Source organism: Epinephelus lanceolatus, chromosome 21 (assembly GCF_041903045.1).
Source record: "Epinephelus lanceolatus isolate andai-2023 chromosome 21, ASM4190304v1, whole genome shotgun sequence".
Lineage (NCBI taxonomy): Eukaryota > Metazoa > Chordata > Actinopteri > Perciformes > Serranidae > Epinephelus > Epinephelus lanceolatus.
The window spans coordinates 15,429,055-15,498,352 of NC_135754.1; the positions used below are offsets into that span (position 1 = coordinate 15,429,055).

A 69,298-nucleotide genomic window follows, 5' to 3' on the forward strand; every position below is an offset into this window, starting at 1 on the left:
ATGGATTTTTTTTCATGTGTATGTAAGTAATTAAATGGCAAATTTAGCTATTTAGCTGTAGAGCAGGTTTAAAAAAAAATAGAAAATTAGTAATGGAACAGTTTTGAAATTTTGTCCATGAAATAGTGTGGGAATCCTGTAAATAAAAATAATAAAATAAATAAAGGCAATACACTCATTTGAAGTCTAAAGAGGTCAATTATTGGTGTCAGATTGATTTATGTTAATGCACTGCTCACATTATCTATGGAAAAAGACAGTCTTTTGTTAGTGAATTTAATCTAAATATGAAATTTAGGATTACTATATGATGGATGATGTGAATCTAGCCAGTGTATATTTATGCATCATAAAATAAAGTAAAATAATTCATTAAAGTATCAGTAATGAACCTGGAAAACATCTTGCCAAAATCTCTTAACATGATGCCAAAACAAACAGAATATATTTCTATCTTTCATTACTGTACAGTTTGTGGCTGTGTCCCACTCTTTGTCTCCGTGGCAACAGAGGGCGCTCTCTCATTGGCTCAGCGGTACTTTTGCTAGTAAGGACCGCGCTGTGCATTCTGGGTAGGGCACTTTCACGTCAGCCATATTGCTCCATCGTCCCGACTGAAGGAGAGAGGGGAGATGAAGGGGATTCGGGGAATTAGTCAGCTATCGGTAAGGACTTAGTTAACTTATCCTGTATAGTCATGTGTCGGGACAACTGTACACACACTAGCCGACTGTTTTACTCTGTGTTTGATTGTTGAACGGTGTAAAAAGTGAGGGTCGTGTCCGGACAAGGTGTGATGAAGAGCAGACGAGGAAGCTGGAGCTAGTCGTGTCTCCGTGCTTAACTCAACCGGCACTTACCTAACTGATAACGTTACATCATTAACACCAGACAAGTCGGGTTATACATTTAAAATCACTTTTAAACCATACTTTACTCCACTCGGGCTTTAAAAAGAAAGAGCTAGCTTCTTGTAACGTTACACTTACTTTAGCATCCCCATCCACTACTAATGTTGACGTTAGTTTAGGCTTAGGCGGCTCACTTACCTTACATTTATACCAGATTATTCAACTTTACTGACATTTTAGACTTGAGTTTTGCGTTATACAACATCATTGTTAACCTAAAGTAAAGCAGTGCTTTCTAATGTAACAGAACTAACCTTATGTGGTGATAAATCAGTCCAGCTCAACCAGCACTACACTTTTTTCACATAGTTATGAGTGAGGTAGTTTGATTCCCTATGTTTAGTGAAAGGCGACTATAAGCCTTTTAATGTGCAGATTGAGATGCTAATACAGATGTAAAATAAGTGACTGACTGACTGTAACGTTACATGAGTTGTCAAAGGTCAGAAATCATAATCGTAAAAGCTCTAGGAACTTGATAGACCTCTCATCCATTTTGGTTTGGTATGCAAAATTATCTGCTGAAGAAGAGACACTAAGTAGCCGTTGTGGTAAGAGTTTTTTGTCATCTATTTCAAAGATTCAGCTTGCAGGAGTTAGGGGTATATATTAGCTGAAATGTCATATAATAAGTATGTTTTCTTTAGTATATAATCACCTGGAAGAAAAAAAAAAAAGAATCACTGTTGTGATCTTGTTACCTCAAAATGAGCCGTTTATATCTACACAGGGAGTGGGTTCTTGTCCACAGAGATCGCCACCGCTATGTTTCTACAGTAGCCCAGAACAGACAAACCAAATACTGGCTCTAGTTAGGGCCATTCACGTTGGCTATCATAGTTAGTAGCCTCTCCACAATGAAAGCATCAGAAAAAGACAGATTTTTTAACATGACATTTGATCCCTTTATTCAGTCTATGGATTATTCAGCTCCCAGCACAAACTTCCTGAACAACGAACACTGAATGAATTTTAACCACAAGTTTTAGCTGGTTGCAATCTGCAATGCTTACTGAAAAATGCCACTAAATCCCCCTGAATCTTACACACTACTTTCAGTCAGTTTAGGGCCATTACTATTATGTCAGATTTCTGTATGGTCGACTGAAAGTTTTATCAAAATGCCAAATGTTGAGGGTGTCCAGCAACACTATATCTACTATGGGAGGAAGTATGTACAAATGGAATAAAATAATTAGTTTTGAGATAAGTATGTTGTGTGTCCCAGATTCCACCATGTCACAATCGTACATGTCTCTGTTCTGTTCCTTCCCCCCTCCTCAAATTGCCATTGCCAGCAACACATTAGTTGTAATGTCCCGCCTTCCCATGTTCTCTATTTTTCCAGACGAGGCTTTACGCGGCCCAGGCTGCCCGTAAGGTGGAGTTCAGTGGGGCCGCCGAACACGTTAAGTTTCAGCCGCAGGATGTGCAGGTCAGTGGTTGTTGACTTGTGTCTCTTCTCCACAGAGACGGTTCCATGTGGCTGCCAGAAGAGGCCAGTCCCTTGCCCAGCCTCTTGCTGGCCTCAAGCTCTCTCCAGGGACTGCCCACTCCTTCCAGGATGTCCATGTATGTTGTGGAGTGATGAGGATGAGTTGGCTGGGTTCAGTCAGTCTGAGAATGAAGAGATGAGTTAGGTTGTCTGTAGGAAAAGACACATTACTTATGTTTATGCTTTAACTGTTCGTCTCTTCTCATTGTGTTGAGAATAATTGGTCAAATCATCTAATTAAATGCCCAAATGATCTTAGATGACCCTTTATAGTGTACACTGAGACCTGTTGGTTTACATATGATGAAACTAAAGGATGACTTTATATGTGTCCTTCTGTGCAGGTGACCAGACTGCCTAGTGGGCTAGTGATCGCCTCCCTGGAGAACTATTCCCCAGCCTCCAAGATTGGAGTGTTTATCAAGGCTGGCTGTCGTTATGAGACCCCTGACAACCAGGGGGTCACCCACCTCCTCCGGTTGGCCTCCAACCTGGTATGATACTTCATACGTAGCATATTTTAAGCTTGGTACACTTTCGAACGACTGTTAATGATTCAGTATTCTTTTGGTTGGCCATTCTCCCCCAGTTTTACTATAATATTATTCATATGGCTGTATGGTGTTGACTTTCAATTCCTACTTTTCCAGACAACCAAAGGAGCGTCATCTTTTAAGATATGCCGAGGTATTGAAGCAGTAGGAGGCAGCCTGAGGTCAGTAACCTCCCATAAAGGTCACAACACATCATTGTATACAAGTGTCTTTCTTGGTCAGTATTCTTATTTGGATATCTGTTTCTCTGCAGTGTGACTTCATCCAGGGAGAACATGATCTACACCGTTGACTGCTTGAGAGATGACATGTGAGTTTTTGAATAATATCAGCATTGTGTTTAATGCTGCACGAGTCAGAAATGAACAATGTCCCTTGTTTCTAGTACAAGGAGAGGACATGCTTTCAGTATCTGTTAGACTAGACAGATGGTTGTAAAACACTTTTGAGCTTGAATTAATGTCAGTAATATGAAGATAACAACATTATGTGAAATCAGGTTCTCACACTATATTTTCATGAAACAAACACTGGTATGTAGAGGATGTTCAGTGGAGAGGCAGCTCATGCAGCAGGAGGCACAGTTTCAGCAGCACATATGTAACACATTTTTCTCCTTTTTCGTCATTTGCCTGCAGTGACACAGTAATGGAGTATTTGATCAACGTGACAACAGCCCCAGAGTTCCGGGCATGGGAGGTGTCAGATCTCACGCCCCGAGTGAAGATGGACAAGGCCCAGGCTGCAAAGAGCACTCAAATAGGTGGGCATTTATTTCCCTTTCAGTACACATACAGACTATTTCTTTAGATCTATATGTCTGCACTGGTTGTTCATAGAACAAGGGCTGTACCCGACCCAGAATATTATCAGTTGAATTGGATTCGCTGGTATATTACAAATATTCAAAGATTCCTTTTTCTTTTGCCATATAAAGTTTTGAAGTGGCACGTTCAGTGTGACAGCAGCATTCATGTAATATAGTAAACAAGCTAACTGCTCTATTGACAGATCAGAAATGTGCAAAAACATTTTTTTTCAGACACTAGATATCAAACAAAAGCTTGTGACTGTGTCATATGAAGCTGCTGTGAGCTGTGAATTCACCACTTCAGTGGTATTAGATAGGGATGTAACGATACCAGAAACTCAAGATACGATATTATCACGATAAAGAGTCCACGGTACGATATATATCACGATATTTATACAAGGGGGAAAATAGAGAAAATTTATTGTTAAAAATAGCTATTTTATTTAAAAATAGTGTATGTACACTGTACAGCATGTTATTTTTAACTTGGAAGCGTATCATAAACAAATCAACACACAGTTGAACATGTGCTTTCATCCCCCCCCCCCTGTTACTGCTAGGTAGGCAGACATTGAAGTGCCATAACAAAGTCATGTCAATTAAAACTATAGTGACAGAATATGAAAATGGAAACATTCAGTATTTTTTAAACTACTCTGAACAAAGGTGGTGTAGTACTATTACTAGAAAGTCATCTGAATGACATCAAATTATGAGGATAGAGTAGTCTTAATATTCATCAAATATACAGAACTTAGAACAATCAGACCCTGCAACAACAACAAAATTAACAAATTAGAAATAATGTTAACTCAATAACACAATCCCTCACTCACAGATAGAGAGAGAGAGAGAGAGAGAGAGAGAGAGAGATGGGTAGAGATGTGTGTAAAAGAAAACCAAAATAAATAAGGCCCAGCCATTTCCCTACATTATTTTAGTGTAACTTTATCATTTTTTTTCGCTGTGAAAACATTGGACTACCGACAAGTGGTCTTGGTCTTGTCGGAAAGCCATGATTCCGCTGTTTCATGTGATATGTGTGGCTTCTCGGTATGACGAACGGTCGCAGAGAAAATCCACAGAGAAGAACAATCAATCTCCTTACTTTTATTTGCTGTTTCCTCCGGTCACGCACGGGTCAGAGTTGGAGGCTGAGAGGCTGAGAGGCTGAGCTGCATGAGTCTGCTCTCACCTGCGTGCACAGTTGCATGCAAAGGATTATGGGGAATGTAGTCGCATAGTCATATTACCGGCTCTGTAGGAGAATGCAGCTATATAACTACCGTGGCATTCCCACGACGGTATCGAGAATTTATTTTATCGCGACACCGCAAAATTCGATATATCGTTACATACCTAGTATTAGACAGGTGCACCAAATCCAATCACTGTTTCTTTGGAGTCCACCATACAGGCTGCTAGAGTGATTTATCAGTTAAGAAGACAACTTAACTGTTAGTTTCAACATCAGAATATTGCATTGTTATCATGTCTCTTTCTGTCTTTTCCAGGTGTGATTGAAGCTCTGCATGAAGCTGCCTACAAGAACGCTCTAAGTAACTCCCTGTACTGTCCTGACCACATGGTTGGCAACATCCACTCCGGACATGTAAGTATTGTTTCAGTGTGTATTTCTGAAGACCTATGGAGTTAATATACCCATTTAAACCTTTTGTAATGTTTGTGTTTGTCTTCAGCTGCACCAGTTTGTCCAGAACAATTTCACAAGTGCAAGAATGGCTCTTGTTGGACTGGGTATGGGTCATTATACCTTTTAATATAATAACCTTATAACGACAGCAGTATTGTTTTAACTTGGGGTGTTTATACAGCTTCAAGTTATAACATAGTCCTAGTTTTCTTTAATGACCGAAACATCATTAAGTGTATGACGTTTGTCTTTCCTTCAGGGGTGGACCATGCGGTGCTGAAGCAAGTTGGGGAGCAATTCCTCAACATCCGCAGTGGGGCAGGCACCACAGGGGCCAAGGCTCAGTATCGTGGAGGTGAGCTGAACCAATGATTTGGGGGGGGGGATTTATTACGTCAAGAAAAAATTCACATCCTGTTTTTTTGTCTCTAGGTGAGATTCGTATGCCCTGCATCAGCAGTCTGGTCCACTCAGCGGTGGTGAGTCAGTCAGCAGCAGCAGGCACCGGCGAGGCCCTGGCCTTCAGTGTGCTGCAGCATTTACTGGGAGCTGGTCTGCATGTCAAGAGGGGCTCATGCGCCACCAGCAAACTGGTCCAGGGTGTTGCCAAGGCAACTGCTGACCCCTTTGATGTGAGTGGGTGTCAGTTCCTAAAATAAACTTCTAAAATTGTTCATACACTGGGGCCTTGTCTTGCATCAATCATCATTCAACACTACCTGTAAAAACATTTTTTTCTTTTTTTGGCTGAACAGGTTAGCGCTTTCAACTCAAGCTACTCTGACTCTGGTCTGTTTGGAGTTTACACCATTTCCCAGCCAGGAGTTGCTGGTGATGTGAGTATCCCTTAGTCATGACAAGAGTCCGTTCATTGACACAAACTGTTCAACAAAGTAGCTGCAGTCAAGTTTTTAACAATGAAACTGGAAACAGTGAAACATGTAAGCTCTGTCTTCTTACGTCTCTCCAGGTGATCAAGGCTGCGGTTGCTGAGGTGAAGGCTGTTGCTGATGGTGGAGTCACAGCTGCTGACCTCACTCGGGCCAAGTAAGTAAGACAGACAGACAGACAAGACAGAGACATGACTTTAAATTTTACATTGTTATTTACATCAAATTGAAAGTTTTCCTCTTAGTTTGCACTATTGTATCTTATGATGAGCTTGTGTTTGTTTCCTCTGCAGGGTCCAGCTGAAGGGGGAGTTCCTGATGTCCCTGGAGACATCAGAGGGTTTGCTAGAGGCCATGGGCACTCAGGCTCTGACTGAAGGATCCTACTGCCCCGCTGAGGAAATCTCCAAAAAGATTGACAACGTCACCCTGACAGATGTCTCCAACGTAAGACATTTAGTTCAGATTTACTACATCTTTAATTGTGTTGTGCAGTCAATAATGTTACCATCAACTTTCTTGTGTAATTGCAGGCTGCCAAGAAATTCATGACGGGTAAGAAGACCATGGTGTCCAGCGGCAACCTCATAAAAACACCCTTCGTGGACGAGATCTAAAGCCCTCCTCGACACCTCGTACTGTGCCTGACTGATGGCAAAGCAGAATTTGTGTCCTTCTACATTTTGACAAAAAGGTCATCGATGCGGTTGTTCTGAGGGATATAATGTCTTAACACCACTGGGTATTTATCGGTGTTGTAACATCATATTTTCAGGTGATGCTGCTCTGGCGCATCCCAGTGTCGTGCTCCACTCATCTGTCCACATTAACTGTATAGCTGATGTAAAATAATGAATAAATTCTATCTACCTTACAGAGTTTCAAGTGTTGTGCTGTGGTGTTTTATGTCTGTCATACTTTAGTATTTGAGTTTTTGCTTGAAAATGAAAACCAATTCACAAAAACAATTTTAGATCTGCTGAGATGCTTTTTCTGGAGGTTTTGATTGAAAAAACTAAATAAGAATGAACTGTAAAGTCAATATGCATGAGAAGCTGAGGTGTAATTTCCACTGTTCCATTTTTCAAAGTCCCATTTGTGTTTCAAAAACATAATTATTTTTTCTTTCTAACAAAAACCTTGGGCTTAAAACGTTCTTTTTAAGCCAAACGTTGGATTCTGGCTGGAATTTGAATTAAGCTGCTGATTTTTGCTCTGGTATACTTAGAAAATGCCCCAAAAGAGTATCATATTTACCATATTTAGCACTATTATGGCACAAATTAGTAAAATGAGCAACTTAATTATTTGCTGGATTTATTTTTGGTTACCCCAGTCCTGAAATATACACTCAACCAGCCACATTTCTAGGTACACCTTGTTAGTACCAGGTGGGACCCCTTTTGCCTTCAGAACTACCTTCATTCTTGGTGGCATAGCTTGAACAAGATGCTGGAAACATTCCTCAGAGATTTTGGTCCATATTGACATGATAGCATCACACAGTTGCTGCAGATTTGTTAGCTGCACATCCATGATGCGAATCTCCTGCTCCACCACATCCCAAAGGTGCTCTATTGGATTGAGATCTGGCAACTGGAGGCCATTGGAGTACAGTTAAGTCATTGTCCTCAAGAAACCAGTTTCCAAAGGCACACCCTTGATGGGAAGTGTTCAAAATCATGCAAAGTTTTAACATCTAGCTGCAAGTGAGCAAACTCAATCTGCTGATGCGAAGACCGTGTAATATAGTCAAAAGCTCAAAGGCAAGTAAGTGGACCTTGGAAATTTTTTTGTGCAACCTCAGTGTTTTGTCTCGGAGAGAAGAGTGCCACTTTGCAAATGTGACTGCATGAGTGTGGGATGTAATTTGCATTGCAAAAGGTGCTCAGTCAAATGGTCATCCTTTGCATCATTTACCGTGATGCAAAAAGCACCAGGTCAGGAGCGTCGGCTATTTCCACATTTTCTCGCGAGACTTGCCCGCAACAGACATGGAGACGCGAGCTGCCTGAATTTTAGTTCTCATTGCTGTGAGAGGACAGCACCGCCTTGCATGAAGCACCCTTGCTGTGCGTTTCATGTGCTTTTTAAAGAGGTAAAGTGACGATATAGTGCATATGAGTGAGGAGGTTTGGAGCTGCAGAGAGGCGCATTGATCGCGAGCATGGGCGGCGTTTCCCGTCTGTGTGCGTCCAGAGGAAAGAGAAAGCTTCCATGTGGGGGGAGAGAGCTCGGGGGCTCCATGCACACTCAGGAAACAAGTCGACTGCATGCATGAATACGCTTTCACTGCTGGAGGTTTAATCACCGAGTAAAGCCAATTCTCCACCCCGCTTTCTGCTCATGTCACCGGGATGTGTTGGAGCATCCGGAGGTAAGTGATCCATGAACCCGGGAAGCGACCCTCTCCTCCCGGGCTGGAGAAGGGCCAGCAGGTCGGGTCAGGCTCGGCTGCTGGAGGACTAAATGAAAGGGGATGTTTTGAAGGATCAGCCTGCATATTTCAAGGATCAAACATGTGCGGACAAATCATGGATCTTCATCATCCTCATCATCATAAGTTAGCTGGCTGGCTCTAGGTTAGGCTGCTGACTTCTAGATGTCCCGCCTCCCCTCAGGTGAGACAGAGGCACACAAACACTCTGACCTCCACCTGTGTCCACCGACATGGATAAACTCACCGTGATTTCAGGATGTCTCTTCCTCGCTGCAGACATCTTTGCCATCGCCAGCATCGCCAACCCGGACTGGATCAGCACTGGAGAATCAGCTGGTAGGTTTTTGTTGTCACTTAGTTTCACTGCTGCACTGTGTTTGTCCTGGATAAGTGTCTGTGGTTACTAATGGGAGGTCAGTCACTGCACAGCACAACCCTAAGTCGAAAATGGCATCTGTTTGTGGATGAAAAAACAAACAAACAAAGTCTGAGGCAACAGTTGCACACAAACATTGCTAAATCTCTAGTCTAATGTGGTTCTCAGCCTTTTTGGCCTATTAAGATTAAGGTGATGGCATCTGTGTGATCACTGTTTGAGAGTGAGAGGTAAGTGTCTAATATTTGACTGGAGAAAATGGAAAAAGTTTCTAAAAAATGGAATAAACAGATGTTTTTCCTTCATCTGGTGACCACCCAGATTTATGTTGGCACCCAGTGGAGAGGTCTGACCCCAGGCTGTTAATCACACTTTTAGAGAATTGGAGAAATGTTAGTGTATTGAATGATTTTCAACAAACCAAAAAGGAAAACATGAATAATCTGGTGTCTAAATTGTCCTCTGAATTCAGCAAAGGTCAAGCAAATGTCCCAAAGTTCAGATACTTAAACAGTAACTGTTCTGCCAGTCAAGTTATTTTACTGTAATGTACTCAAATGTCCATATTCTTACAAGATCATCTTCATCATCCTCCAACACAAGAGTGCAGGTTTGCTTCAACATTATGGAGGGGACACACATACATAAAATGGGGGTTTGGAGGTCCGCTGCCAGAAATTTTTTAGCATCACACGTTTAATTTCCTGCAATATGTTGTTTTTTATGCACAAATGTATGGTGTAAAAGCTTTTAATTTTGTCAAAAGTCCTGCAACTTTCATGTTATTAGAGAGGGAAAAATGCACATGTTCTAACTATTGAGGAGAACATGTGCAGGGAGTGCAGTGCACTTCAAAGGCCCAAAACTACTTTTCTTAGTCAGCTTTTTAATGTAAATCATTAAATCCTATATGTAAAACACAGTTTTCTATCAAAGCTTGAACAGATTTTTTTATTTTACGCAGGATATTTCCATATTTGTGTTTGTATCTGTGCGTTTCTTACTGCTTCGAAGGTGTTCAGCTGTAAAAAAATGATGTTGTGTACGTGCACCAATCAAGGTTTAGCAAAATTTGAATGAAAATGTGAGGACAGTTGTTGGGTTGTTTAAAAACGTATGCAGCACAACAACTTATTGGCTGTATCCAAATTCCATGCTAAAACAGTACGTGAGATTTTTCTAGTATGTCTGAAATTTTAGTAGGAAACCCATAGCACTTGACTTGCACACTGTTTCCGATGAAACATTGTAGTATGCAATCACTGGACACTATGTCGACATAATTATCCCACAGTGCAGTGCGGTAGACAACGTTTGTCACGGACATGACCAAGACAGCTGAGACAACTTGAGACAGTTTAAGTATAAGTGTAAGATTTCACATATTTTTTAGATTATTTTCAAATTGCTGGCAGAGTTGAGGTTGGCCAGAGTTAATATAGGTTACCATGGTTACTTGTCGCCAACCTACAATGAGGCTCTCTTGAAGTGACATGGTAATTACAGCTTAGGGATCAAAAGCTACATACTACTGTTTGTGTACACAAAAGTATTACAACGATAGAGCACATATCAGGAATGTAGTGTCTTCTTTTAATCCCCGCATTCCACTACTTTGTGACTATATCACCCACAATGCAACTCAACCACTGTCAATTCTGTTGGAGATTCGGATGTGTTATGGTAGTAGTGGCTGATGTAGCCTCAAGCAGAGATGATGATCGGTCTGGAGACCTTGAGACCAGGAGATTTCACACAACTTGTAGTCTTCAGCTCCAACAGACGCTGACTCGGGTGACATCACTTCAAGATATACTATGCAAGAATTGTTGGTTACTGTTTGTATATAATATTGCCAGTGAAATTGAAAGCCAACCCCGGGTGCTGTGCCTGCGATTTTCATAGCTTCTTCTTGGACTCATGCTGCTTACAGTCTTGCACCTGGTTGTTACCTTTTTATAAGGCGCACTGATCCCATGAACGCCCCAATCATAGCAAAATAAGAAGGAAAATACAGGCAGATGGCAGAGTCTCTGCAGATAAAAACACTGCCACACACCTCTCCTGGGTCATAAGTGATGGATGAGAGGGATTACTTTTGTATGAGTCTATACAATGTCTTTTTTTATTTAGGAGAATCCTGCATAGTATATCTTTACAACAGTTTCACACATCTCCTTCTGGAGACAAAAAGGCTTCATACAACTTTTTCACATGTGCAGTAGTACACTCTGACGCCTGTTAACAGATTTTGATGTGTAAAATGGGTGGAATTTCCCTTTAACTTTGAACGACTCATAGCTAAGGATAATTTTTTGGAACTGGAACTTTGATCGTTTCAGAGAGCTTGATTTTAAATCATGTTTAATACTTACATAAATATGTTGGCGTCTTAAATCAGTGTCAAAACTTGTTCTGGAATAAATTAAAACACTAGTTATCACCATTATGATCATTTTACAGCCAATACTGATCACTTGTGGGAAGTTAGATTTTATTCATTGTACAGTCAGTCCTAGAATTAAAGTGCCGAATACAGGTTTTATCCAAATCCCACAGACTTCTACTCACAGTCAGCCTCCCTGGTTATTTCAATAGAGTAATATTCAGATGCAAAGTCCAAAAGCTAAACATTGACTAAAACTGATGCAACAGACAAACAGCACCACTACAGTATATGCACAGCTGCTGGAGGTTCTTGTCAGCCTCCATCCTCATGCTACAGTGGAGCAGAGATAAGCACGTTACCGGCGTAAAAAATACTGACTGCTGCTGCAAGTTGAGTACATAACAAGATGTTTTTGTCACATAATTGAATGAATAACCACAGCACCAAATCTTTCTCTCCCAGTCATCATAGCACAAAATGGACTGTAGTTCAGACCGGCTCACACTGAAGGTTTTGACTCTTGTTCCCTGATTGCAAGCGATGGTGTGAAATGACTGTACTTACTGTACTAAAAGCTTTTTGTTCCTGTTTAATTAGCCGAGTAGTAATTACCTGAAAGCAGGAAGTGTTGTTTGGGAGTGAAGATGTGGGACTCTTAATTTGGCCTCCTGGGAGAACGGTGCTTTCCACCAGAAGAATTAACGCTCCTCGCGCTCAGTCATGATGTATTCTTATTTTGAGTGCTTAGTGTACACGCAGAAGTAAAAACACACACACTCATACATGTATATATGTATATTTATTTCGTTTTGTTTTCAGACTGTTCCTCTGCACTTAGCCCAGCTCTGATGAATCTAGTTAGTTGGCCATCTAGATTTATACACCCAGAAAAGGGAGAAAATATACAGAATAAACTTATTATAATAATAACATAATAAGCCCATGCTCACTATGAATATGCACTTTGAGAATTTCCTATTGGTTGACATGATCAATAGAATCACACCACTGGTGACGGCAACACTTGAGTTAATTATAGCTGCTGTTCAAACACTGATGTGCTCACGAGCCACTCTATCATAGTGCTTTTCTATCTACCACAAGGTCATGCTGTCAGCACTGTGTGTGTGTGAGAAAGAGAGAGAGAGAGAGAGAGAGAGAGAGAGAGAAACTGCACCAATGTGAGCAGATGCACTTGTGTGTTTGTGTGCTTAAGTGCCGTGTTGCGAGATTTGAAGGAGCAGAAAAATGTCGAAGCAGTTTACGAAGTGTTCGCTAAGTACAGGTTAAGGTACTTAGTGAACCCCCCCAACACACACACACACACGTACACAAATGCTTAGTCTGTTAAAGAAGTCTCTGACTGATTCCTTTCCATACAGTGTTCCATAACACAACAGGAAACTGTCACAGGTCTGTATTTCCTTCACCAGGAAAACAAATAAAGTAAAGTTACTTATTAATTTTTTTCATTCTTTCTTATTTTATTCCTGTGCCGGCTCTCATTCATAATCATACATTTTGTTGCTGAAAAGAATAAGTCACTCACAAAATGATCATTTGTATATCAGTTACTCACCCAGTGTTATGTTGAATTTGTGAATAAATGCTTTCTTGCATGCCTCAGTGGTACACGAAGAATCCAAAAACTGAGATATTGCTGCATGAAGTGGAACAAAAGGGGTTCATGTTTAAACTATAGCAAAACATTTATTTGCAAAGTCTCACACAACTCGTGCAGTATAATCAAAGTCTCTAAGTTTAATGCGAAATGGAAGTGTACAGATTAACAGATGATTTGTGCTGATAAGATTTAACAAAAGTTTTTGCTGTTTAGACACCAGAGGGAGCTTATTAATGAGCAGCAGCACGAAAAATTCTCCCATGGGGTCCAGACGCTGGTGGAGGTGGTGGTGGCTGATGACTTTGGCTGATGAGTGCTGAGGCGAATAGAGGCTGCATCCGAGAAGACTAGGCAGTGACGGGGCGGTGGAGGGTGCGCACGGGAGCAGCATGAAAGGACTGTGGGCAGAAATTAACCATATTTAAATTGAGGAGCAGTGAGATGATAGGCTGATGGAGAAGGTGTGTCGCTGCGCTATTGGTTGATCAGCTGTAGAGCGGCTGATGACGCGATTGACAGCTCCGAACACTGACCACCGGAGAGAGAGCAGGAGCATGCATGCAAGGAGTGAATGGCAGGGTGAGGAAGAAGATAATGTGTTTGAGACTGTTCACGATGAAGTGTTTTAGATGGTAAAGCTTTAGCAAAAATTTGATATACAGTGGTGGAAAAAAGTTTTCGGACACCCTTAAAATTTTACACAATTATCATCATTTACACAATTATTATCATGAAATATTTGTGGAAAAATCTTTTTTGTGTTTCAAAAGGTGTGGCTGCATTAGACAGATACAAACAAATACAAATTATATTTTTTTGTTTATTGTTTACAAGAAAAACTAACAAAACTAAATTCTTGACAGTTTCAATATGTCAGTTCTCAACATTGTCGGTATCAAAGTCAACAAATAACAGAGAATGTGTTCAAAACTGAACAAAAAATAAATAAACCATCACATCATCAAATTAATATTTAGTAGTCCTGCCATTGGCACGTAGTAGAGCTCTAATCCTGGCTGGCATGTTCCCCACGAGCCTTTCACACTGTTGAGGGGTAATCTTGTCCCATTCTTCTTGAATTACTGCTTTTAATTCTTCTAAATTCTTTGGTTTATGCTTTGAAACAGACCTTTTGATAATCCACCACAGATTTTCAATGGGGCTCATGTCCGGGGATTGAGCTGGCCACTCTAAGACCTGGATACTGTGCTCCTGCAGCCAAGTTCTACTGGCCTTGGATGTGTGGCAAGGGGCATTATCTTGTTGAAACATCCAGTTTTTACCTCGACGGAACAGTGCACGCGCAGAAGGGAGCATGTGGGTTTTGAGAATGGTACAATACTTGGTAGAGTTCAATGTGCCATCACAGACAGTGAGATGACCAACACCAGCAGCACTCATGCGTCCCCAAACCATGATACTGCCTCCACCATGCTTGACAGTAGGTACTGTACATGCTGGAGATAATGCTTCGCCTGGCCTTCTGCGTACCCTCACATTAGTAGGAGGAAGATAAAGCTGGAAACTGGACTCATCTGACCACAAAATCTTCTTCCAATTCCTGGCTGTCCAGTTCTTGTGTGCCTGGGCCCAACGATCCCGGGCTAACCTCTGTCTCTCATTGATCAGGGGCTTCTTGATAGCCTTGTAGGACCTCAAGCCATGATCTAAAAGTCGGCCACGTACAGTGCGGGTGGAACACTGGACACCAGTTTGGTTTGACCACTGCTGCTGAAGCTCCTGTGATGTCATTCGGCGGTTTTGCCTGCACATGCCAATCAGGATGCGGTCATTTCTTGCTGAAGAAACCCTTGGACGCCCAGATCTTGGTTTGTCTTCCAAGCTGTTGGTTCGTCTGTATTTCTGCAGAGTGTATCCAACTGCGTTAGGTTCCTTGTTTTAGCCATTTTTTTTTGTGTCTGAAGAACTTTCAAATGTGCTGGCTTTATGTAGACACAAAGCTTGGCAACAAAAATTGTGTCTTTTAATAAAAAGAACGACCTTCATCACTGGTACCAAAATGACCCAATACTCAAAATTTCTTATGTATTTTTATGGAACCAATCAATTTTAAGTTTTTAATGGCTTTTTTAGGATTTATTTAGTATTTTGGCTGTGACTGTACTAAAAGAAATTGCACTTGAAGACCTGTGAAGAGTGATTCTTAATGCAGTATTTCACAAATGCATGGGGTGTCCGAAAACTTTTTTCCACCACTGTAGTATTGCTGTTGTTAAACGCGCCACCCCTTTACTTCAATTCCCCACAAATTTTCTGTTTTTGGATTCTTCGTTCACTGTAGAGGCATGTAAGAAAACCAACGTTTTCTTCCCAAACTCAAGGTACCACAGGGTGAGTAACTGATGTACAAATGGTCATTTTGCGTTTGAAGTTTTCCTTTAAGTTTATTCTCGCTCTCTTAAATCATATCAAAAACAAAGCCCGCGCTCCATCATGGCAGGAAGCAAAAGCACATTTCTGTGTGACTTTTATTTTTTTGGTATGGAGTCCAATATGCGGGGAAATGAATGCACTATTTACATTGTCCCCCACCCTGCAGTGTGAAAGGATGTGTTGAAAGGGAACAGGATATCCTGTGTATAGGGGTGGGTAGGTCAACCTACAGGAGGATGTGGTTCAGCCTGGTCCTGGTATCATCACCCAGCACTGTATCCAAAATCAGCAACCGAAGCTCTTTCAAGCCAGCAATAAATATTTTAAGGGCTGATGGATATGGGAGTAGGAATTAAATCTGTTGACTGTTTTGTAGTATGATTTTCTCAGGTCCCTAATTTTAGTTGTACATCTTTTACACATTGTATAGTTTAAAAATAATAAACCGCTAAATGTAAATTAAGGGGTGTTAATGGTTTTAAGCAGCAGGTGTTTATTCAAAAGCAGCATATGTTATGTAATTATCCCCCCTAATTAAAAGATGTTTCAGTGCCTCCCTGTGTTTTTCCTGCACTCTTTGTGATATTGGTTACTTGTAATTTTGGCCATTGTGACAATTATGTTAATTCTACAGTCGCGTGGTTTAAATTGCCCAGAATAAATCCATAAATCCATAAAATGTATAAAGCTCCTCTTTCTTCTGTGTCGGTTTGGCGGGCGCTAACTGCTCGCTGAGGATAATAAGAAAGAAAAAAGGAGCAAGACAAAAGACTAAATGAAGGTGTGGGAGGATTTCATTTATGTGCTCTGTGTTGTGTCGTCTATGTAGTCAGGCTGGATGCAGAGTTGAGCAGATGCAGTCTCTGTTGGGCTCCGTGTGTGTGTGTGTGTGTGTGCTACCTGACATCACAGCCACCCAGCAGGCTCTGTGAGACAGCAGGCCGTCAGGTGACTTGCCATCTGATGTAGGGTTATTGATCTCTTCGTTTCTTACATCTTACAGTTTCTCTCTCTGTGTCTATGATGCTTTGGTGGTTCTTGCCAGAACCCTGAGCCTGTTTGACATCATTCATGAATCACTAGGGGTCACTGCTGCCGCTGGGACACAGTGTTTCCATACCAACAGGTTCCTCGGCCTCCGGTCACTGTGGGGAATCAGAGGGACTCCTGGGAGGTCATCAGCCAGAAACATAAGAACTACTGTAATGTCATATGTTGCTGTGCATTAGGCTGTTTTTGCCGTTCACTTAATGGATTTAATGTGCAGGTCCCATCTGTTTGGGACTGAGCCTTAAAGTGAGCCTTAAAGTGAGTTTTAGCTCATTGTTAAGCTGACTGGCCACCAACTTATCTGTCTTGGTTCGCTCTCACCACTCTCATAGCCTTGCTTTCGGCTGCAGCAAACAAAAGACAAAAAGCATCAATCAGTAGACAGACACAGTTAGTGACCAGAGACCAGTTGCATATAACCCTGTGTAGATTGATGACTAAAACTGTGTGTACACACAAAGGAAGAAATATGCCTACACATTCTTTTAGTCAGATTTATGAAGCTATGCGTACGCCTGATTCTGTTTTATAAATCTCAGTCGTGGTGATGCTGGGTGCACCTGCATGAGCCTCATTTCCACACTCAGAGTTCGCAATAAATGACTGTAGAAACTCTATTAAACATACGTTTGCATATCAATACTTGTGCCCCTGCATCACTCATTAGACCTGTCAATGAGAAGTGACTTATTCTTGGTTTTTGTGCGTACGTGTGGTTTATGTATCAAACCCCAGCTGGTGAACGTATCAGAGCATTTAGCAGCTAAAGCTCCAGATGCTTTCCTAAGGAGCTGGTAGAGACCAAAAACAGAGCTAAAAGAGAGACAGTATTGACCTACAGTCATCAGTTTGCTAACAAGTTTGCCATATCAGTTTGTATGTCAATGTTATGCCCACAACATGTTTCAGCCGCCCCCAAGTGGCCAAAAAATGTTATTGCGGATATAAAGAGGATTTTTTTTCTCCCTCTCTGTCTCCACCCAGGCTCTCTGACTGTGGGTCTGGTTCGTCAGTGCCAGACCATTCACGGCAGAGACCGGACCTGCATCCCCCCGCAGCTTCCCCCGGAGTGGATCACCACACTCTTCTTCATCATCCTGGGCATCATCTCCCTCACCGTCACCTGTGGTCTGCTGGTGATGTCACGCTGGCGCCGCGAAGCTGCCCGATACGCCCGATGGATCGCCTTCACAGGGAGTAGGTGTTCGCTGTCACCTTAAATGCTCTTCAATCATAACCATCTCTCTTTGAATAAATAGTTTCAAATTTGTTACCAAATGACATTCCAGGGTTGAAGACAACTGTCAGCCAATAGGAAGTGACAAACTTACAGTTGAGAGCAAAACACAAGTTCAGCATTGACAGACTGACATTATATTCTTCCTTGAAACCATCGTGGACATTTGTAAACACAATTGCTCTGTGTCCAGTTTGCTGCTGGTAAATAACAGTTTTATGAATATTAAAGTTGTCTTAATATCACACCCAACCCTTTTAGCCGTAAAGTACCACACCAGGGTCAGAAATTAACTGCAGGTGGAGGCAAGCTCACCCATTATAGCTTATAAAATGCTTGTGAAAGTAACCGATGCTACTTGAGAATTTCCTGTGAGGTAAATGGAGCCTTCCTCAGAACTCAGCGCTTCATTTCAGGAGAGCTTTTAGTCCGGTAATTATGAACATCTTGACAAAGTGACTGTGGAGGAGCTGTAATTGATGGGCCGTTTTCTATTTTTACAGGAAAGAGACAGAGTTTGTCTGTTACAGGGGACCAGAGCAGGAGCTTCACTTGGCTCCAATTATAGAAAAATATGAAGCAGGTTCTCATGAGTAGACCATCAATACTGGGGGCTGATTTTAGTGCTAAGGACAGTTTTTTTCCACACATATTTTAATACCTAAAAGCTGCCTTAAAAGTTTGTATGCTGTGTAGTTGTTCATAATATTTTATATTGGACACCTCATCTATCATTAAGTCAAATGACAGCCCCTGACTAAGTGACATTTTGTTGATATTTTATATTATATTCAGTGTATAACAGTAACAGTACAGAACAACTGGTAAAGTCGTTTATTAGTAAATATTTATTCAGTTTTCTTACACCAATCATAATCAAGAAGGCTTCGGGACCACCTATGAAGGTTTGGCGACCCCTAGTGGTGCGTAGGACTCCTAGGTTGGGAACCAGTGGTCTTGAGCAGTGGTTCCCAATTGATGGACTGTGGTCCAAAAGTGGGTCGCAAACATGTCAAGATTGTAATAAACGCACTTTATTTTTGAAGTACAGTGAATTTTTGGCACAAGCTTTCATTCTGAAATGCTGTTTCCTGTTGTAGAGTGAGTAAATAACAGACAGCTGCTTAACAGAGACGGCAAACTAAGACGATGACATGGCCGAATGCAAGTATGACACTGAATATGTTAAACTTTGTGGATCTTGAACTAATGACTACGGAGCAGTCTGGACCCCGTGGCTGGACCAGTTGGGAACCAGTGGTCTAGAGCAGTGATTTGTCTTTTTTTTGTCAGATGGACCCCAGTAGCCATGTCACATGAGCTCCAGTCACCTTTAGTTGACAACTCCATTGAGTTTCAGTTCATCCATTACTTTTAGCTATTTGAACTCTTACTTGTAGCTATCTGTTTTGATTATGCAAACTATTTTAACCAGCTGTTCATTACTTTTAGCTAACAGTTTTAGCTGTTTGTCTATTACTTGTTGCTTACTGGTAACTATTTTATCTATTACTAAGAGACAATTTACCATTTATGCATTAGTTTTAATTATTTCACCATTTATTGCTTCTAACTGTTTCAACCATTTGCCCATTACGTTTAGCCAACTCCATTCCTTTAAAGAAATTCTACACCCGCTAAATGATCATTAGTTTGTCAGTTAGTTGTTCTGTGTTATGTTGAATTCATGAAGAAAATTTTGATTTTCTCTCATGCTTTCACAGTGAACAAAGAATCCAAAAAACAGCAAAAATTCTTGATAAATTGAATTAAAAAGGTCTGTGTTAAACAAACGCAAAACTATATCAAAACATCTGCACACAACTTGTGCAGTATAATCCAAGTCTTATTTATTCAGTTGTTTGCTCAGTGCTTCCCGACTGCATTTTCACCGAAACCTTCCTATTAAAAACACTTCGGCAGGCTAGCTACTCATCCATGCATGGCACTGTTTATGGGGAAGTGTATAAAATAGTAAGGTTTTAGCAAAAATGCAGGTGATTGGGAAGTACTGAGCATACAGCTGGATAAATGAGACTTGGATTATACTGCAGGAGTTGTGTGAGAGTTTGTAAATCAATATTTTGATATAGTTTGATACGTGGAACACTTTGACTTCATCAAGAATAATCGCCTTTTTTGGATTCTTCATTCACAGTGGAGGCATGTGAGAAAAAGGTTTCTTCACAAATTTAATGTAACACGAGATGAGTTATTGATATACAAAAGAACATTTGGGGGTGAAGTATTCCTTTAAGCTAAATATTTCAATTATTTATCCCTTACTTTTAGCTAATGTAACTGTTTATCCCTCACTTCAGCTTATCCCCTGGCTCGCTAACTAGTTTCCATGCTCTCTCAACGTGTGTTCAGGTGGCACAGCTGGCCTGATATTTGAAAGCAAAATTTAAATCGAAATTGAAATTTAAATCTTGTTTTCTGTATTTCTAAATGTGTTTAGCTTCTCTACAGTCTTTTCTGATAACCCCTGGCAGCTGCAGGAGTACTCCAGGTTGGGAGTCGCTCGTCTAGAGGGGAAGGTAATCTTCTTTCTGTCCGTGTGTTTTTCATCTGTCACAGTGGTCCTGTTCTGCATGGCTGCCCTCATATTCCCCATCGGCTTCTACATCAACGAGGTTGGAGGACAGCCATATAAGCTCCCCAACAACACGGTGGTGGGCTCCTCCTACGTCCTCTTCGTTCTGTCCATATTCTTCACCATCGTGGGACTGCTGTTTGCTGGGAAGGTGTGCCTGCCCGGCTGAAAAACTCTCCTCTTCTTTTTGTGTCTTTGGAGAAACTCCACCATTGGAGGCAACTTTTGTGACTCTTCATGGCAGTGTTGGAAGCATAGCTGAAGTTGAACAAAACTGAGAAACATCTGTTTGTGTTTGTCCTTAGGATGATTTGTCACAATTCCTGTAACTGGAGCCGAAATCATGCCATCCGTCCATCTGTTTGTTCAGAGACTGAGCAGAGGCAGAGAGCTCTGAAACAGCCCTTATCATCATCAGTCCTGAACGATGAGTGTGAAGTGATGAACAGGCAGGAGAATTAAAAAAAACATGATGGAAATGGATTCAAACATCCGAACTTTCAAGGGAGGCCTGCTGTATTATCCGTCACCTTAACATTTACTGACAGATAACCCTTGCTCTTCCCATCCCATCAACAAGATGCACACAGACTGACATGTCAGGCCACATGCTGGCCAAAGCACCAAATATCGGCCAGTCACCTCCAATATAACGGAGGCTCTTCTCTGACCACAGCTACATGGAACTATCTGTAATATATACAGTGATGTTTCATTTTCTTGGCACATTTTATTTATTTGTTTAATTGTTCAGTTCTGTTTTTTGTAAAGGTATTTTTTATTGAAAGGCCTAATGTATCCCAGAGTTTCCCTGCCGTTAATGTGTGGTGGATCACTTTGCCTTAAAGAACTGTTAACCTTAAAATAAGTATCATATTGTTGAGTTGTAGTGTCTTGGGATCAATTTTAAAATTCTGGATACATGAAATGATCTCGCATAAAAATGTTAGAACTAGAATGTAAAATGGGCTTTCAGGCAACATCGGTCCAAAATGATCATAATGAGGAGTGAGTAGTGTAAAGTTGTGTGCATGGATGTGTTGCATTAATATGAGCTGGTCTCTACAATGATGTATGGATCAGCAGTGAGCCTCACATCGACAGGTCAAACCTGTTCCGGTCTCTCTGTTACGGCTTTGTTCTTTCTAGTGATGTAGTGAATGTATTATTCACCTTTTGAGCATTTCCTGTTGTTTAAACACTGTATCAAGAAATGACTGGATCTATGACTAGTTTGTTTTATATATTTGAGATGCCGACTTCATTTCTGTGTAAATGACAGACAGCCAGTCTGTGACATTTTCTAGAAGCACTGTGATGTTCTTGAATGAGCATGGAAGATCTCATTGCATTAAAAATGACTCATTGGAACACTGATTGTCTCAATTTGTTTTAACAGTTTCTTTTAGAAGACCATCTTACTGTAAGTGCTGCACTGGGTTAAGGCACTGTGTAGGTAGTTATATGCATCCGAGGCACTCTGACTGTAGTTAAAAATCCTTTATTAATACATGAATACCCAATGTGTTTCGACTAGAAAGTCTTCATCAGGGTGTAAAATACATTGGAAACAGGTGTGCAATTTAAGAACTCAGGTACACCGATAAGCCAAAACATTAAAACCACTGACAGGTGAATTGAATAACTTTGATTATTTTGTTCCAATGCATTGTTCTGCTGGGAAACCTTTGGTTCTGGCATTCATGTGGATACCACCTGACATGTTCCACCCACTCAAACACCGTTGCAGACTAAGTAACCCCCCTCATGGCAACAGTACTCCCCAGTGGCAGTGGCCCCCCGGCAGAAAAAAGCAGCATGCCAAACTGCAAACATCGCTCAGGAATGGTCCAAGGAATGTGACAAAGACCTCAAAGTGTCAACTTGGCCTCCAAATTCCCGAGATCCCAATATGATTTAGCATCTGTGGCATGTGCCACCTCATAACCCACTGGACTCAATAGATCTGCCGCCAACACACTGGTGCCAAACACCGCAAGACAGTCCCAGATCCATCTGGGGTACTGGCTAATCACAAGAACCCTCGAGCAGATTGGGACCTGGGAAATTTAGACACCAGGACGACACCTTTTGCTTTTTCTGCTGGAATACTTCCTGTCCAGTTTTTTTCTGTCTCTTCTGGCATCTGCCGCTGTGTCATGTTTTCTGGACATGTATATGGTTATTTATTATGAGTTTTCCCTACATCATACCTTCCTCTCAGCATTGTTATGTTTTTGAACTAGTATTAGTGAGGGTGAGCCCTTGAGTGTTTTATACTCTCTTTTAGGAGTATAATATTGCTGTTGGCATGTTTCTGTACATATATTACTGAGGGTGATCCTTTGTGAGCCCTTTGATGTTTTCCTGCCTTTGAATATTGAGGCTTAACTTTATCCCTACTGTCAGGTCTTTTTGTTAGTTATCATGAGTCACACTCTTTATAAATATTTCAACTTTATACATGTTATGAGTTTGTTGTTCATCCACACTGTAGTACATATTGTTTCTTGTCTTTGTCAGATATTTTACTGCATATTTTAATTTTCTGTCGCTTAATGTGCAGGTTTGTCACAATATGTTGATTTTCTTTTTATTTGGGATTCTTGTTACTACATATGTGAATTACTCATAGTACACATTTACTTCATTTTCATTTGCAATTTCTTTTAATGTGGTTCTTGTCTAGTATTGTGTGACCTGTGTCACATGGCCTCTACTTTTTAAATTGCACACCTGTTTCCGATGCATTTTACACCCTGATGAAGACTCTCTAGTCGAAATATGTAGGTTTATCCATTAATCAATAAAAGATTTTTAACTACAGTCAGGGGGCCGTGGATGCATTTTTGGACTGCCTGCCTGTACCATGGACTTTTACACTGAGTGAGCTGGCCAGTCGTTGTTTGTTATATTTATATTATTTAGAGTCTTAAACAATTTACCAGCGGGATTAGGTCAGATGCAGACAAGCTAGCAGGAGTTAAGAATCTCAAGGGGTCAGAGTTGCATTCATCACTCAAAAAATTGTAGTTTTTGTCTTAATTCGAAGTGACAGTGTATTGAAAAGCAAACATGCAGCTGCTATCATGTAAAAACCTATTGCTATGTTTTGGGGATTTTTGTTTTCTACAGCCAAAAGGTTCATGAAAACATCATTAAAATTCTTTGGTCTCTTGGGCCAATAAAACGTTTCCACAATGTGTATCAAACATCTCAAGACCTGAGAGAAAAAAGGAAGCCATTTTAGAGTTACATTAAGTCTATCTGACGGCCAAAATGAATCTCCCAATTTCTGGTGCCTTCCATGTTTATCTGCAGTGACAGAGCTTGTTTAGAATCTCACACCCACTTTACCATCCTTTGTGTGCATGCACAGGATGTTTAGGTTGCCATAGGAACGCCTAAGAAAAGTATTTGGTGATGTGTGTTTGTGTTTTTCCTCAAAAGATGCAGCCAGCTGGGTGACAACAGCAGGAAACCTGTCACCCCATTCTGCTTACGACTGCTGCCTAAAAGTCAAGAGTACAAACTGCCTTTGACCTTCGGACCAAATCTCCCAGTCACATGTGCAGTTATTTTAAGCCCTGAAATCTTTCTTTTTTCAAAGTCAAGTTATGGATGGATATCGTAATATAATAAGCGTTGTCTTTTCCTAGATTTAAATGCTGCATTACAGTAATGTGGTGCAATCATCTGGTCTGTTGTAGCTGTTGTATCACTTGCCTTTACCCACTCGGTCATTATATTCACATTACTGATGATTATTTATCAAAAATTTCATTGTGTATTTTGTGAAAGCACCAATAGTCAGCCACAATATCATCGTAATACTGATATCAAGGCAGTAAGTCGCTGCAGTGGTGTAACATTTTCAAGCTACAGTCACATGGAACAAATATTTATTACTCATTTTCAATAGATAAACATGTAACATAACATGTCATAGTATATACAACATTTTAAAGTTTGACTTGCTGTGTTCTAACACTGTAAACATTCAAAAACAACAAATATGGCCAATTTAAAATGTGAGAATAAAAATGTATCTACAAATTTTTAATAAACAGGAGATGATTTTAAATTGTGAGACTGTCAGTTTTGTTTGGCACAGGTTATAGTGAGATGCACCGACAGTGGATATGAGGAGCCACTACAATTCTGACCACAAGAGGGAGCAGTTGATCATGTTGAACTCAGAGTAATCCACCACTTACTGTAAATCACCACATCTCCGATCTGCAGCAGAATTATGACGTTTAACGTTTAAAGCATTCTTTTAACAGTCCACAACATCTTTAGTTCAACATTTTTTTGTGTGTGAGAGCCTTAATAGTGTCCTCTTATTGTTTGTTACCTTGTGCTAAAGCAGAACCACATGCTAGCAACACATGCAGTTCAGACAGTACAGCTCAATCCTCCATCCTGAATGTGCTGGATCCACTGTGGATGCTTGGGTCAGGCCATGGTGGAAGTGCTGTGCTTCAGCTTGGCCACTTGCGCGGCCCCAAGCAGCAGTGCGCCAGTGAGGAGCTCCAGGCCGTAGGAGAGCCAGGCCAGACCCAGAGACCACCCGAAGGAGGTGTGAATATAGGCCAGACCCTCCGGCCCCACCAGCCTCTCTGTCTCAGCCTTCGCCTGGTGCGAGTAGAAGATGTAGAGGCTCACACCACACAGTGTCAGCAGACCTGCAGAGACAGATTACACACACATACACAGGAAAAAAGGCTTAAATCAATGCTGGGTTTTATGTGCTCATTATCTTGGTCATCTGTTCATTGATAAAAAGTGAAGATATATTTATTTTATTACGCACAAACACTCAAGACTTCTTAAAGCTACACACAAGCTGGCATTGTACTCCAGTGATTATTAAGCGGAAATTCATACCAGTTCCGTGATTAGAGTTCATCATTAAAACCACCAATAACATCATGCCATTAGCAACACTAAATCTCATATAGTCAGAGACAGGAAATACACTGACGTACATGCTGTCTACTTACACAACGTTCTAGTCATCAGGGACTCGACTGAGAGACGCACAAACCCACACAGTCCTCACAAGTTTCATAGTGTTGCTATTGGAAACCCTTTTAATTTTGACGGCTTGCTACTGGTTTTTAAGGGGATGCAAGCGGAGCGCAGAGGCTACCCAGGGTGGGACTAATAATCGTTTTATTACGATTACACCCCGAGGTGCTACGGGGCTCGGAGTATGAGGAGGAAGCTGCATCTGATGTCTCATTTTTATGCACAGGAACACAAACAGAGAGGCAGAGAGAAAACTGCCTCATATATTGAACGAACATGTAGAGAGGACGACTACTATTACAGCTGAAACAAAAAGTCAATTGATAAGTGGATCGACAGGTTGCCATCAGCAACAATTCTGATCTTTGATAAACCATTTAAACCTCCTTTTTGCCAAAAAAAAAACAAAGATTCAGTGGTAGTAGCTCCTTGAATATGAAGATTGACTGTCTTTTTACCCTCTGTGAGAGGAATCTGAATATCTCTGGGGTGTAGACTGTTTGTAGACAGTCAAGCAAACAAAACATCAGCTTGGGGCTCTGGGAAACTGTGATGGGTAAATTTAGCTAGAGCTGGAGAGACATGGCTCAATTGATCAGTCGAGCGTTGGTTGGTTCAGATTGAAATATCTCGACAACTACTATGAAATTTTGGACATTCATGTCCTCCAGAGGATGAATCCTAGAGACTTTGGTAATCCCCTGACTTTTCCTTCAGCGCCACAATGAGGCTGACAAATGTGTGTTTCTTTTAAGATTATTTTTTCGGCTTTTGCCTTTATTCAAAGGGCTATGGGATGGAGGTGAACCCACGGCCAATGCGGCAACGACACAGCCTTTATACACAGGGCACCTGCTCTACCAGGTGAGTTAGTGGGTGCCCTTATAATTGTGGTTTTGCCTGAACTATCTCAACAGCTACTGGATGGATTGGAATTTGGTGCATGTTCCCCACAGGACAAAAACCTTTCCTTGATTTCCCTCCAGCCCCATCATCAGGTCAAATTCGGTCACTCTGTCCAATACTTTGGTTTATCATCACTACCTGTAAAATGAATGACATTCCCATGACAATACCAGCAATGACAGCAATGTAATTTGTGGGTCAACACAATATTAATGATGTCATATTATGCCCTTCTGCTTTCATTATAAGTGTGGATTGGTTTTGAGCACGGAAGCCCTAAATGTTCTTATTTTAAAGGGAACCTTCATCAGAGTATCAATTACCCTGGAAATGAAATACAAGGGAAGCAGTGGAATGGCCCTGCAGGGAACCCTGACAAATACCCATTAGGCTGGTTAATGGCTGGTGAGGAGAGTAATTGCCACGTTAGAACGAAGACAGAAAAATGGAATGAGCAGAGAATTCTGTATATGTAGATATGTGTGTATGTGTGTGTGTATGTAGGTGCATATGTGTATATATATTCATGTAACAAGGCATGATATCACCCTCTCACCTTTGGTGTTAACACACATTTCCTGTTTGTTTAGGGGGCTTATTACCACCTACACGCTGACTGAGGATAAACTGACAATGCTAAGGTATTGAACCTAAAATAATCAATGCCTGATGTAATTAAACAATCTAATTTTAAGAGGCGAAGTAGACTGAACAACAAACAGGGCAAAGACAAATTTAGGGGACGACAAATTTAAACAACAAGAATGAAACACCGTGTTTGGAGGGTAGGGAGGATGGATATTTCACAAGTCACAGCCAGTTCACAAGACACCTCCAATCTAATTTACACCTTTATTCCGTCCCACACATTGCCATGTGCTGCTTATTTAAGGGAGAATATAAAGAGTCTTTTTAAGTAATTGTTTATTCATCACAAGGTCTTCTTGTGATTGAGACGGTGGCAGCGGAGCACCCAGAGACCCAGAGGAACGAGCTCTGCCAGATGCTCAGACACTGTGTTTATGTGTGCATGAATAAGTTGATTACTGTAAATACCCAGATAAACCCAATAGCGTTAACACTGTTAACAGTAATCTAACTCTCCCAGTAACCCAAATTTACAGTATTTCTTTGATAGTAGAATTACAGCTATGGTAGCTTTTTATCCAGTTTATTCTGTTACCTATGTGGCACACTGTCAAAACACACACACACACACACAGCCAAAAAAAAAACAACACTCTGGTGTGTGACTATCAAGTTAAATAAAAAAAAAACTGATAAGTATGTTATTCCCACACTGATTATGACCTGGATTTAAATCAGATAACCAGGTTAAGGTGTTATATGGCCGTTGCACTTAATGTTGTTAGGCACAGCGCTTTCTGTCAGCTCTTTCAAATTTGTGGTGTCTTAAAGATGCTGGTTCCCACATAACGCTGCTCATCGTGAGTGCTGGGACAATAACGATGAATGAAAATCCAAGGAATTGCATACTTAATTTTCTCATCTTAAAGTTAATATTACTAATTATCTGATGTAATGGTACATGTTAACATTTTAGCATTCCACAACAATCCTGTCTTCGTGTGTAAGTTATCTGTATATACACAAATAAGGGGATCCATTGTTCTTTGAATAGGCTGATTGTCCTTTTCCTACATTGATTGTAAGGAATAAAACATTTCCAGGGAACAAACCGTCTCAAGTTTAGAGACTTGTGGGTACCCACAGAACCCATTTTCATTCAGATATTTTGAGGTGAGAGGTCAAGGGACCACTTTTAAATTGCCATGCCAGTTGTTCCCTTGTCAAAATTTAGCCTAATTATGGAGCGTTATGTAATCCCTTTCCGACAAGCTACAGTTGGTAGCAATGGATGCCTTAGGTTGTCTATAGAGGTGGGGGAAAAAAATCAATACAGTATAGTATCACGATATTTTTGTGTGGCAATATTGTATCTTTACATGGACACCAAGTATCTTTTTTTTTTTTTTTAATCAAATAAATGATTAATATTACAATTACAAATTAAACTTTTGGTAGCCTACTAGAATAAAATAATCAATTGCTTTTTCAGTCTACTAGACACATTTTGTTGCAATAAAAATGACCTGACATGAGATAAACACACTGAAAATATCTTAGATAATACAGATGGTGACAAAGTTGTGCTTTCGGGACATAATTTGCAGTTGAAAAAAGGTAATAAATCGCAACATATTGCAAAATGTTATCGCGATACTCAGCATATCGCAATACATTTAAAATCACAATAATATCGTGATTTAAGTATCGCGATAATATCGTATCGTGGAGCCTCCCTAGTCGTCTAGTTTCACAATATAACACTACCTTTACGCTAGCTTAAAAAATGAGTGCACCACAGCCTCTTAACGACAGTTAATCCTCCAATTATTCTTTCATTGAACGAATGAATGAACATGTGCAGCAGTAACAGTAAAAGTACAGTCATATTAGTCAAGTATTCGCACAGTATCAAAGAAAATCAATTAAAAGCACTCCCAAAAAGCCTACAGGATTTTGTATCTATATATTATCTGTATAGACAGGAGGTTCGAAATGAGAGACTAGAGGAGAACGTCCCCAAATCAATAAAGACAATAAATGTGACAAATGCTCTTTATTTGTTTTTGTAGTAAAACATATAAGAGCTTGTTTTCATATTCTCCAGCTACCCATATATTTCTGTTCCTTATGTCATATGTGAGGGCCACAGTATGTCTCCTTCACACCCTTTTTTTTTAATACAGTATTTAATTTATACTGTTTAAACACTGTTATTTGGGTTAGTCTGCTTTAATGTTATCCTTGTTACAATATGATCATATCATGTTTTTGGTCATTTTTTGCTTTAGTTAGAAAGAAACTGGAGCAAACATCAGTTGAACAAAGCTGAACATCATTTCTATAACTGAATGTGTATTTTCTTTTACATACAGTATCTAAAAGACACAGTATATCTCTGGTCTGTTTAGTTGTACTGCATATATTTCATATCCTACATTTATAATCTTTTGTGGCCAGCATGAATCACCAAGTTGATGTTGCGGCATGTGAAGGTTTCAGGAGACATTAACAACTGTCTCACTGTCTCACACAACCAATGTGAAATAAAAGATGAAATGAAATACAGAATATTAGAGAGACGCAAATTCGATGCTGCAATCGTTTCCAAAGCAAATTTACTTCACCGTTGTGCCTCCCCGAAGACCAGTAAAAGCTCTCATAATCCATTCGATGGAATACAGGATGAAGCATTCTGATATAACAGAAGCAAGAGCAGACACACACACACGCACACACACACACACCAAAGCACACCTGCCCATTCATGCATACTTAACCAATATGGCCAAATCAAACAGCCAGTCAGTCTTGGCTCGTAATAAAAGTCAGTCCCTTTGGCCACAGGAGGTCAATAACTGTGAGTGAGGTCGGTTTCAGCAGCCCTGCACATAAAGTGCTCCTGTCCGCTCAGATGAACCACATGGCCTTGCTTTACTGCCACACTGCAGCCATATATTCCACCAAAACCCTCCGCAGCTTCCTGGTGTTTTCCACCTTCTTTTGCAGTATCATTAGTGCATTAAATGTGGTATGAACGGTGAATACGACTGAAAACCAGAGCCACACTGGTTGTGACTATTTTCTAATGTCAGCCTCAAAAAAAACAAAGAAATGGTATCTGTTCTGTGGTCTTTAAATGTTATTTTTGGTGATTTTCCATCTGAACAACCACACTGAAAGATAATAAGCGTATAAAAGGGACCTGATTGTTATTTGAAAGCCATTAACTCTTAATTAGCTGTGTTAATACGCATATTATTTGAGGTAATTGTTTTGTGTGACCAAATTGAACCCTAAGAATGATAGTTTTCAATGTATTTACATTTCTGAAACGGCTGCCACAACAAACGTATGTGGAGAAAATGCTGTTTACAGTGAGAGAGAAAAGTGTGAGAGCACTGGACAGAGATGGAGCGCACACTTCCTGCTCCTAACCGCACACAGTCATTTGAGTGAAATGATCTCCAACAATGTGTGTCCCGACAATTGGCTCCTTTATACCACCACCTAATGGCTCCGGCTTTATTTAACACTGGGGTAAATGATGCAAAGCAGAACTGTGTTGCACCTCTCTCCGGCACTCACTGTGATTTATTTTTATACATGTCAGCTTTATTATCTTTCCCACAACTTAGTGGCAATAGTGTGTCATTTCAACGTTTAACCATTGAATCTTAAATGTGATAAAGGCAGCACTGTTGTCCGTGTAGCAAACACAGGCACAGCAGCTGTGAGAGAGCATTGTCAATACTGTGTAGAGGGGAACTTCCGACTCTTTTAAAGCACTTTAAAGTATTTACTGCCGGCAGCAACGGCAGTGATGGCAGCACTGATTCATCTCGGTGCATGAGTGCCGCTGGGTATTGTGGTTTGTGCTTTGATGGATCTGTCTAGGAAAAGTGGCTAAGATATCTTAGTGGGTGCACCAAAACAACACCTCTGCAGCTACAGCACTGCTAGAGCTGAAGGTGGTTGCAATAAGGGTAGGACCCAAACCTCAACTTACTGCAGATGAAGAAGTAGCACGCCGTGCCGGTGAGGAGGACCGGGCTTCGAGCCAGGGAGCTGACCAGTCCACAGATGCCACCAATTAGCAGCAGCACCAGGCTGAAGGGAAGCACCACCACTATTGCACTGTGCATGCCTGCATAAACACACAGGGGTAAACGAAAACAGATGGATTATGGGTCATCTGTGGAGTTATGGCTGTCTTGATAGCAGAGTGTGTGATAGGATGAGCACAGGGTTTTTATCAAAGATAGAGGAGAGACTCACTCAGCATGTGCAGCTCAATCTCAGAGTACCTGGAGTAGTCTGCACTGAAGGAGTCAATAGAGTCTGCGTTGTTCTTCCCACCTGAAGGTCACAATAAAACCAGAAAAAGCACAAGATCATAAAAATATCTGCAGTTTCACTCCATCACATCACATCACAGTGATCTCAATCATTCTAAGTAAAAGTTATGAAACAGAAGCCCACCTTCGTTGATGCTCCACAGTCCTGAATGGGAGCTCATGTCCTCAGTGTCGCTCATATTCACAGGATTCATCTCTATGATGTACCAGTAATCGGTTCCGAGAGCAGTCGCCAGGAAAGCGAAGCTCATGAGACCGCAGATGCCGGCAGTGACCACCACAGAGCCAAAGTTAACCTTCATCCTGCACAGGTGACCGCTTGATTCGCGCGTAACGGTGATGGCTTTGCCTAACGCGGATTTTCTACTGCTGATCTTGAGTCTGAAACACTGACGCGCTCATTACGGTTGCGAAAATAAACCTCCTCTATGTTTTTCCGGCTTTTCTGTCCAAGCAGTAATTAGAGATGGACATCAACTTATCCTTGAATGAATGAGTCAAGTCACAGAGCCGCACGAGGATGATAGCAGCCTCGCTGAACTGCAGCTGCCGTCTGGGAGGGACTTGGATTTATGCGGGAGGCGCACACGTTTACGCAACACATGGAGGGAGAGAGAGACAGACAGATCTTTTATAGGGTTGGTAAATGAACACCACTGATGTAATTCATCCAAGAATGCTATCACCAAATAGTTTCATAGTAAAGATGGCATACAATAAAGCCAGACCTTCTGTTTTCAGTGGATGGGTTATAGCTGTCTTCTTGCAAGTAGTCTTAATTTTTCGGATTCCCCAGTATCATGGGCGGATAATGAGACAATGGGCCCCTGGGCGCAGATACAGAAGACCCCACCACCTCAAACACATATGAGCACGATGCACAGACATGGTAGTTGAGTGAATTTTTGCTGTGATTATGCATCTCTCTGTGGTTCTGTAGTTACTTTGTCTCTCTGTAGATGTTGATTATGTATTTTTGTAGTTGTTATGTCTCTTTGAGGTTGTTTTGCCCCTTTTTGTAGTCTTCAAGAATCTTTTCCAGCACCTTTTCCACTGCACAAAAAACATTTACACCTGCTAACATCTGATTTCTGCAATAAATGGGAAGGCAATACAACACCTAGGTGGACATGGTAATTTTAGCCTCTTTGCTAGCGTGATGCAATGACAGGCTGCCGCAAAATACCCTTTATCTCCGTCTAAGAAGCGCTCGGTCATTCCAAATTAGTCGACGGTCTGAGAGATTGAATAAGTGAGCGATATCAAAAGGAAGTTAGAAACCACTGCAATATTTTCACTTGCTTCCATGCTGCTTTTTACTGTTAACTGACCCGTCTGTGATGTTGAATTTGACCCCCCAAAGGGAAGGGAGTCTATGGCCTTTTTGTAGCAAGTTTGCCCGTGTCCAAAAAAAACACACATGATAATTTTGGTGGTGGAGTATTAGTGTCTCTTTCAATTCATGTCTTTTCCAGGTCAATACATCTCCTTAAGTGACATCTTACAGTTGAAGGCCACTGGGCCCTATAGGCCTGTTAAGTAATCCATCTATGTCCTAGATGCTACATGTTAGCACAGGTCCCATCAGAATGCCTTTCCCCTCAAAAAAAAAAAAAAAAACGTGACCAGAAAGAACAAGTTTAATGAATAAAAACAGCAAACACCACGACAGAGAACATAAAAAGATGACAGATGCACAGTGTTACAAAGAGTACATGACAGAAACATGGAAATAAGTTCATTGAGAAACCAGTCAGACAGCCAGCTAAAATTATTCTCTCACGCGCCGCCCATCTCATTCATCTGCATCTATTCTCGTGTCACTCTTCACCCATGGCTGTCTTGATGATATCTGCTCTTCTCAATTTGGCTGCCTCTTCAAACTTGGTGATGGCCTCATTACAGGATTTGTTCTGTGAGTGGGGGAAATGAAATCCGGATCAGACGTTGTGTTCTCGCAGGAAATTAGGAACATTTTGTAGATGTTAGCAGTGCTGTGCAATTAGCTCACTTTTATATGTAAGAACAAGAAAATAACAGATTGGAAAAGTATGTTTGCAGTTACACATTATGCATTAGGTGGGTCAATAATTTAAGGTGTTCTCTGAAAAACATACAATGATGATCTTGTGCCTCTCCTTCTGTAGTTTGAAGAATTCTTCAACAGTCAGCTCCTCTACGGTCTTCTTCAGGGCGATAAAGTGGCATGATGGGGAATGAGATTTGTGCTCCTTTCTGGAAACAAAACAAGAGAATGATGAGGGGGAGAGAAGTACTGAATTTCATGGACCATGTGCAAACTGTGCGCACAAACACACATGGAAGGAATGGACACTGTGCCACGCAAAATGGACAATGAGAATGACTGCATGTTGTACCTTTTCTACATTATCTATAGACACAATTTAAAATAAATATGGATGTGAGACACAAACAGAATTTTTCAGCAGTGCCATTTCAATGACCATGAATATAAAGCAAATGTTTACAGTTACAAAGAGTTCAAACAGCACCCGGAGTGCTGGCGCATCAGTCGCAAACACAGCAACATTATGTAACACACAAAGGAGCAAAGTCTTGTGAATTTTAACAACATACAAGGACATTTTAACTGGAAATGTACAAGAGGTAAAGTAAATTCTCACACACACACCCCAAATAACAGATATTAAAATGGATGTGCTTAACATTATGTTGAACTACAGCCTCAAAAATGCGTATCAAAAGCTTGTAGTCTAGGCCTACGCTATGAATACTTGGGTTATTTTGGCCATTAGTTGTATCATCTGATCTCCATTTTATTACCAGTCGGCCAGAAAGGGGAAAATATCCCCGGGTCAAGAAAGCTGTCTCAAAATGTGCTTGTGAATCACAGACCCACCAACCTCAAGGAAATATTTTGAGTACCACAATAGTGTAAAGCTCATGTCACATGCTTTTGCACCCCTTCCCTTCTCTTCGCGCATAGTAATTTCCCCACTCACCAGTATATCATCAATTCATTCAACATAAAAATCTGCTATAAAAAAAAAAATTATAAATTCTTGAGAAAAATTGCCTTACTGAAAAGACAGATATTTATATTTTGGAATAGACAGGCGTTTGTGGGTTAAAGGTGAAGTATGTAAGATTTAGGGGGATTTGGTGGCGTGTAGCAGTGAATTGAAGATTGCAACCAGCTAAACTTCTTCTTCTGGCTAGAATTCCTTTCGTATTCATTGTTCAGGAGGATTTTATCAGGAACCAAATTATCCACTGAGGTCTCTTCATCTCCAAAACAAAGGGAGCAGGTGATTTAAACTGCAAGAAACACTGAATGAAGCAGTTTTATGTTACAAATCAGTTTAACTGTGCTGCTCCCCCTTGCAGTTGGGCCTCTTAATGTGGTGGCCGACGTGAAAATGCAAAAATGGCCCTGTGTGGAGCCAGTGTTTAGTTTGTCTGTTCTGGGCTACTGTAGAAACACTTTGGTTCAGTGTGACGATCTCCTTAAATAAAGACCCACTCTCAGTGGAGAATAAAATGTCTCAATCTAAGGTAAGGGAAACAGCAAGTCTTATTTTCAGGTACACACTAAAGAAAACATACTTTTCATATTATACTCTATTTCTGCAAATACACACTGGACCTTTAAGCTATAGACAGTGGTGGAAAGTAACTATTGGTAAGTACAGTTATTCAAAGAACTGTACTTAAGTACAATTCTAAGGTGCCTATACTTTGAGTATTTTCATTTAATGCTGCTTTGTATTGTTTACTTCATTACATTGTCATTTTGTGCTAATTCCACACATATTTGGCCCATAAATCCCAAAGTTTTTAAGGTATTCCACAGATTTTACCCATTTGAGATCAGTTTATCAGATTATAGGAAACAAGTGTTGCACACTCTGGCTCCATGCGCATTTCTTTTATTTTGATTATGACATTTCAGTCTTTGGGCCTTCTTCAATATCAAGAATCATGCTGAGACATGGATACATTGATCTGTTACGTAGGCAACACCCTTGTCACACAGCTAGTAATGATAAGATGATCATGCTACATCATCAGGTTGAAAAAGTTACAGAGTCACATACAGACAGTCCCACAGCTGACAGCTGTCATCATGCTTCACAATCATTACCAGCTGTGTGACAAAGGTGTGGCCTATATAACAGATCAGTGTACCTGTGTCTCAGTATGATTACTGATCTTGAAGAAGGCCCAAAGGCTGATACGTCATCATCAAAAAGTTTAGTTTATTAGTAACATGGAGTACCACTCAGCCTGCAAAAACAGTCGTATATGTCTTCTGAAGATCTGACATCTAAGAAAATAACTTTGATGTCTCGGAGACTACAAATTTTCAGCACAAAGTCTGTGTTACAAACTGAACGTGGCTGTTTACCAGGCAGAGAGGGTTTGAAAAAATGTTGCATTGCACTATGGGAAATGAAGGGAGCCAGAAAAAAAGGTTGAGATGCCTTTGTCTATGACCATTCTTTGTTAAGTCTGTCTCTCACAAGCCCCCTTACTTTGTCGCTGGAGTGCTCCTTTATTTTATTACTTTACTTTACAACCTACTTTGTTACTTTGCTATTAGTTTTTATGATTCTCTTGTGCCATTGCTTGTTGTGAGTTATGTGTCCTTTTACCCTGCTGAGTCATATTACATTTGTTATGGAACCAACCTACTTTTCAAGACATTTAGACTAATTAGAAAAATAAGACAAACACAATTTGATAAAGAAATAAAGCTGCATATATCTCCTGTCCTTTTATTTGCATTTCAGACCCATGAGCCTAGTAATGTGGTTATCTTACTGTGGGTCGTCCTCTGGCTCCCAGCCCTCCAGCTCTTTGAGGCAGAAGAAACACATGGCGATGTCTGGACTGTTCTCTGACGGGGTGTGAATGAAGCCAGCTTTGGCCATCTGGGGAGACAAATGAACAGAGGGACCACATTTTAAAAACAATGCAGCTGTATATAATGCTGAAATGATGACTTGGCAGACTGAAATGTAATAAACAACCACTTCATTGGTCAAGAAATCTTTTATTACCGAGCTACAATGTCCACAACTGCAACAATAAGCAGTTTAGATCCACAGAAAATTAATCTACAGCTATTTTGATTAATTAATTCATTTTTCAAGCAGAAGCCCAACGGGTCAAACGTGAAGAATTGCTGCTTTTCTTAGTTTTCCATCATTGTGAATTGAATATTTTTGAGTTTTGGGTTGTCTGTCAGACACAATGACATTTGAGAATGTCACCTTGGAGTCTGGGTTATGGTGATGGGCATTTTCCACTATTATCTCACACTATTTTCTGACATTTTATGGATCAAATGATTAGTGGAGAAAATAGCACATTCATCCATAATGAAAAGAATGATAAGGTGCAGGCTCTAAAATGTCAGTTGTTGGTCTCAGCTTCTTAAATGTGACAATTTGCTCCTCTTTTCAGCTCTAAATGATTGTGAATTGAGTATCTTTCAATTTAGGAACTGTTGGACAAAACAAGCTACTTGAAGACGTCAGATTTGGAACCTTGGAAATTGTGTCTGGCCATTTTCAAACCATTTTCTGAACTTTTATTAACTAAATGGTTACTTGATTATTTGAAAACAGAACTTGGAATTCAGTCCACTATGAAAAAAACACGAGTTACAGTTAGCTATAATAATTAACTTGATTAAATCCTGTGTCTGAACTCCAGGATATGCAGGCAACATTATTAGTTCAAAATCATAATTATTATATCCTTCAAAATCATAGCTAATATAATTAATAATCTCTCCAGCAGTTGCTTTGTTAGGTGACCTCAAATTAGAGCAGCCTTTATAATAGGAGTACCTACATTTGACACCTAACAGTTACATATACCTTCAAGGTTTACGCGTAACATCACCACTTGCAAATACAAAGTTTACTGCAGTACTTTAAGCTAACATATAACTGTTGCACTCTAGTGACAACTTTACTCTAAATTAAAATAAAGATTCAGAGTGACTATCTGCTGGTGATAACACTTAAGCTAAATTATTATCGATTTTCTTTAGCTAACGTTAGAGCTAACTGTTGTTGTGTTAGCTAGCGTTAGCCGTAGCAAAAGTCAACCGTTTCCAACGTTAAACTCACGTTCTCCGGAGTGCACGAGCAGTCTTCGTCGAATGGCCACCCCTCGAAAGTTTTCAGTCTGTTCTCATAAAAATACATTTTAATGTCCTCCTCGTTGAGCTGCTCCATTTTGTTTAGAGTTAAAATAACTGTTACTTTAGCTTGAACCAGTGTAGCAGCACCACCTGAAGCCACCGAGCTAAAGGGTGTTTTCAAATTTTCGCAAATTTTCACATCGACCGTTGTGATTGGTGGATGGAGACCACGAGCGTCCAATAGCTTCTTCTTCTCCCTCTTTGTGGCCCGACAACATGTAAAGTGCACAGGTGCGCCACCTAGTGTTCATGTTTTGCAAACTTTTACTTTCTCCAAGGGACATTTCCAGTGGTTATCAAGGCGACTCCATGGGTATTAGTGAATATGGTAAAAGGCACGTTACCTTATGAAGGTGTTCCACAGTTGTATATATAGATGAACTTGTCTTGGAAGAAATGCACAAAAAACGTATATGGGGCACCTTCATCATGGCACTCCTCGCTTTACCATTAAAAAGTAAATTATATCAAAAGATTATCCTATATAATTAAAATTAAGACTAGATACCTCACTGTCACTGTTTCACCAAACACCTAAGAAGCTAATTTCTAAATGATAAATGACATTAATGCTTGCAATGTTTTTCCAAGACAAAGATTCAAAGTTGAACAACTGTGTGTTTTGTGTTTGGGAGATTATAACTATCTTTTTTTTCTTTATTTTTTGGAGGATTGTTTAAAATTTGCATATCAGAAAAGGACTTTCAAGCCCCCAATTAGGAATATAATATCAAATTTGGTGTGATTATGATGGAAATAAAAAGGGAAATTATGTACAATAGCTTGATCATTATGGCTAAACATTTTATTAGCAGATGTAGATTTATTTAGTCCAGATCAGTTTTCCTTGTCTTCATGAATGAGTTCAAGAAGCACTGAAATGTATGAAAAAAAAAACTAGCCAAGCATATTTACAGGTAACATTCATATATTGTTTTCTGATTAGACATTTGACCCTTTTATTTATTTTCTATTTTACTTTATTTATCTATTTTCCAAGAGTGTTCTATGCTCAGCCTGAAATCTGCTGTTGTTCTTTATTCTCAACGTGATGTTGTAGTGGCCAGAATTTGTTACTGATTAAAGATGAATATTTTACTGAAAAAAACAACAACAATCTATCAATAAGATTTATAGTATTCCCCAGTTAGACATCCGACCCTTTTATTTTTTTTATATTTACCTTATTATTAGTTTATTTTTTTATTTTTTGTTTATTTTCCATTACAGGTCTATACTCAGCCTGACATTTCTTTATTCTCAATTTGATGTTGTAGTGGCCTGATTTTGTTACTGAATAAAGAATTTTTTAACCCTTGCAAATTGGCTTGATTTCTCTCAAATAAATGGAAAGAAAGCAATGAGAATGAACCAAATATGAGCAAGATATTAGTAAAAAGTTACCAAAGAAGTGAAAATTAGCACACAAAAAGGAAAGTAAAACAACAAAAACAGGAAATTACCTGTTAAAGGAGCAAAAAAAACCCCAACTAATTATATGTAGATGTATATGCATAATTATTTTATTATTATAAATATAATTTTGGGGGCATTTTCCCCGATTTTTTTAAAAATAATAATTTTCTAAATCTCTCTTTCTCATTTTTTAGCTAATTCTCAGGTATTTTATTTGTCACCTAATTTTTTGGAATTTGCAGGACATTTTATGCCAAATTGCTGATTGAAGAAATCAAACCAATTAATCAGTTATCAAAGGTTTAAATAATTGTGAAAGGTGTCTGAAAGCAGCACAAGAAAAAAATATTTGCTCCAGGTTTCAAAGGGTTAAAAGAAAAAACAAAACAAACACAAAAACAACTCTTAATTACTCTAAAACTTAAAAAAAAAAAGACAACGTCATCACACTTCCGTTTTTGTCTTCATGGGTATTGTAGTTCTTGACGCTTATTGGTCCAAAACGCAACGCGCGGAACTTCGTGAGGGCTTCCCGTCCCGTCCACTGTCAACAACCGGTTCAGGATTACCTCTTCAGTTTTGCCACAGGTTTTTAATTTATTTACCTAACTCGGCTAACGGTGTATCTAACGTTACATATGCAGACTCGTCCTTCTTCTTCGCTGGTGTTGTGGCCATGGACGGACGCTGTGCTGTTGAGACTTGGGCAGAGTTCGGCGTTTCAGGACCATCATGCTCGCCGAGGGTCAAGCGTGATTTTGGGACAAATGTGCTCCTCTGCACCGGCAGCGACGAGGTCTATGTCTTCACCCAGGAGAGAAAACTCACGGTAAGTAACCTATATTTATTAGGCGTCATAACTACACCGCAAAGCTAAATAACTGCTAAGGTAACTGTGTAACTACATTTACTATGTGTTGTGTTGTTGCAGGCTGTCCTCCAGTTCCCTGGTCCTGTGAGTGACCTGGTTGAGAGTCATGACAAGCAGCTCCTCTATGTAGCTTGTAGGACTGGAGTTTATTGTGTCAGTCTACAAGTTCTGCTGTCCAGGTATGAACCTTCATGCAGGTGGTCCAATTGTATTGTAGATCAACAGTTAGTTCCTGTCAGTGCCTCTTACTTATGTGACCTTTTACCTCTGCAGAGCTCAAAGCTCCCCGGCTGATGCATCCTCCAATCCAGCTGAGCTAAAAGTCTCCTCCGAGTCTCTGGTTGTTTCAGAAGAAGGTGTGTCATCACTGCTTCACGTCAACTCTGTACTCCTGACTCTCACCCATAGAGACACAACCTGGATGTTGACTCTGTACCAATCCTCAAATTATGAGATGCTCACCTCATCCAGAGTGGTCTCAGGACTTGTTCACAATGACACAGAGAGACAAACGGGAAGGAGAAGGAGGCCTGTGCTGATTTGTGTCTACCGTAGTGATGCAACACCAACATCAGAGGCAACTTTAAGTGACGACCACTTCCGCCTCGAGCCGGTCCTCTTCAAACTTCTGTTTGGAGTAGACACTGCCCTTGCCAAATCCCCTGTTATCCTCTGTGGCCTGCCTGATGGGTGCCTGTATTTCTTCCCCCTGCGTCTCCCAGGGTCACAGCTCAGAGTCCTGCACAGCCTTGAGCAGCCAATTGTATTTGTCGGAGCATCTGACGTCGTGGAAACCGGTCTACGACATGCACAGTGTTTGGTGGCAGTGGGTGAACTAGGGAGAGTGGTGCTGATCAGAATGGACAAGGGAGGGGATAGCAGAACTAGTTTTATTGAGGGGTGTGTGCCAGGGCCTGTGATGTGTGGCTGTGTGGATAAAAGCTGTCTTTACTACAGCACCGGGTCAGACCTGCTGGTACTGGATCTATCAGAGGGATCATCTGGGAGAGAAGGCCAAGAGAGGAATGAGGAGACAACTAGTAAGACCGACGCCGCCCTCCAAAGCCCCACCAGTTTAAATGTGTGTAGAGTGGTCGCCTTGGCTGAGCCTACATGCAACACTGCAGGTAAGCAGGCCTAGCATTAAAGTGTTGACTTTAAAAATGACAACGTGCAACAGTTTCTCTCTGTCAGCCATTGCTTTGAGTTCACACAACGATTGTACATGGTGGACATATGTGACAGTGGATTCTTAAGTCTCTGTTTTTGTCCTAACTTTGGACATTGCCCTCACAAACCAGGTGAGGTTCAGCTGCTGGGGCTGTCTGTCAGAGGGCAGCTCCATAAGATTACCTTGCCTGTGGGTCGAGAGGATGCAAGATTGTCCAAGGTGCCGTCCACACAGGCCGGCCGCAGCATCAGGGACCTCCTGTCTGCTATCGGGGACGTCTGTGAAAGGTACACCCAGCACAGAAGACATTTATTCTAGTTAAGGCTACAATTGGTAACTTTTATAAAAATAACTTTTTGGCATATTTGTTGAAACTGTGACTATATCCTGACAGTAGTGCATGTTACAGTGCATTTGAGTCTTTTGCAGTCAGACTGTCAAATATGAATCAAGATTCTGTCACTGCATTGCCTATGTCTCATCTCAAATGTTTTCAGAAACATATTTTAGTGTACTGTTTAGCTGTAAAATGAGAGTGTTTGTGACCCAGCCTCCATTTTCAAAACATTTAAGCCAAAATGATAAAAACATTTTAGGTGTGAAATAAATAATGTAGTGACAGAATCTTGATTTATATTTAATCAGTAGGGGTGTGCCATATCATCTAGTTCACGCTAATACCTTATTATTTTTAATATCATATGAAAAATTCATGTTGTGATACTTGGGATATTTCGACTTGCTGACATATTAACGTCATACTGTTACCCACGGCAACAACAAGCATAGCTGAAAGCGAAAATATTACTGACTCCGTGGTGGTTCCCAAAAGAGGAGCTGCTTTAGTAATGTTGAATAAACTGTGGCATCATTAGGCCCCGGACTTCTCAGATTCTTTTAGCGATTTACCACTCAGAGGGAACTCATTCAGCAGCTCCTCTGGCAGCAGCATTCTCTTGCCATTTACACACGGGAGTTGGTGACGTCAAGTGATTTTGTCATAAAAATTTGGTAATGTAAACCTACATGACGCTTGTGACTCGACGAAAAACTACGTACATGTGAATGTGCGATAGTTCTGGCAGTATAACAGCCTGTCACAGGTTACAGCGTGATGATTAGTGGAGAAATGGCAGAGCATAAAGGTCCAGGTGGGAAAACACAACTCAATCATTTAGGATTTTACTAATAGAAAAGGAAATCACCTTTTGATTTATATATACAGATCCCAGGGTTCTTTATTTTGTATTTGGGAGCTGTTTAAATGTGTAATTTGTGGTGGATTTTATTTAGTTGAACTATTAATATTGTATACAGAATCTGAATCTCACTCTGAGTTACTGGTGTTGTTCACAAACTAAAGAAATGACAAATTATTTTAGTTTTTTTTTTTTTACTGAATATTTAAAGGTAAACTGTTACGGTGACATGTGAAACTGTGTCACTTATTTTGCAGCTATTCTGAATTCTTATAATGGTATAATAATAAATTATAATAATAATAATAGTAGAAAATACATATATATATTTTACTAATTTGTCATATTGGCAATAATATTGTTATTGCAAAAATACCCTGAAATATTGTGATATTATTTTAGGCCCATACCGACCACCCCTGTTGATCAGCGCTGCCTAGTTTGACAGTTTGATCAGATTGAGAGCTGCGTTTTGAGACTCCTCGACTCTGATTGGTTGTTGGCATTCATGTGCAGCGGATTATTTTAAATGTAATTAGAAGTAGTAGGAGGCAGAGGAACATGACTTTTATTCACAGATTATCTGTCTCGTTTAGTGCTGTGTGAATATAGTGACAGGTTCTGCAAATATAAGAAAATATATATTTTTTTAAGTTACAAATTACAGCTTTAATATCATCTGTTGACATAGATATATTTTCCATCCTTTCCTTTAGAGCATCGTTGCTGAAAACTGCCATCAAATCCAAAAACCACATCCTGAGGCACCTGAATCAGGTGTTAAACATCAGCTTCCTGCTGATAGCCAGTACAAACAGTGAAGAGCATCTTCCCATCCAGGAGAAGCCCATCAGATGTCATGGCATAACCAGCTGGAGCAGATTGCTCCAAAAAGACTCCCTGAACCTGACATGTGTCCTGGATAACTCAAGTCCTTATGTTTTAGAACAAGGCTGGATGCTGAGCATCGCTGTATTCCCTCTGTCCTACCCTCCCACTGCAGGGGGGGGAAGCTCCTCCACAAATTTTTTATTTCCGTTCCACAATCTCCATCCAGGGGAGAAGTTAGAGGTGTCGCTGCCTCTAGCAGCTGCAGATGACACATCCCTCCCTGTGACAGTGAGCTGCTCACTCATCTTCTCACTCACAGCTCTCCTGGGAGAGGAGGCTGCAGACCTACCTGGGATGCAGAATAGTTGCATCAGTTTGCCCTTGAACACACTGACAGTGGATTGGTTGCACGCCTTGCAGGTGAACAGTCCCATAGCTGCCCATCAAAAGGCCACGTCTCAATCCAGCAACACAACAGATACCATCCAAGCTTTTATCAGATCAAACCGGATTAGGTGCGGTGGACGAGGGGAGGGAGGCGAGAGTGCTTCAAAGCCTGAGCAAGAGCAAAATTCAGCAAGTATACGGGTGTCGTCAGAGTTACTGAGGGATACACTGGTGTTGAAAAGCTCAGATTTGGATGTGCAGGGGCCAAACGTGGCTCCTCAAAATGTCTGCCTTTCTCTGCTGGAGTGGCTGCTGTGTGAAGGTTGTGGAGGAGTGAAGACAGGACATCAAGGAAACAAGATTGCACTCAGCACCTCAGTGGTCCATGCTCGAGGTCCAAATGGACACACTGTCAAACTGACTGCAAAAGAGGTAAAGAATGATCTAATATCAGATTGATTAAAGTTTATTTTATCTTTGATTATTTGACGAAAAGTTGTTTCTTTGTTGTCCAGGTGAATGTAGGGGAGGAGAGCATGAGGAAGGAGGAGTCCCTGGCCACAGTGGAGGTTCAGGTTGAGAGCTTGTCTATTGCAGCAGTGTGTGGACTGCACCATGCTGTGCTGCGCCGGATACAGGTACAAACACCGACTACCTGCTTCTCCAGCATTTTAAGAGAAACTTGAATGTTGTCCAACATGTTTGTTATGCTTGACTTCAGAAATGAAATGATATTATACTTCATATCCCAATCATAGTGACCAGAATCATTATATGAAATGTGAATCGATGTTAAAGATAGCCTGTCTTTGAAATACTTGCTTTAGTGTCTGTGTCACTGTTGATGGGGACATCGGACTAGTAGCATTACTGGGTTTGCATGGCCACTCTGTTAATGGCCCGTACACATGCCCAGTTTTCTGGGCCCTCAAATCCATTACGTGTGGAAGACGCGCTCAAAAGCAAAAGTGACACCGTCTCAACTCCCAGGTGTTCCAAAGGGCCTTTAAAGTTCAACTTTTGGAATGCAGCAACACACACTGCATGTCATGTGATGAGGAATAACCAATCACAGCTGGCAGACATCTTTCCTTTTTTTGAAAACTATCAGTCCAAGGTCAATATGGAGGAGACATTGATCATGTTATTGCAGGGATACCCAAAGCTTTACATCTGATCAGCAGATAAGTAAGATTAGAGTTAGATGGAGTAGAGTAAGATAACTTTTCTCGTAAGTAGACTATGATACAGTGCTGGCTATAGTTGCTTGGCAACTTCAGACACAGCCTGCCTCCGCTCTTGAAAGTTGGGGCACCCAGCGTCACCCAGTGTTTTCCAGGCAGTTAAAGAGTAACGTAATGTAAGTAATGTAACACAGCCCCAACAAAAGAACAGCAAAATAAACCCAAGTTGCATGCTGTACCCTGCGAGTTTTTCAAAGTGCGTAAGCCCCGTAAAGTAAGTGTTTCATCCTTACTTGACACTCTGGGTGTAACGGTACGATCTGGATCAATATAGCGAATTCAGTTATCATTGATTCAGTATCATCAATACAAAGAGAAAACAGATACATATTGTCATCTTTAAGATATGCCTTTATTTTGAAATTCCCATGGCATATCTCTGTCATCAGTTCTTTCCAAACACTTCCCTGTCCTAAACATTCAGGCGGTGCTGTCGGCCTAGCACCAGACAGATAATGGTAAGCGGCCAAGAAGAGACAAAAAGGATATTAGTTGATATCGTCTCATGTCGATCGCAGACCCCTGAATTCAATCGGATCAAAATTGTACTGTGGCAGAACGTTGCGATATCAGCAAATATCACATTGTTGTCTAAAGACTTCATTTAATAACATCCTGTATCCTGAAGAAACTAGTGATTTACACGCCTGGTTGACACAGATGTTATGGATGTTTTTGATGAAGTACAATCCAGATCAAGGTTGATATTTCTTGTCTTTCTCGTCTCTTATTGCAAACTCAGCTGTCATCACTTACGGAAAACTGCTGCAATCTCAGTCTCAAGTGCACACTACAACATTAGTCACACAATCAAACTTTTATTATTTTCAGAATTGCCAACTACAGCAGACTCTCCCAGACAGACGTGACTCAGATGGTCTCACCAGGCTTGATAATTATGTGTGTCCCTACTTTTAAATGCAGACGTGACAATTTAATCAAAATTACTTCAGACTGTTTGTCTGCTCTGTTCCCTCACTCAGACTCTGTTGCAGAGGGCTCCTGAGAGGGCTGCTTCCACAAAGACGGTCCAGAGTTTAGGTTTAAGACAAGCACTGCAGCGGGCCGAGGTAAGACCTACGTCTACTAACAGTTATTCTTATCACCTAATCATCCAATGCCATGTTATGCCATTACAGTGACCTGCACATTCTGCCCAAAACATTCACGAGACCACAGAGATGCACCCAGTAGCTTGTCAGAATTGTCTCTGTTGTGTTTAAATCTAAAGTATGTTGATATATTCTTGAGCTCTTTGCTTTCTTTCCTTCCTTCTCATCTCAGCACCTGCAACGGCAGATTGACCAAAGTCAAATCTCGGGGGCCTTCGGCGTAGGCGTGTCCACAGGGCAGACGGACCGATCTCTTCTCAGTGTTTACCGGGCGCTCAGAGAAAACCCTCTCCTCATAATTTAGCACTTTTTCTGTCCGAGCCCACGCAGCTGCCCTCGGCCGTGTCCGGTGTTATATAACATCTCTTTGCAGCCGATGCATGAAAAATAATGTCCATAATTGTCATTGTTATTGTGAATGTGCTTTTACATCACTGTAAATGACTGTTACCATTTTATATTTTACACAAAGAAGAATTTGTGACTTATTATTTGCCATCATTATACTGTACATATTGTACATGCTGTAAAAAGTAATGATCACCCTATTTTTTGTAAGTCGTGTGTTTCAGCTCAACCTCACTTTAAAAACCTTTGCATTCAACTGAAGGTGACAGAGGAGCTCAGATGGAGTAAAAATATCTGCAATTACACTCCAAATGGGAAAACTGTGACCTATACCCTGCTGAAGGTCGCTGGTTCACGGTCTCCTGAAGTGTCAGACATGTAGGTGTAACAGTGACACTCGACCTGGCATCTTGTGTAAGAGTTGTTCTTGAAGGTGGTGCTGGAGACAAGTGTACGCACATGTTCTGGGTTTTTTTCCTGAGCAGAGGGTTGTCTAAGGAAAGGATTCAAATGTTCTTCAGCACAGCACCAATTAAGTTTTGAGGGATTAAAGCTAGAGTGACATACCTGAGAAAACTGACTGGACATTGAAGACTGGATAGACATCACAGTTATTTTAGGGATTGAACCCGGAGCATTCTGGTGATGGATAACCTCCCTAAAACCTAAAACCTCTGGACTGCTGTGTGTCTGTGCAATAAGACAAGAGGGTAAAAGGTTAGGGTGGGTGAGAGAGGATTTAGTCTGTGCCAGTAAGGTTATCACGTAGAAACCTAACATCTCCTCCAGAGGGCCCTACAGTAATTGTAGTCACATTGCATGACCCCTCTCAACCCTGATGTGCCTGAGACATGCAGCAGTTTCTACTTTAATGGTCCTGTTCTTGTAACATCAGGAACGACTACTTTAGTCACAGAAACAGCAACACCTTCTCGCATCCAGGTGTAAACTGCGTAAGCTGCTGGTCTCCACATGTCCGAAGCAGCAGCAGGTCCTGGCATGTGGAGTGTCAGACCAGAGTGATGTTTGCTTCCTGTACAGATGCTGACCCCTGATGCTTGTAGGGCTCCTACATGGCAGATAACTGTGGACCCTTGAAACAGTAATGAATCTCGGCAATCGCAGACAATGAAGAGGAAATTCCTCCTCTGCTCCAAATGACAAATACCAGTGGACCCTGGAAACCTCAGCAGCAATGAATCAGCACTATCAGATGAAGGAGATGGGGTGATTTAGAAGAAAAAAACTCCTCCTCTGCTTCAACAGTAGCTAATCTGTTTTCACAGTCCTCGACAAAGATGAAACATGACTTTAACAATATATCAGTAGACCCTGGTATCCTCTGCAGACAATTCTCTGGACCAGTAGATGCTGACCTGAGGATGCTCCTCAAAGTCCTGTTGGGAAACACCTGCAGTGTTTCCTCCAAGGGATGAAGAAGAAACTCCTCTGCTGCAGAGGAGCTAAAGATTCTGCCTCTTTACAGATCTCTAAATGCCACAGACACAGCATCAGCAATAATATATAATAAGACACTTTGGCAGCAGGCTTCATTGCTACCTATATGTACCTTTACATGTAATACATTGTATATAATCTGCTGATAATTTTTACTGAGAGGTGAGAAGTGGACATTGTGCTTTGGATTCACTATGACTGTAGGGCACTGGTTCCCCTTTTTTGGCTTGTGACCCCATAAATGAAGGAATGTTTCTTTATGATCCCTAATCGCAGGATGTATCCCCTGCAGTTCAACCAAAGAGTGTTTTTTCCCTCTTAGACTGTTACTGAATGATTTTTATGGGCCCTAGAAAGGTGAAAGTATTTCACAAGAAAGCAAAAATAAAAGAAATTACAGAAATATTCTGTCTTATCCCCTATTTATCCTGGGACCATGGTTGGGAACAACTCGTGAGGAGTATGGTTCTTTACTGATGTTAAAGGAGCTGTATGCAACATTCAGAGCATATCTATGATTCAGAGTCTGAGCCGGGATTGCCTGCACACGGCTCTCAACATGGAGGTGTTTGAGCTGGCGGCTAGAAGCTAACGGAGCTAACAGCATGAATAGTGTTAACAATGGTAATAGTATTGACAATCCTAATGGTGTTAACCAGGGAGGGGACCAGGGCATGGGTGTTACTCTTCGCTACCTTGCTACCTGCCCAAATGGGACCTCTGTGGCTGAAAATTTAAGCCAACACACAAGTGCCAAAAACTGCAGTTCCACTAATGGCCACTTGAGGCTGACTGCAGAAGCAGGTCACACCCCATCGACTCTCATGTTAAAATGCACAACTTTACAGCAGAAATAAACATGTTTACAGCCTGGGGGGGTTATCGGCCTCTCTGTCAGATCCACCCCTCGCTCCTTCACAGCACTACTTTGGTCACTTCTGGCTCCAAAAAACCAAGATGGCGATAGTCAAAATGCCAAACTCAATGTTTTGAAACAGGAGTCCACAAACCAGTGGGTGATTTCATGGTAGCTACGTCCATTGTCTCTACAGGCTATGGTCCTGCCACTTATGTCAGTGGTTGCTGCTATGTTAATGCTCTGAATGTTAGAACCGTTAAGCTTCTAGTGGTGTTGTTTACCTGCAGTCAAAGATATAACACAAGCATTTACATTCTTGTGTGTTGTGAATTATTGACATCTGGAGCTCTTGCACATCAAGGTTGAAAAAAATCATACATTGTTGTCTTATAGTTCTGGTCCAGTTCATGTTCATACTGGCTTTTTACAAACAAACCAAGAGGAGGAAACATGAAGTTATACAGACTGACATCAGTGGAATTTGATCTCCCCACATGGATCCATGTAGCGATGATGGTGCAGGATGACAGTAAACCAGCTAGTCTCTATAACACAAACTGGACCCAATTCCTGTTTGTGATCGTGGTAGAAATGTGACATAACTTAAACAGAACATACAAGCATACAAATGTATTTTCTTAATCTTTATGTTCATAAAAGAAAGAGGAAATGTAGTAAAACATAACAGAGAGACAAATGCAAAGTCCATCCACTTCCAGTTACAAGTTGGAATTAGTACAGCTACCACGTACATGAGTCTCGGTTACAGTCTTCTACTGTTTCTGCAGTTGACGACCAGAAACCCAATCATTCTTGTCTGCTAATATACGTCCCCAGACACCAGCACCATCCTAAAGACTGCTAAAAGGTGACCTCTCTTGTAATGGGGACCTCGTCTGTCTCAAATGGCACCCCGATTTGTTGCACTTGTTAGACTGTCAGTAATGTAATACCTGTAGGGAGAGGGAGACAGGCTGGAGAGATAAAGACGAGGAGAAACGATGACATGAAAAGATAAAGTTTGCTTGGTTTGACATCTGCAGTGGTTGAAGGATACTGAGAAATCTACATGTCTTTACTAAGATGGAGGAATGTTTTTTTTATCTGTATTTTAGTTTCAGACAATGATTCAATCTCGCAGCACATGCTCAGTGAAAAACAACAACAACTTAAGGATCAACACAGAAACTCTAAAGTTCATTCACACAATTTTTTTGCTGTTTCATGATCAAGTTGACTTAAAACATTGTTCACTTCATCACTTTCTTGGCTGAATGTGGTCAGTTCTTTCTCCTGCTGTATGAGTCAATAATCTGTTGCAAGTCTCTGTTGCCACCTCTTTGGAACAGGAAGGAGAGAAAAGTGGGATGAAATCAGGACAAGCTGTAACTGTCTTTCACTTCAAAGTGCCACAGGGTTTAACTTAATAAAGTATTGATGCTGGCTTTTGATTGGTGAATAGCAGCCGATCAACTCGACGATGGGGATTCAGAGTCAGGACTAATATTGGATTGTGTCAATACTCCCAAAGGGCTGAGCTGCTCAGGGTGAGTCCGTCTCCCTTCAGCGTGCCTCCCTGGTCTCCACGCAGGTATTTGCCGTTCTTGCCACGGATGGCGAGGCGACCGTGTTCCAGGAGCTCCAGAGTGAAATCCTCAGGGACCTCACCGTCTGAGCACACCAGCCCAGCACTGTTCACATACCAGAACCGCCCATTGACACCTAAATGTTTGAGAACACAAAGGGGAGAGCAGCAGCAGGGTGTCAGTGATGCAGAGTGGACTAACAGGACTGTGATCAAGTAAAGTTTTTCATAGAGTTGGGGAGCAAAGAAGAAGCTGGGATCATATAGATTTTGTTTGAGTGGGCACACCCTGACCTTTAATGTGGTACGCCCCATTGCTAAAATGCAGTGTGAAAATGTCGTAGACTGATCTGCTGCCGTCCAGTGTGTTAGAGTTCTTGTGGTGGCAGATGAATCCGTTCTCTCCTCTCAGGATCAGCATGGGTCGGTTGATCAGTTTTAAAGTGAGTTGTTCATCCTCGCCTGATAAAAGGGTGACAAAAAAATCATGAGGACACGTCAGAAGGAGGAGGTGAATTAGGGAAAAGATGATTAGAGGAGGACAAAACCTAACATTGTCTCTCACCTGTGAAATCACTGACAGCCAGGAGCTGACCGTTCTTCTTGGTGCAGATGTATTTTCCATTGTTAGCTTTCAGTGCCACCTTGTGGCCGAGCCACTCCACTGAAAACATGGTGTTTGCTGACCTGTAGTTGGGCATCACAGGAGAGGAAATCAGACTTTTCTTACTTATAAGTGATCATATGTTTTGTTTGTAGAATTTTAATCTGTAAAGTAACTTAACTCCAGCTGTCAGATAAATGTAGTGGAGTTAAAAGAACATTTCCCTCTGAAATGTAGAGAAGTAAACAACCATATAAAGCAACTAAAATAAAATACTTGCAAAGTAAGCCAGTAAATTGTACTTAAGTACTATACTTGAGTAAACATACTTAGTTGATTTCCACCATTGTAAATATTGTGATCACATGTTGAATGCACATGCAAAACAAAAAAAGGTAAACTAAAGTACAAAAGAGTAGTTTCCCTAAAATCAGATTTGCCAAGACACGTTTCCGTGCTTGAGATCATGTACTCAAATCTGTTTATCGCTATTACCTATTATCTGTCATCTCATACATGCATTCAACCAGCCCTATTAATTTCATTAGTTGTCAATCACTACTGTTTTCAATAGATTTATATAAAAATTTCATGACTGCATTATATTTTAATAATGTTGCATTAGATATTTGCCATTAAGTCATAAAATTCATTTTATTTCTTTTAAAGTAATCATGATGACTATTTACAATTATATCTTGTGGGCTCAGAGGTCAAAGTTTATGTGGAGTAGTAGAGGGCTGCATGTGATTAAAGGCAACAATTAAAGGAGCTGTATGCGACATTCAGGGCATATCTGTGATTCAGAGTCTGAGCTGAGATTGCCTGCACATGGCTGGCTGACCCGCTGGCCGACACTGCCACTGTGGGTTGGGACAGCATTACCAGCTGTAATTAGCTAGTCGTGGGATAAACACACATAGAACGTGACTTCATTCTCTGCTAAGGACGCCTTTACTACGATATATGTTTACATAGCAAATGGTTGCTGCTATATTAATGCTCTGAATGTCGTATAAAGCACCTTTCATGTTTTGATAGTGAGATTACAACTGTCATACTGTAATTGTGCAGAACAGCTCCTTTTGTGAACCCATTTCTGTAGTATAAAATGTGGAACTGACACCTGATGATGCTTTCACTCTAAAAGAGCATTGACTTACACTTCAGTGGCAGTGCTCTGGATGCCTCCGTGGGCCACCAGATCCCAGTAGTTTCCTTGGCTGGTGCGGAATGTACACTTCTTGGTCTCCTTGTCAATCTCCATCTGAAATGTCTCCATGTCTGTCTCATCCTCCTGATTGGCTGCAAGGCTTACTCCTGGGAGGGGCATAGCAAACACGTGCTGTCATTAATACTTAAGCATGAAAACTTGAGGACTGTATAGTGAAATCCATCCATTCACTGTGGCTTACATATTTTATTAAAGGTCACTTTCCATTTTTAGTCATTTCTTTGTTGTATTTCATTGCATATGTGCAATTACTGCCAAAATTTAAGGCAGCATCAACACATGCGTCCTCAAAAACACATCTGATTGTACTGAACGGGTGTAATTTGTGCATGAAATAAACAAATTCCTCTACCTTTTCTTTTCTTTCTGGTTTCTAAGTGGCAAGTTGAAAACCAACAAAGGAATCTGGGGAAACAGCACCATAGCGGCTTGCTAATCAGGTTGTATTGTTATGTTTAGCTTGGCCCAGCATGAAAGACTTGGTAATCACATTTGATCCTGGGATGTTAGGTTATTTTTAAGCGATTCCGTCTTGAAATGCGCCCTTGATCTGATGTGCCAAGCATACACTTTCCTGAGGGGTAAATACATTTTCACTGATTGTGGTTCTGGATGCATTTATGGACAGAATATAAATGTAAATAAAATAAATGCGCTAAATGTGGCCGTGCAGGAAAATCTTCCAGACACAAGCTATTGCACACTAAATGTGTAGAATGCATGCTTCTTTTAATAATATGTGCTACACAGAGATAACAGAGATAACACTCACACGCTGCATCATTGCATTGAGACTACTTAACAACCAAACAGAAACCACACCTTTGATTGCCAAACATGTTGTAGAAACCACTCAGAAACCAATTATTTTAGCATTTCGTTGCTAACACACCAAATAATATTGGTATCAAACGTGTGAGAAACAACACAGTGACGTTCTGTCTTCTCTGGTATTCATCTCTTCTCTATTTTAGATGTCCTTTTTGACACAAACAGGCCACTGTTACATTTTCAGCTGCCAGCATTATCATAAATGTTGGCAGAAAAGAAAATAATTCTTTGTCACCACCAAGAGACAGATTGCAGAGAGCTAAATACCAAATTAGATGCATCCCAATACATTTAATCCTTTAACAACACTCATCAGTGCTCATTACCCCGGTTTTATCTCCCCTCTCTGGTCACCCTTCTCTACCTTCCTCCCTTCCCCCATCTCCCTCCCTCCGTCCTTACCCCTGACCCCCTCAAACCCCCACCTCCCACCATCACCCCACCTCCGGCCCTGCCGATCTGCCCTCTTCCCAGCAGGGCTCTGATATAATCAGCTTTCAAGTGCTACCCGTCCAATCCCTCAATCCCCTCAATAAAAGAATAAAGGAAAAACAGGAAAAGACCAGAGGATTTTATGGTCCACACTTAGCGGGATGTGCAGGTAATTACCAAACCCCTCTCGACCCTCAAGCTAACAGAGCGATCAGTGATCAAACATATGGAAAGCATGTTAAAAAATGGAACTGCATTCACTGGCTATATCTTAAATGACCCAAAATAAAGACTGAAACCTCTGAGATGATCGGTAATCTGCATGCAAAGATAAAATTTCATCCTCCAAAATGAGGACTGATACAAAATAAGGATACAACAATGTTAAACAATGAAGTTGGGGGATTAAGTCAATGACTCTAAGGACTTGCTTGACTAACACTGATAAAAGACTCAACTTAACTTTGACTTAATATTCATGATTTGAGACCTGTCTTGAGACAGATGACTTGAAAAGACTTGTTTTAATTAAATATTTAAATTTTTCTAGATACTGAGAAGTTCTGTTTTCTTTTTGAAACATGATTGGGTGATGTCTAGAGCAATGCTCGCAAACTTGGCAATCTACTTTGAGGCAGCATACCAGCAGAAGCGAAGGCAAGAGGCAGCTATCATGGAGGGGATTCAAGGATTTAATTGTTGATGAGGAAGTAAGAAAAGAAAAATGGTGTGAAAGGTTTGAAGCTCAAAAATCAGTAACATGGCAATCATACCACACATTTAACTTAATCTGTCTATACAAAACCCACAAAGAAAGGTACAGGATTTTTTTTTAGCTAAACCTATTATTATTAATGTAAAGGTTAAGACTTGTGACTTGCACATGCATGACTTACTCTCACCTTTGCTAAACAAGTCTAAGTCTGACAGAGACTGACCATGCTGGTGGTTCAGTGAGGCTGCTTTGATCTGATGCAGACATGAGCATGCTAACATGCTTATGAATGAATCGTTATCTAAATTTTCAGACCAAACTGAATCAAAGTTGCTTCTGAATAAAAGTTCCTCAGGTAAAGTCTTATAGTCTCTCAACTTTTGGAAGTCATGCCACCTCCTTCCTTTTCTACAGCAATAGCTACAACAGCTGAAGGCCAAGCTCTCCAGGAGAGTGTATCACCAATAAGATTTTCCGGCTTCCCATGTTGGAAATTTTTTGCCAGGAGGTCTACTTGCATGCATAGCAGCCAGGTTGAGGCAGTTAAGGTAACTATAAGGTACCCTCATTGGTCCTTACTTCTTTGTGGACTATAACTTGGGCAGTATTGTGACCATTGTCTGATTCAGAGCTCATATCGTCTGAGATAGCTTCTCCAGTCTCAGGCTCCAGCTGTAGTACTTGAGATAAGTCTTGGTCTCAAGATCAATCGCTAGACCACTTTTTGAAGGTATTTAATTTTGATGGGAATGTGGATGTGTCAGATCAACTTTAGGAGTGCTTATGGTTTGCATGTTCCACATTTCTGGTCTTGGTCTTGACTTGGTCTCCCCTCAAAGCAGTGTTGTAGTACTTGTGGTTGTCTTGGTCTCAAGACAGGGTTTAAAGGTCTCAGTCTCGTCTCAGACTTGACCACAATTTTATTCAGTCTTGTCGGTGTCTCAGACAAAAAGGACTTGGAATTTTATTTCAAGACCACAACTGCGGGGATATCACTAAATTGCCTGCGGAAAAAAAGGGAGCATTGAGTAAAGAAGGCTAAGTTGATTTCAGCTCCTTAATGCCATTTGAAAATGTTTGTGAAATGTGAATTTCTCATGGTAAAATTATACATACACACATATACATTATGCCAATAAAAGAAGTGAATGAAGAGAAATCCGCGTTTGTTTATTGTGAATGTTTTTATGGAAATGTGGATCTTTAAGGTCAATTTGAGGAGTGCCTATGGTTTGCATGTTCTACATTTTCTCGTAGGTGTCAAGCAGTGTGGGACTCGCAATGGTCTGGTCTGGGTCATGACCTGGTCTTGGTTTAGGTGGTCTTGACTGGGCTACAACAACACTGGGCTCCAGTTCTGCTTTTAAATAATCTGATTGATAAAAGGCCTCATCATCAGTAGCCTCAGGTACATCTTCATTCCCTGAGCTACTGTCATCACAACCCTCCAATGTCAAAGACACTGTACCTGACACCCAGACTCTTCACCATCATGCACTTAACACAAAGTACACATAAGGCTGAGGGCAGTGTTGTTAGACATGCAGGTGTTTTGTCATAAATCCAAGTATTGAACAGATTTGACCTGTTTATGGCACTGGACCTTGAATGACAAAGATATTGTCTGCTTGTCCTGAGTGAGGTCAGCTCAGGTTTCTTCTACATTTCAAGGCGATGATTTCTCAGGGTATCACAAATTATAAACCTGAGCTCACTATGATACACCGCATCAAGTGGTTTTACTGAGGGATGCATGCATATAAATGTCATCTCCATAATCCAACGTAGATGCACATACATGCACCAGTTTGAGATTCTTTGGGGCGTTTTTGCTTTAATTTGATACCTGGTTATAGATACAGTCTGGAGGAGAAAGGGAATGACACGCGACAAAGATGTCATGGTTACTGAGCAACTGGGATGCTTTAGTCACATCATATTCACACCCAGTAAACTAGATATCATGAGGTCTTACAACTGGTGAAATTATCATTGATCTTAAGTGCATTTGAAGCATAAATTTCTGCCCCTCTACTCCACACCTATGCCTGGGGGCCCATCACTCTCATTCTCTCTCATCCCGACTCAATGTCATGCTTTGTCTACCTATTCCATGTGTCCATTTCACACTAATTCAACCCAGAAATGATCCTCCGACAGGGCTCAGCTGGGACCTCGCAGCCGCTGTCTGATAGATGAGAGGAGAGGGGACGGAGGAAGGAGAGAAGGATGGAGGAAGAGAAAGAAACAGAGAACAGGGAAAGAAAGAGATTAGATGCGCTGAAATCCAAGCCAGCAATCTGAGGATATCAATAGCTGTGTTGATGACCATCTTTGACACAGCAGTTGGTCAAGCATATGGAATAAGGTGTTGTCATCATAGCCATGATCGCTGATAAACTATGCACGGCACACTCCTAATCAGTACGATCCCTGGCGCATCTACACAAACATGCCCACAAAAAACACACATCAGCAGTGCCACATTTGGATCAGACCCCAGATCCAGCTCCACTTTCTGGTGTTGTCCTACCTGCAGGCTGCAAGTGGAGCAGGCCTAACTAATCCATCAGCGATAGCTGGCTCTGACATCTATTATTAATGGTAAGCTGATGCCACTATCCCCCTGTCCCTTATTTTCCTCTTGCACCCAATCCCTCATCCTCCACAACTACATTTTCTGTTGTTTTTATATCAGTCCATTCTTTTTTCCCCAGCCTATCTGGTCCTGCATGTGTGTGTGTGTGTGTGTGTGTGTGTGTGTGTGTGTGTGTGTGTGTGTGTGTCTGTGCATACATGGACTATGTGTGTATGTACGTATTTGTGTGCATGTGTTCACTTGTGTTAATGGAAAGTTTGTCTCTTTGGACCATCATCTCTTTTTCACTTTGAGGGCAGAGTGGACCACGGGGAGGTGATGAGAGACATGATGACAGATCTACATGACACGCTAACACACACACACACACACACTGCAGGCAACAAGGATAAAGAGCATCTCAGGGCAGAGAGAAAATAGTGCATTCCGTTGCTGTCCACCAAAAATAGTTTAATATCTAAATTCATGCTCTACCTCATAACAGCTGATCCTCTTTTATCACTAACCCATTTACTACATTTGTACTCACTTTAAAATAGAAAGCCAACACGACTCCTCTGGACTAAATGGAACACAAAACATAGGTGGTAATTTATGTGTAAAGACACAGGTGACATGAGGGAGGACAAAGAGCCCACCTGTCTCCACACACACTCCTATTGTACTTAAATCCTTACAGAGTCCTCCGCCAGTTGGATCCTCCCTTCTCTTCCCTTCATCTCCTTTCATCATGTTGAACCCAGAGATATATTTACACAAGCACTAAAGAATGTTGAGGTACTAGCATGGAAGAATTTAGCACTTTTGTCCCACTTCAGCATTTCACCTACAATAGATTTCTCTCTTAACCAGTTTGTTTCCTTGATTTGCAGCAGCACATCAGTGCTGACTGATGTGCTGGGGGTAACCGGGTTAGATTAGTGGGTTAGAGTGGGACCCTGAGGGGCAGAAGCTTTGGCCCCAGGTGAGAGGCAGCTTGGGTTTCTGAAAGCAGACTCCCCCCCCCTCGCCTTCCAGGAACAGGGGCCAACTTCATCAATAATTCAACACACCTCAACTCACCACTCGCCGCAGCAGGATGGTATGGTTGTGTGTGGGCGAGTGTGTCGGAGGAAGATAAAGCTTTTGTTTGTGCAGAACAAGTGTAGGAAGAGAGAGGGGGGAAGAAAGAGAGACAGGCAGTAACAGAAAAAATGTGAGAAAGAATTTCTGTCTGTGCATACAAGTCGTACATGAAGTTGCTCTTTATACTGTATGCGTGTTATACTGCACCACATCTTTCCTTCCCTTCAACCAATCCGTTTACAGTGCTCCCAGTCGTTTGGTTTCTGCCTGGAGCTCTCACTGCTACCCAGGAACAATGAGCAGGGAGAGATTCAGTTACAGCACCCGGGGCTGAAGTAACTCGACCCTGCAGACAAGAATCTGCAGCCTGCAGATGGGTGTCATGGCCAAGTATGCTGACAAGCAATGTTGGTGTATGCTAATCCGTCCCAAATCCAGTTTCAAATCAGACCAGCAAACCATTTCGACCATCAGCAGTTGAACACTTGTCCAAGTCCGTCTGGTGCACATTGGCTAGATGAAACACGATCGTCACAATTACAGTTGTTCTAGTTTTTACACTGATCAAAGAAATTCAACCTTGTATTCGAGAGGGGAAAAAAACAACAACAACTTTGAAGCCAGTGTGGCACAGGCGTAATCCATCAGTATAGTAGTCTGGTGTCGTGCCTGCATGCTGATCAAATAACGCACCCCAACCGCCCTGTGACAAGACCGAAGAGTAAATACATAATACAGTATCAACAGAGCATTACTGCACAGCATATAGGTTACAGGCAGCTGTTTCTGTAAGCCCAAGGGGCAAAAGCGTAGAGTGTTAACACCATTACCCAACAAAGCCAGGAGGAACATTTGAGAAGGAATGAAAGGGGATTTTTGAAAAGATCATTTATAATAGATTATTTGGTAAAACTTTCTATTGTATGTGCTGCATTTTATGACGGGGTATCCACCATTACAGGAATACAACACTTTCTCTGCCAGCATTAAAATCCAGTCATGTAAAACTATGTGCAAATTGTTGAGAAATCTATTTCGGTAGTAATTCCCAACATGGGTGCACAATAAATCTGTTATCTGAGCAAACCACTCGCCAGTGCAAGACTTAATACCGACAGTAGACTAAGCTAAATCAATTGCAGCCCTAAAACAAATGACGTATCTGTCTCAGGTCTCTCAGATGAGGCTGATAGTCTCCTGTATCAGCCTCATCTATCTTGTTTTCTTGGAAAGATGCAGCTATCTAATGTGATGCTGGTGCATGGTGATTGCAGACTACATTACCCATAATTACCATGCATCCCTTATCAGTTGTCAATCATTAGAGTGGCCTGTACCCTTAACCAGCATGCCCACAAGTCAATGTACTTCCTGTGAATTGTAAGCTCAGTTTTCCGGGGGGTGTATCAGTGCTCAGTATGTACTGTATAGTAGTAGTAACTGTAGTAGTTGTAGTATTTGTTGCCCCTCTGCTTTATTATGTATGTGTGTAGGTCAGTGTGTGTCAGCGAAAGGCTCATGTGACCACACTCAGTGGCACATAAGGTCAGCCTCCAGCCATTTAATTAGGCACGTGGGATCCTGGACTTTAAGGAACCCAGGAAGCTGCAAGAGCTGCAGCTTGTGCATGCATGCAAGGTTTCAGGGCAAAATCTCCTGCTGATGTTATCCTTACCTTGTCTTATGGAGACATATCGCCCATTGGCGGCCATCAGAACCACCTGTGGGTGGCTCTCTTCTAGGTCAAACAGTTCATCTTTGCCTGGCTTGGAGCACCGTCCAGACCTCAGGGTGCCTGTAGGCCCCATGGGAGACAAATACTTCCCCTCACAGTCTTTAAAGGCAAGCTTTCCACACTTCAGCTCCAGCGTGTAGGCTGTGGCCCTCCCGCTCTGCGTCAAGAGCTTCCCATCGTTGCTGAGGAAGCGGCTGTTGCAGGTCTTAAGGCAGTACTTCCCATCCAGGTAGACAAGGGTCAGGAGCGCTGCCACACCCCAGGGAATGTTCATATCCACAGCAATTTCCCCATCCTCCATGGAGAGGTGGGCGTAACGCTTGCGGGCCACAGACAGCAGGTTGGCCTGCGGATGTAGTGCCAGGTGCACTGCCCACAGCTCAGCATCTGTGATCAGCTGGGCAAAGCAGGACAGGTAGTCCCGAGAGCCCCCGAAGAAGCGAAGATGTTGCTCGGACTGCAGGGCCCAGCGACCGTCTGATTGAGCCACGATGAGGAAGCGGCAGTCTGAATTTTGCCCATCCGCCTCGCAGGTGACTTTGCCATCCTTGTCAGAGGCCAGGTAGCGTCCCAGGTGGCTGCGCAAGTAGACCACCTGGGTGTCCTGAGAGTCCTGCTCTAGAGTCCATATCTGCTTCTTCTTCATGCTGGGTGCTGATGCATTCACCTGAGACAAGGAAATGTTCCAACACAGAGCATGAAGGCTTTTCATCCTTAGACTTTGGTTCTATATACAACAAACCTGACAAGTTCATACCATACAGTGTGCAGCCCTGTACAGACACCAAAAATGTTACCAATATGCAGGCTGTTCTCATGCACTGTTTGAAAAGCAGTGAGTGCACCACAATTTGAAGATAACCTACGTTATCATGAGGCAGTAATTTGTGTAAAACCCATATAATCGGGATGGTTGCAATCTGACAGTAGGACTGAGTATTGGTACTTGATACCTTTAAGGTATCGAACAAAATAACCCAATATTGAAACTACTCCAGTCAAATGATACTTGCATTCAATCCTATTCCAAGATCTAGAAAAAAATTACTATATGTATGGTTTTGTTCACAACCAATCACCACAAGCATTCTTCTATTTAATGCGAAATGCGATTGGCCCACTACTCTACCAGCTACAACCCACACAGTCTGTAGTGTGGTTAAGTTGAAATGAAGTTGGGAGTTCAACCAGAAAATTAAGTATTGTACTGGTATCGGTGTCACTTTAAGGGTACAAGAATTGGTACTTGAATTTTAATTTTCTAGATGACACCCAGCCGTAGAGAGGAGTAAAGAAGGAAGTAGTATGGAGACCGAAAGTCTGCGTAAGGTGTTCGAGTGGGGTGGTGGATGGATCAAACAACAGAGGACTTTCCCTCAGGAAACCAGCTTTCGGAACTGTGTGAAACCAAGTGAACTTTTTTTTGTTATTTTAAGGTTCTTTGTCACCGTGTTTCTTTTCATAAACCTAATGTATGTTACTGTACTTTAGTAAGTAACTTTACGTTAAATTTCTAACATCATTTGTGGGGCTCTAATTTGTTACTTATATGAATGGTTGTATGAGAATACCTTGCAGTTTGTTACAGTTCTGCTTTTAGAATTTGCATGACATGTTTGTACCTTAAAGCCAAAGGCCTCAGCAGTGAGGTAGCGACCCTCATGGTTGATAAGACCAAACTGCAACTTCAAGGGACGGTTCCCATTAGCAGGCATCTTCACCTGTGGATTCAGGGATGTAGGAGAAAGAAGGAGAACAAGGGGTGAGACAAGCTAGGGATGGAGGAAAGAGCAGGAAAGGAGTATGAGAGCAGGCAAATAGACCTGACATGGGATGAAGGATTGAGGGTTATGCATAAAAAGGGAGGGGATAAAAGGTTTTTAAAAGAGGTGAGGAATAAGGAGGGGGATGAAGTCATGGAGAATGATGAAATGAGAAAGTCTTAAAGACAGGAAATCAATTCATTAAGGTACAGTATATAAAGCACTCCCAAGACCACAAATTCCTTCCCCCGCCCATGGCTTCATTATACATTTTTCCAGCTACAGCCTCCTAATTTACTTACTGTGGTTTTGTGGCTTCCCCTCTGCAGTTTCTGCGGCTCTAATTCCAGCTCCCAGATTTAAGAGGCTTCTTTCGCCAAGCGTCCTCTTGTAATTCTTTCTCTCTTCTCTCCTCCTCTTGCTGGCTCTCACGTTCTGTTGATCGGGTCTCCCAGCTCCCCTCCGCCACCGCTGCCTCTCCTCACCCTAATCAGGCAGCAAAGACTTGAGTCAGCCTTGATCTCTCTTTAGTTCGGAGTCCAGCGTCAACCTCTCTTTCTCTGTAGACTAATTTTGTTCTCGACTGCTTATCTCCACTTCTGCAGCCGAACCCTCTCTCTTGTTGAGCAGTGCTCTCTTGTCCAGCCTTACTCCTGCTCTTGCTTGACTTGTTATTCACCCTGAAGGCTCAATCACCTGGTCCCTTCTGACTAGTCTTCCCTTGGGTTTTGTTTCCGTCCCTCTTTTGCCTACTATCTTCGGATCACATCGAATACACCAACTTTCTTCTTCACCTTCCTTGAAGTCCGCGTTCCTGGTTTAGTCAGACCAAAGTTTGATCAGTGAAGAAGAACATCCTCAGCAGTCCTGCAAATTTTATGGTGGTGCATTGAGGGACTCCTTCACTCTTCCCCTAAACATAAGCCGTCCATCACAGCTGAACTCAGCAACAAAGGGTGCTTGCCTCTGTAGTCTTAAGCCTCCCTCTGTCGCTTTTTCCTCCCATCCTCTCCTTCTCTCTCTCTGCCTTTCTCTAACCTGCCATGTGTATAATCCTGCCTTTCTCTGCGCTTTATTCTGAGCTCTGCACTTCGCCTCTTTCTGTGACACATAAAGACAGGTAAGTAGAAACAATGCACACACACACATGCACACAGGGCGCCGGGTAACCAGAGCACTCCCTGTGCCTTGGGGTAGTTGCCTGAGTGCGGCTCCCCTTACTTGCCTATGCTGGGGGTTTAGTTACACACCTTCTCTGATTGCAAGCTCTCTGGGTCAGTCCTAATGGGAAATGTGTCTGAGAGGCCGAGGGAGTCGCACTTCACATCCGAATTTGGGAGACAAGCAATGGGAAAGGAGATGGCGGCTGTTGTAAAGGAAACAATAATCAGCTAATCAACATATGGGGGTTTGAATGACTGTGTGTGTGCAGCAAGTGCGTCTGCAAGTGTGTGTGTGTGTGTGTGTGTGTGTGTGTCAGTGTGTGAGTAATCAACCTTGCCAATCAGCCTATTATAAGTCTTCTTTGCAGAGTAAACAGACGTGTCTGTTCCTGAGTCCATCTAATCCTCAACCCAATCATCCCAACCTGGCTAATCTACCAGCACGACCCCTCCCCACTCCTCACACACACACACACACACACACACGCTCCCCCCTCTGCTTGTCAATGGCCATAAACATACACATAGACTCACTGATCCACAGCAACATGCGTGTCATCACCACACACAAACACACACACACAAAGGTCAGAGGAGGGTCCCAGGGTTCACAGTAAACACCACCCACCCAAAGATTTACTCCTCCTGACCCAGACTTGAACTGCTGCGCTTTACGCAAAATGTGATAAACAGTGTGTGTCACATTCACACACGCACACAAACACATATACTGAAGGATATTAGCGCTGTAACCGAGTGTGTGAACACTAAACAGACAGACATGCCACCTTTCTGAGATGCTGACATGAGATCAGCTTCTTAAATATTGCTTCTTTGCTTTATTTCTGCTACTTTCACCCCCGCAGTATGCTCTGGCAAATACTTTGCATAAACGATAAGACAGAAACAGACCACCGGCTCTGGAAGAGAAATCTTATTACAAAATAACTGATCCAAGAGTCTTAAAATCATGAAAATGTTCATTTTACCCTTACAATTTTTAAATAAGAACCTTATAAACACTTCAAAATCTCAGAGAACCATCCCTAGGATCAGACATGGATCCAAAACTGTGGCTGTGGTCTCATTTTACTAATTGCTGTAATGCAGTAGGCACTAGCATGGGTGAATAAATGAATGAGCCTTCGAGGCACAGGCCCTGGGGCCAAAACCTGCAAAATGACCATCACATTAACACATGCCGACCAGGAGGAGACATGAAATGACCACAAAGAGACACAAAACGACTGAAAAGAGATACAAAAATGCAAAGACACTCATGATGACTATGAAAGGGGCGACAGTCAAAAAGAGACACAAAATGACTACAAAGATATGCAAAAAGTACTACAAAAAAGGGGCAAAAAAAGAAGTACCCAGAAGGGACACAAAACCACAGAGAGATACATAATATGACTGCGAGAGATGCAAAATGACAACAAATAAGGCTAAACAACTATAAGGTCTGTGTGTCTAGCTGCTATTTAGCAAAGGTGCTACCCCTTTGCATGTCTGTGCCCAGGGGCCCATTGTCTCATAATCTGCCCATGGGCACTGGGTAATTTAGTTTCTACTTACTTGTCTGTTATTAATTCTAACAATTCATAAATTATGTTTGTTATGTGAGAGTTTCAAAGGTCTGTAAGTCATGATGAAACCTAAGCTGATGCTGTCGCGTGTATGTGTATCATATAATATATGAATATTACTGATGTGAGATAAATAAAGGACAAACTACCTGCCAGTGATCGATAGTAGCAATAGAAGTGCACGGACTCTTTACTACATACTGTAAATTGGACTCACTTAATGCTGATGAACTACACAAAGCTCTATATCTTAAATTTCAGAGGGCGTCACTGCTCTGCAGACAGGAGGTCTGGCATAGTCCAATGTAAACCCTGCAAACTCATCTTGGTTTTCTTTCAGCGTACAATTCAATTGATTTGAAACACGCCCGTCAAACTAAGACATTAAAGTGCAAATAGTCAAGTTTTTTGCTTTAACTTATGATTATGAAGTAAATGTTGACAGCACAATGCCAATGCTGTCCATGCTGTTTAGACTGGTTCCCTTTAAGCCTCACTTTCACTTTGCAATTCTTTCTGCCACCGAGAATGATCTCCCTGGAAAATAAAGGCTCGATTTACGGCACAAAGGAAGTGTGTCAACCACTGTGCAACCAAAATAGGAAGAGGATAAAGCTTTGGTTTTCCCCAGTAGCTATCAGTATCTATCCCCAGTTACCAAAGAGTATCAGTGTAAGTTCTCTGCAGTTATTACCAGTAGCAGAGATGGCAGATGGTGAAACAAAATCCAGTGTGTCCTGTGTTTTTGGTAGTTGCTAAGCTCTGAGGAAAACAGGAAGCGAGCCTGTTTTCTTTGTGACAATGGTTGCAACAATAATACCACTTGGAAATGGGAGGAAAAGTTGTCTGTTTCCACTTTAAAGGGACATTTAATGGCAAAAGCATTACTTAAATGTATACTATATATAGCCCATCAAGACTTTGAAAAACTTTCTAGTCCACCTGTGTGTTCATAAACACACCTAATGATGTGGATAAACCACTTCACTACAGTCGTTCACTCTGCTTCTCTACTTGGTCGAGCCATCTGATCTCCTGTTGGTAAGAGGAGCTGCATTCTGCATGTGTGCGTATGTGTGTGTGCAACACTTTATCTTTAAAATAAATGAATTGGAAAATCCTGAAATCCTAATCAGGAAAAACTGGACTTCTCTCTCTCATATAAACCACAAATACACACACACACACACACACATGCATGCATACTTGCACACACACAGAAAACACACTGCAGAGAGTGGAAGAAAAAAGGAAGCAGGAGGAGCAGACAGACACAAATCAAAAAAGTCATATACTGTTATTGTTATCAGTGCTATTATTTTCATTACTATCACTATTATCACTATTACTGTACTTCCTCCTCATATGTGTCCTATCCCACGCATCATTAGCTCGCTCCCTGTGGCCCCCGGGGGGCTGCGTCATCGTCTGCTGTTGTGCCGGCACTCCTGATGCTGTCGGCACGGTGACGCCTGTCGATAGCCAACCAGATGTTTTTTTTTCCCCTCAACTCCTTATTCTGGGACGGCGGCTGTGCAAGGTTCACCGTGGCAACCGTGGAATGGTGCTTTAGAAGCCATTACAGCGGTCCTCTGATGACACTCAAATAGCTATCATTACACCTCCTCCAAGGAGACACAGAGGGAGGAGGAGGGGGGGAGTGAGGTGCGAAGGGAAGGGAAGGGAAGGGAGAGATGAGGCAAGGGAAGGATGGATGGGTGAAGGCGAGGATGAGAGGAAAAGAGGTGGTGGTGGTGGTGGAGGAGAAGATGAAGAGCAAGGAGAAGGATGTGAAAGAGAGGAGAGGAAGGGGAAACAGCTGGAAGGTGACCGGTGGGCGATGGGTTAAGGGTGTAGGGAGACGGAGGGAGAATCGGCAAATTACACAGGCAGACAGGGATGGGAAACCACGTTAAAGATATAGAAGGTGCATGGAAGAAGGGATGAGAGGGGAAGGGAGTGACTGAGGAAGAGAATGGGGAATTCAAAATGACCGTTCTGAGTTAACAGCCTCCAGCCTTTTTCTACCCTATTAAGTTCTATTCTGCCATTACTTGGGACTGCGGGGGGCTGCCTTGTACCCCACAGTGCCCCTCTGCTCCTACAGACGCCCCCTCCCTGCACACACACATCCACAAATACACATTCGCTTCCATACTCTTCCTCAGTTTCCTCCTCCAGTCATCCTTTTACCCCCTTTTTTTCCACTTTCAGTCCCTCTCCACCTCCTCGCTCTCTCGTTTTCACTTCAATTCCAGAGGTTGTGAACTGAATGAAAGAGAGATCACCTGGATCAATCTTTGAGTCCACCGCTTGTCCTTGTTGTTGCTGTTGCAAAAAGCACGCCAAAACAAGCTGTATTTTTTTTTTTTCTTTGTTCACTTTTCTTCCTCTCTTCCCTGGCACATTATGAACCTGTTTCAGTTAAAATCTACTTGTATCAGGACCCGAGACATGGCAACCTGTTACCCAGTTACACACGACTATGTGAGGGCCGAGTTAGGCTAGAAAGGAACAGGTTTGTTTGGCAACCATGTTGGAAATCAAAGGGAAAAGGAAAAGAAAGGGGGAAAAGCCACGTTTTGTAGCATGTTCTGAGTACTTTAGGCTGCTTTGTTATATCTGAGGTGTAAATGTACCTGCATTAGGGTACAAAAGAGTGAAAAGGTTAAAAGAAAAGCTGTTTGCATACAAACTCAAATCCAACTGAGAACAACTGACGAACGGCTTTTACTTGTTTACCCAGAAGCCGTCGCATGTTTTTCCATAAGAATACATTACGTTTGTAAGAAAAATAATGAAAAAGACATGTAGTTTCTTTTCTTGCAGTCATGTTTTGTTTTTTTTTTTGACATGCACAGTGCCGGACCTAGCACGCTGCGTGCCCTAGGCAAGCTACAGCTGACACACACCCCCAACTGAAAAAAGGTTTTATTAGGCTGTTCTCATGCACTGTTTGTACGCTTTCCTACAAAAAGTAATGCACAAAAATTTGTTCGCATCCCACGAAATGATGACCCAGTAGGAAGGCTGTGATCATGTGACGAATGCAATGACAGGAGTAAAGAAGGAAGTGGTCCCCAGGCAGACTGGGGTGGTGGATGGGTCACAAAACACAGGACTTTCCCCCACGACTTTCCCCCTAGGAGACCGGTGTTAAGAACCGTGTAAACTTTGAAAGAACTTTGAGTCAGTTTAAGTTACACTCTAATCATGTTTCTTTTCCTAAACCTAACCACAGTAACTTTTAACTTTATGTTAAGGACATAACATTATTCATGGGGCGCTAATTTGTTGCACAAACATTGTATGAGGAAACGTAGATGCAATATGCGCACGTTTCTTTCTTTTATTTAATCCTCTGTCATTTTTTTGTTCCACTCCACCATACCCGTCAACGCTTTACTGATGTTATTCTGATTGTGGGTGATGATCACACACATTAAGGTGAACTGTGCTGCCAGGAATATATGCGGTACCCTACTACAGACCAATCATTAGCATCAGATTCTTGCATCATTTTCTCTAGTATGGACGGCTGCCTATGTCGCCTATAGGAAGATCTGCCACTGAACATGCATTTGAGTGAGAACAAGTAAAAATAAGTCTGAGGATGCAGCCAGCTACTAAAGCCTCATCGACTAAGTGTGATTGTTATGAAAAATGTGAAAAAGTGAAAAATAGAGGACATCTTTTAATGCAAATGAGCCAAACACACACTTTCCAACCTGTGTCCAACATGAATGATGGAAAAAGATGTTCGTATCAACTTTTTCTTACCACCTCTTCCTCTTCTCCTCATGAACACACTTCCATTTCGTCGTTCCTCCTTGTCTTTGTCCTACGTCTCTTCTCCTTATACACTGGAGAACAAGAGAAAAGAGAAACTTGACCCAAACACAGCAGTTTGCCTCAAAGTCATGAAAAGCAACAACAGATGCCTGCAGAACAAACCAGGAGGTTAAATGTGTTAAACGTTAAGTGCACTTTTGTAGATTGTGCCATTTGATAAATATTTCTATCTTCAATCTAGACTCAAGTAAACGCTGCTATTGTATTAAGAGCTGCAGTAAAAAAACAGACGTTTTAATTGCTGTTATCTACTTCTTAAGGCAAAGAAAATTGCATCCTCACACACCTTGACCTGACATGCTCACAGTTGTAATTCCCAAAGCCACCACTGAGAGGCGGTGTCAGCCTTCTTCTTCGGTTCCTTTATGAGAACCTTGCCTATATATTTTTTGGAGGTTAAAAAAAGAGAGAGAAGATTGATGATTGGTTTGTCAGTGTTGGTGCCTGTGTGACTGCATAGCGTAGGAGGGAATGACTTTAGTGCTATTTAAAATGGCTGCTTTTAATGTCTCCCGCTTTTTGGGGGGGGGGGGGAGACTTTGCAGAAACTGAAAGGCGTCAACAACACGTGCAGCGTTATCAACTGTAAAACATCAGTGCAATTAAAACAAGAGAGGAGGAGGGGGAGCGTTTCCCCCCCATGTTTCAATCATTTCCAGTCACTGTACCTGAGTCTGTTTCTCTGCCATGTAAAGCAGGCTGTACACGGCATAACAGGAGCAGGTTTGACCCACAATTTTAGAGCCTGGATGTGTGAATGTGGGTTATACCTCACTGCTAAGCATGCATTTCTCATGTGCTTTTAATCCCATTGGTTTTCTTGCATGCTGATTTGATTATGATCAGGGCAACGCGCACGCTTGAAAAGGCTGCAGCGCTGCTCTGGTCGCCCCATGTGCTCCACTATAGTACAGTATATTACCCTCGCTTTTCTTTAAATGTGTCTGAAACGAGGCTTTGAAACAGTCCGGATTAACTGATGTATCGCGTTTCTAAAAACAAACCGCCTCTGAATCATTCATTAATTCACATTTGGCTATTACAGTGCGGGTTTGTGTTTTATGGGCAGAGCAGCTCCTTCCTGTGTGGTAGGAAAGAGTTAATAACAACGGGCTAAACGTGATGAGTGAGGGGACTCTGTGAAAAGCAGCGGGCCAATCCGCGTCAAGATTAACACCTTGCGCGGCCGTGATTGGCTCAAAGCCTGGTCGTTGTTGTTTGGGAGCTCAAAACCCACGTGGGGGCACGAACCCTCATTTGCGCTGTCATTGGCTGAGACCCCACACTCAAGACCCGCCCACAGAGGGGCTCATTGCGTTATTGGCCCAGCTGCCGCCTTTGACTCCTCCCCCTCCCTCACCGACTCCCCTCCGCCCCCCCTCCCGCCTTGTTTTTCCGTCCGAGAGGAAAGGAAATATCCCTCTCGCGAGCTCCATGGGCTCGCGCGGGCAGCCGCGCCGCCGCCGCCGCCGCCGCCGCCGTCGTTTCACATCTATCAGGAGGCGCGCGAACTCACATCTGACATTTCACACCGATCCTCTTACCGGCCCGAAAATACGAAAAAACACGATTACCAGATATGATATTTAACTCAGCGTCAGCGCGCGAGGAGTTTCCCGTCCTGTCGTTTTATCGCCGGTTTCACCGAGACGTCTCTCTGTTTCTTCATTTTCTCTTCATAAAGCAGCCAGCAGCTTCGCTCTGCCGCTATACCGGACACACACAC

General features: G+C 41.6%; 6 protein-coding genes across 8 annotated transcripts; 3 read left to right on the forward strand and 3 right to left on the reverse strand.

Annotated features, from left to right (window-relative positions):
* Window positions 1-561: 561 nt before the first annotated feature.
* uqcrc2b (ubiquinol-cytochrome c reductase core protein 2b) lies at window positions 562-7,197 on the forward strand. 3 transcript variants are annotated; one of them, XM_033610592.2, is made up of 15 exons: window positions 572-665; window positions 2,260-2,292; window positions 2,382-2,483; window positions 2,751-2,900; window positions 3,057-3,121; window positions 3,214-3,270; window positions 3,599-3,723; window positions 5,289-5,386; window positions 5,475-5,532; window positions 5,688-5,783; window positions 5,861-6,060; window positions 6,184-6,264; window positions 6,399-6,475; window positions 6,612-6,765; window positions 6,852-7,197. In XM_033610592.2, exons 1-15 carry the CDS (start codon window positions 633-635, stop codon window positions 6,933-6,935), a joined length of 1,413 nt encoding a protein of 470 aa, XP_033466483.1. In that variant the 5' UTR covers window positions 572-632; the 3' UTR covers window positions 6,936-7,197. The 3 variants fall into 3 exon arrangements, with proteins under 3 accessions (XP_033466484.1, XP_033466485.1, XP_033466483.1); XM_033610593.2 differs by lacking the exon at window positions 2,260-2,292 and having other exon boundaries at window positions 562-665; XM_033610594.2 differs by lacking the exon at window positions 2,382-2,483 and having other exon boundaries at window positions 566-665; window positions 2,260-2,346.
* Window positions 7,198-8,840: 1,643 nt separating this feature from the next.
* On the forward strand, window positions 8,841-20,739 carry LOC117246799 (uncharacterized protein C16orf52 homolog B-like). The gene is made up of 3 exons (XM_033610776.2): window positions 8,841-9,094; window positions 17,576-17,788; window positions 20,409-20,739. Exons 1-3 carry the CDS (start codon window positions 8,989-8,991, stop codon window positions 20,591-20,593), a joined length of 504 nt encoding a protein of 167 aa, XP_033466667.1. The 5' UTR covers window positions 8,841-8,988; the 3' UTR covers window positions 20,594-20,739.
* Window positions 20,740-24,309: 3,570 nt separating this feature from the next.
* On the reverse strand, window positions 24,310-31,854 carry tmem235b (transmembrane protein 235b). Its single transcript, XM_033612023.2, has 4 exons — window positions 31,435-31,854; window positions 31,231-31,311; window positions 30,962-31,099; window positions 24,310-25,112 (listed from the first exon to the last, which is right to left on the reverse strand). The coding sequence occupies exons 1-4, from the start codon at window positions 31,610-31,612 to the stop codon at window positions 24,883-24,885; spliced, it is 627 nt and encodes a 208-aa protein (XP_033467914.1). The 5' UTR covers window positions 31,613-31,854; the 3' UTR covers window positions 24,310-24,882.
* Window positions 31,855-32,932: 1,078 nt separating this feature from the next.
* birc5a (baculoviral IAP repeat containing 5a) lies at window positions 32,933-37,641 on the reverse strand. Its single transcript, XM_033612146.2, has 4 exons — window positions 37,436-37,641; window positions 36,117-36,226; window positions 33,428-33,545; window positions 32,933-33,223 (listed from the first exon to the last, which is right to left on the reverse strand). Exons 1-4 carry the CDS (start codon window positions 37,541-37,543, stop codon window positions 33,131-33,133), a joined length of 429 nt encoding a protein of 142 aa, XP_033468037.1. The 5' UTR covers window positions 37,544-37,641; the 3' UTR covers window positions 32,933-33,130.
* A 1,780-nt stretch (window positions 37,642-39,421) lies between these two features.
* On the forward strand, window positions 39,422-48,647 carry faap100 (FA core complex associated protein 100). The gene is made up of 8 exons (XM_033611006.2): window positions 39,422-39,754; window positions 39,857-39,975; window positions 40,070-40,923; window positions 41,098-41,254; window positions 42,883-43,816; window positions 43,900-44,022; window positions 45,612-45,698; window positions 45,913-48,647. The coding sequence occupies exons 1-8, from the start codon at window positions 39,602-39,604 to the stop codon at window positions 46,042-46,044; spliced, it is 2,559 nt and encodes an 852-aa protein (XP_033466897.2). The 5' UTR covers window positions 39,422-39,601; the 3' UTR covers window positions 46,045-48,647.
* A 421-nt stretch (window positions 48,648-49,068) lies between these two features.
* On the reverse strand, window positions 49,069-62,044 carry fscn2b (fascin actin-bundling protein 2b, retinal). Its single transcript, XM_033612130.2, has 7 exons — window positions 61,271-62,044; window positions 60,828-60,926; window positions 59,146-59,872; window positions 51,758-51,914; window positions 50,556-50,677; window positions 50,285-50,452; window positions 49,069-50,127 (listed from the first exon to the last, which is right to left on the reverse strand). Exons 2-7 carry the CDS (start codon window positions 60,918-60,920, stop codon window positions 49,922-49,924), a joined length of 1,473 nt encoding a protein of 490 aa, XP_033468021.2. The 5' UTR covers window positions 60,921-60,926; window positions 61,271-62,044; the 3' UTR covers window positions 49,069-49,921.
* Window positions 62,045-69,298: the final 7,254 nt, after the last annotated feature.

Coding starts and splice junctions, on each gene's coding strand:
- uqcrc2b (XM_033610592.2), top strand. CDS start 633: ATGAAGGGGATTCGGGGAATTAGTCAGCTATCG. Junction 3,122..3,213: donor GCAGTAGGAGGCAGCCTGAG/GTCAGTAACCTC, acceptor GTTTCTCTGCAG/TGTGACTTCATCCAGGGAGA. Junction 3,271..3,598: donor GACTGCTTGAGAGATGACAT/GTGAGTTTTTGA, acceptor ATTTGCCTGCAG/TGACACAGTAATGGAGTATT.
- LOC117246799 (XM_033610776.2), top strand. CDS start 8,989: ATGGATAAACTCACCGTGATTTCAGGATGTCTCTTCCTCGCTGCAGAC. Junction 9,095..17,575: donor CAGCACTGGAGAATCAGCTG/GTAGGTTTTTGT, acceptor GTCTCCACCCAG/GCTCTCTGACTGTGGGTCTG. Junction 17,789..20,408: donor ATGGATCGCCTTCACAGGGA/GTAGGTGTTCGC, acceptor CATCTGTCACAG/TGGTCCTGTTCTGCATGGCT.
- tmem235b (XM_033612023.2), bottom strand. CDS start 31,612: ATGAAGGTTAACTTTGGCTCTGTGGTGGTCACTGCCGGCATCTGCGGT. Junction 31,100..31,230: donor GATTGAGCTGCACATGCTGA/GTGAGTCTCTCC, acceptor GTGTTTATGCAG/GCATGCACAGTGCAATAGTG. Junction 25,113..30,961: donor GTGCTACTTCTTCATCTGCA/GTAAGTTGAGGT, acceptor CTGTCTCTGCAG/GTCTGCTGACACTGTGTGGT.
- birc5a (XM_033612146.2), bottom strand. CDS start 37,543: ATGGAGCAGCTCAACGAGGAGGACATTAAAATGTATTTTTATGAGAAC. Junction 36,227..37,435: donor GCTCGTGCACTCCGGAGAAC/GTGAGTTTAACG, acceptor TTGTCTCCCCAG/ATGGCCAAAGCTGGCTTCAT. Junction 33,546..36,116: donor GAGCCAGAGGACGACCCACA/GTAAGATAACCA, acceptor TTTTGTTTCCAG/AAAGGAGCACAAATCTCATT.
- faap100 (XM_033611006.2), top strand. CDS start 39,602: ATGGACGGACGCTGTGCTGTTGAGACTTGGGCAGAGTTCGGCGTTTCA. Junction 40,924..41,097: donor GCCTACATGCAACACTGCAG/GTAAGCAGGCCT, acceptor CTCACAAACCAG/GTGAGGTTCAGCTGCTGGGG. Junction 41,255..42,882: donor ATCGGGGACGTCTGTGAAAG/GTACACCCAGCA, acceptor CCTTTCCTTTAG/AGCATCGTTGCTGAAAACTG.
- fscn2b (XM_033612130.2), bottom strand. CDS start 60,920: ATGCCTGCTAATGGGAACCGTCCCTTGAAGTTGCAGTTTGGTCTTATC. Junction 50,678..51,757: donor CAGAGCACTGCCACTGAAGT/GTAAGTCAATGC, acceptor GCCCAACTACAG/GTCAGCAAACACCATGTTTT. Junction 50,453..50,555: donor GGCTGTCAGTGATTTCACAG/GTGAGAGACAAT, acceptor CCCTTTTATCAG/GCGAGGATGAACAACTCACT.